The sequence below is a fragment of the Garra rufa genome, chromosome 5, assembly GCF_049309525.1.
Source record: "Garra rufa chromosome 5, GarRuf1.0, whole genome shotgun sequence".
In the NCBI taxonomy this organism is placed as follows: Eukaryota; Metazoa; Chordata; class Actinopteri; order Cypriniformes; family Cyprinidae; genus Garra; species Garra rufa.
Genome location: NC_133365.1, coordinates 22,638,993 through 22,710,713, shown reverse-complemented (window position 1 = coordinate 22,710,713; position 71,721 = coordinate 22,638,993). Strand labels below are relative to the sequence as shown.

At 38.5% G+C, this 71,721-nt stretch overlaps 4 protein-coding genes across 5 annotated transcripts in view; all 4 read left to right on the top strand.

Annotated features, from left to right (window-relative positions):
* Positions 1 to 14,034, top strand: part of slc37a2 (solute carrier family 37 member 2) — a 17,214-nt gene extending 3,180 nt beyond the window's left edge. The window contains exons 6-18 of one of the 2 annotated variants that reach the window (XM_073839990.1): positions 466 to 542; positions 2,514 to 2,680; positions 2,985 to 3,022; positions 5,075 to 5,212; positions 6,921 to 7,011; positions 7,110 to 7,172; positions 7,285 to 7,370; positions 7,886 to 7,934; positions 9,401 to 9,474; positions 9,649 to 9,727; positions 9,931 to 10,028; positions 10,181 to 10,245; positions 13,662 to 14,034. In XM_073839990.1, coding sequence (XP_073696091.1) covers positions 466 to 542; positions 2,514 to 2,680; positions 2,985 to 3,022; positions 5,075 to 5,212; positions 6,921 to 7,011; positions 7,110 to 7,172; positions 7,285 to 7,370; positions 7,886 to 7,934; positions 9,401 to 9,474; positions 9,649 to 9,727; positions 9,931 to 10,028; positions 10,181 to 10,245; positions 13,662 to 13,677 — 1,041 coding nt within the window. In that variant the 3' untranslated portion in view covers positions 13,678 to 14,034. Of the gene's footprint in view, positions 1 to 465; positions 543 to 2,513; positions 2,681 to 2,984; positions 3,023 to 5,074; positions 5,213 to 6,920; positions 7,012 to 7,109; positions 7,173 to 7,284; positions 7,371 to 7,885; positions 7,935 to 9,400; positions 9,475 to 9,648; positions 9,728 to 9,930; positions 10,029 to 10,180; positions 10,294 to 13,661 lie in introns of both variants that reach the window. The other variant, XM_073839991.1, reaches the window with a different exon arrangement.
* A 6,870-nt stretch (positions 14,035 to 20,904) lies between these two features.
* Positions 20,905 to 29,962, top strand: pde9ab (phosphodiesterase 9ab). Its single transcript, XM_073840446.1, has 20 exons — positions 20,905 to 21,036; positions 21,193 to 21,341; positions 22,833 to 22,903; positions 22,984 to 23,061; positions 23,152 to 23,195; positions 23,336 to 23,390; positions 23,499 to 23,569; positions 23,646 to 23,733; positions 23,819 to 23,900; positions 24,008 to 24,082; positions 24,934 to 25,020; positions 25,097 to 25,201; positions 25,293 to 25,375; positions 25,725 to 25,881; positions 27,447 to 27,560; positions 27,645 to 27,749; positions 27,999 to 28,127; positions 28,210 to 28,305; positions 28,680 to 28,749; positions 29,041 to 29,962. The coding sequence occupies exons 2-19, from the start codon at positions 21,273 to 21,275 to the stop codon at positions 28,728 to 28,730; spliced, it is 1,560 nt and encodes a 519-aa protein (XP_073696547.1). The 5' UTR covers positions 20,905 to 21,036; positions 21,193 to 21,272; the 3' UTR covers positions 28,731 to 28,749; positions 29,041 to 29,962.
* A 2,539-nt stretch (positions 29,963 to 32,501) lies between these two features.
* Positions 32,502 to 41,827, top strand: oafb (OAF homolog b (Drosophila)). The gene is made up of 4 exons (XM_073840938.1): positions 32,502 to 33,081; positions 37,633 to 37,767; positions 38,233 to 38,413; positions 40,579 to 41,827. Exons 1-4 carry the CDS (start codon positions 32,842 to 32,844, stop codon positions 40,845 to 40,847), a joined length of 825 nt encoding a protein of 274 aa, XP_073697039.1. The 5' UTR covers positions 32,502 to 32,841; the 3' UTR covers positions 40,848 to 41,827.
* Positions 41,828 to 44,939: 3,112 nt separating this feature from the next.
* Positions 44,940 to 56,562, top strand: pou2f3 (POU class 2 homeobox 3). The gene is made up of 8 exons (XM_073840017.1): positions 44,940 to 45,186; positions 50,712 to 50,746; positions 51,171 to 51,272; positions 53,172 to 53,277; positions 53,391 to 53,479; positions 53,999 to 54,172; positions 55,715 to 55,856; positions 56,378 to 56,562. The coding sequence occupies exons 1-8, from the start codon at positions 44,940 to 44,942 to the stop codon at positions 56,560 to 56,562; spliced, it is 1,080 nt and encodes a 359-aa protein (XP_073696118.1).
* Positions 56,563 to 71,721: the final 15,159 nt, after the last annotated feature.

Genomic DNA, 71,721 nt, shown 5'->3' with positions numbered 1-71,721 from the left:
ACCTTTATTTCATATTTATATAAGAGTGTATGATTAATTGCTTTTGATACTCTGAACTAATTATTGTTGCTTCATTGATATATGTATTTTAAGTAATTTTAAAGGCTGTTGTTTGCTTATGTCTATTTTTATTATCTCAAACATTTAATTTACTTCTTACGATTAATTATAATTTTTCGATGACTCGATTAATCCTTAAAATAATCGACGGGTTACTCCAAAAATAACCAAAATAATTATTAGTGACAGCCCTGATGCTTAGCATTTTCTCGTTTCTTAGCCTGTTGTATTTCAGTCTTTCTGGCCCAGAGTTGGTTCATAGTAACTCTTGAGTCATGTTGGTATGAGTCACACGGATAACACATGACCGAATCAGGCGGAATAGTTTGCTTCAACATGTCAAACTCATGTGCTCAACAAGAATGCTGATTACTGATGTTTTGTTTTTGTTTTTTTCTTTTACAGGCCTTAAATGGGCTGGTGCAGACTACAGGCTGGCCGGCAGTGGTATCGTGTGTTGGGAACTGGTTTGGGAAGGGAAAGTAAGTGACTGTTGTGTTATTTGCTGCTTGCTCGGTGTGTAAGCTGTTGACATTGCAGAATTGTATCTGCATTTTCCACAAACACAACTAAATGCAGATCTAAATGATCACACTTGCTGTCACGATCCCACAATCCCTGCTGAAACACGTCTGTCATGAATTGTGATGTAAAGTCAACATGAAACCACAAGTAAAATCCATTTTACTACAGTAATATGACAAATATCAGAGTGAAAAAGGATATTTCAGAAGTAAATGCATGGCAGGTCTTGATTTCATCCATCAGGATTTGAGTAGATGGTGTAAACCGACCGGGTGTTTCATTTTAGAACTAAGCCAGATATGAACTTTAGTTAGCAAAATAATTCCTAAATTGATATTTATAAATTATTTATTAACATTTTTAAATCTGTCTGTGTAGTGTAAGTGATGTTAAACGAAGCCAAAGTCATTTTAATGACAGAGGAAGTTATTAGACCTGATTTTAAACCACTTAATTGAAGTATTAATCTTTAATTGATCAGAAATGACAGTACAGTAATGTATGATCGTTAAAAATGTGGCGATAGCAAAATCTCACAATACAATAATATTACGATGAAGTCCACGATACGTTGTTATTACGATATTTGTAACAGACAAATGAAGACTTGGAAAAAGATGACAATTTTGTACATTTTAAAGTTAAATGATTCTGTCTAATGCACTTTGAGAGTTGAAATTTAAGAGCTTCAACACATGTTCTTAATAAAGAAATCTTAAGTAAAAAAAGGAATCAGTAAATTCAATTGTACCTGAACTTTAAGGGGACTCAACCCTATTTTTGGTATACTGTCTGTCTAAATTACATTCACACTGGGGTTTTGAAAGCCAAACAAATTAATGTATTAATAGGAATAACAACAATTTAATATTATTGCTATTCCCATGACAATTATAGCCATATATTGTAAAACAGCTGCACTGTAAAGTAAATGAAAATTAATATTTCATAGGTTTATTATGTTTGCTTTACACTACAGTAGGGAAATTGCAATACTTCTTTCCTCATACATATATATATATATATATATATATATATATATATATATACACACTTAAAAGAGATTTTTTTTAGTGTGGACTGCAGCAACGGCAGTAGAGCTTTTATTTTGAAGGGAAACTCAGGCTTCAGTGAAAACAGGCTTACAAAAACACATCTCACTACAAATCTAGTGAAATTCTGTAATCATCTGCCACAAAAATTAAGCATAACTGGTGGCCGTTTGCATTCCAAAATATGCTAAACTCACAGCACATGCAATAAACGAGTTCACCGCATTCATTGTGAACAGAGTAGTTCTGAGGCGGAAATTACCAGATCACAAACTGGTCACCTGAACGAAGTGCATGTTTCACTTTGAAATGCGCAGCAAAAACAGACTTGATGAAGAGATTAAGACATTAGCTTTTGGTTTTAGTTTGTTTGACAGATACTGCCTCGAAGCATGATAGCCCAAAACACAAGTTTACAGACCTTTGATGTTAGAATAAAAAATTAAATGTATTTTAGAAACTACACATTTTTTGGTAGACAAATTTAAATTTTATTTGTCACAGTCACAGTCACAAAATACACAGTGAAGTGAAATGCTTATACGACTGCTAATGACCTATCGTTTCATATCGTCATGTGACCACGATAATAGCGAGACAGTTTCGCTATTGCGATACCACAATATTGATCATACTGTTACATCCCTAGTTAAAAATCATATTAAAGTTTCCACGATTACATACAAAAATTTGGCTTCGTCTTCACAGTAATCAATTACACTTCTATTTTAAAATTTATAAATGAAATAAAACTGTTCTTTTTTTTGTATGAATATTTTACAATATTACTGTATTTTTGATTACATGAATGCAACCTTGGTGAGTAAAAAAGACTATCAAAATTCTAAAATTCGAAATGATTCTCTCTTCACTCAGGCGTGGATTCATCATGGGGATCTGGAATTCTCACACCTCGGTGGGAAACATTCTGGGGTCCCTCATTGCTGGGGTCTATGTGTCGTCTGCATGGGGCATGTCGTTCATTGTGCCTGGTATCATCATTGCTGTAGCTGGAGTCATCTGCTTTTTGTTCCTGGTTGAAAGTAAGTGACAAGTATTAGATATGTGTGGGGAATTTGCCTGTTCACACATGCAGGCTGTTAACAAAGACAGGAACAGAAGGGAAACAATAACAAAGATTATGCAACTAAATTACCGTGTTTTATTTTATTTTTTTATTGGAACCACTTCTGATAGTTACCGCTTTGCGGTAGAAACTAAATAAATAAAGACAACACAAACACAATTTCAATTTTATCTCCAGGTATAAAAGGTATTTTCAACAAACTCTAGTTTCATTTTGTAAAAAAATTCTACCTAAATCACAATGTTGTTTATCTTTTACAGAACCTGAAGATGTGAACTGTAGTCCACCACAACACCATGTGAGTTCACTTACAATTTTAAAAATACACAAAATTGTTTGCAGTGTGACTCTGCTACCTGCCTGTTAAAATACCATTATTCACTTAAAACTTGAAGAACCAGCTAAACAGCAGTGCTCCCCTCCCAGCTATTTCATTATGTAAGCAGAGTTTGTATTTTGTGTTTCTGTGATAATTAAAAAGAAAAAAAAAAATCATGAGCTCTGAAGTTGCATTTAAACACACACTGATTCTATTGAAGTTTTTTATTTTGGAATTATTTGCAAATTAATTGTGAAAAGGTAACACTCATTTGACTGTCATTTGGTTACAATTAGGGCTGCACGATAGATCGTTTCAGCATCGTCATCGCGATGTACGCATGCGCGGTAGTCACATCGTGGCAGTCACGATGCAGGGCAAAAAAAAATAATTATGTGTGTCTGATTTAAAAATGTACTTTCTATATTTCTAAACTTTCTATTCACGGATCTATATTTGTCTAAAATAAAGTAATTAACTCATGTATAAGGGTTCTTTAAAAACTGCAATGCACACGTTGCTTCACCTACTTCATGCATGCAGTCTCTGCGTGCGCATGGCGAAATGAGCGCGGGACGGGAGAAAAGGGCCGAAATGAAAGATTTGGTCGCAAAAAGAAACGCAACGTCGGTCGTATGGAAGTATTTTGTATACAAAAAGGATGCTGCTGACCAAAAACAGGTGCTTTGTCGGGAGTGTCTGGCAGTTGTTGCCACAACTCGCGGAAACACTACGAATTTAAGGGACCGTTCACATGTCGCGCCTAAAAACGCGTGGAAAACGCTAGGCGCGCCGCTTTCTCCTTCTTTCCAAAGCGCTCTGTAACTTGAGTGGCAGAGGGGCGTCTGCCGTTGCTAAGCAACCATGACCCGCGCTCTCCTAAAGACGCGGAAGTTTCAGCAAAGAGAAATAAACAAAGATAAATGGATTTCCAAAACTAAAAATTTCTTGCAGTAGCTCTGCTGCTAAAAAATGTTATCCCTGTAACAGCTATGATCAGTTGTTTCTCCATCTTGGCTAAGCTTTTAATGTTTTTCGTGAAAGGAAGAAGCTGATTTCCCTTTCATCAGGGTAAAAGCAACATTCATTATTAATTTCATATTAGAGCCTTGATTTGCCTGAATTGACAGTGAATAAGGTGAGTCAAACTGTTTATGAAACTACCCAAAATAAGCTTTAAAGGATTTTATTTCAGGGTTTTGATTATACTGTACTTTTAAATTTTTTTATTCTTTGAAAATGCTTACAAAATTACCCCAATTATTCTTGAAATATTATTTGATTTTTAAGAAGTTCAAAACAACCTGATGAACATAAATGAATTTGTAAACATCGCAATATATATCGCAAGAAAAAAATAAATCGCAATGTAATTTTTTTCCCAATATCGTGCAGCCCTAGTTACAATCACTAAAATAATTTGCTAAACTGAAAGCTAAATAAAATATTTGCAATATATTTGGCCACTGGAGAACTGAAACAATGAATGCGTTCTGTTTACCTTTAGTACACAACACTGTGGTGAATTTGGTTGAGAAATGAGCTGAGAATTAAAAGCAGAAGTAATTGTGAACAGAGAAATAAAAAGAATCAGATGTAAGAAGATAAAGGTTTCTGTTGAACTGTTTTATATGCTTTGATCACACACTGACAGAGTGTCAAATCATCCGAAGCACAATAAATTCACATTGAAACGCATACTTTATTGATGGGAGACACATGTCAAATAAAAACTTTAAATCAAAATATCAAACATATCCTCTGACTGAATGGAAGCATAGTCTGAAGCTAATAAATTGAGAGCCTGTACTCATCGTACACTCAAATTTCCTGTGAATCTCCAGGCTGTGACTTTCTTCACTAGCTCTGACTCCTCCAGACTGCAAATTGGGTCAAAAATCTCTGAAAAAGTTGTGTAGAGTATTTCCAGCCTAAAGTATGTACTTAAAGTACTGTCACTTACTGCTCTTTCTTTAACAGACACAGTTTTCCCTTCATTGTTATAACACTAACAGGCTGTAATGTGTTTAGGAGAGCATGGAGCAGGAGCCTCTATTGAGGAACTCATCCAGTAATGAGGAGATCTTCAGCACTAACACCTCCACAGCCGTGGAGCCGGTGGAGGATCACACAGAAGCTATCAGCTTCTGCGGCGCGCTCAGGATTCCTGTGAGTGACCTGCTATTCTCACTTTCACACCCACAGCTGTTAGTCTGCGAATATAAGGTGTTATTTTTATGAGATTGAGAGAAAAGCCAATCCTGTGAAGTGTCTGGGGTTCTTGGATCACAAATCATGCTTTTGCTTTCCCACCCAAAATAAATAAATAAATATATATTTTATAAAAGATTCAATCTTAAGGATTACATTTTTAATTAAATCTCTTCTTTAAAGATTAAAGCTTGGGTCAATTTTTAGACAGTTTTTGGATTTACATTTATTTATTTAGCAGTTGCTTCTTTATGCAAATTAACTTACACTACCAGTCAAAAGTATGTGAACAGTAAGATTTCTTTTTTTTTTCTTTTTTTTTTTTTTTCTTTTTAAAGAACTCTCTTCTGCTTATCAAGCCTGAATGAATTTGATTCGAAATACTGCAAAAGCAGTAATATTGTGAAATATTTTTACTATTTAAAGTACCTTCTTTCTATTTGAATATATTTTAAAATGTCTTTATTTCTGTGATTTCAAAGCTGACTTTTAGCACCAGTCACATGATCCTTCAGAAATCAATCTTTTATTTTTTTAGACAGTTTTTGGATTTCCATTTATTTATTGAGTAGTTGCTTCTTTATGCAAATTAACTTACACTACCAGTCAAAAGTATGTGAACGGTAAGATTTTTTTTTAAGCATTCTCTTCTGCTTATCAAGCCTGAATTAATTTGATTCAAAATACTGCAAAAGCACTAATATTGTGAAATATTTTTACTATTTAAAATAACTTCTGTCTATTTGAATATATTTTAAAATGTCATTTATTCCTGTGATTTTTAAAGCTCAATTTTAGCATCAGTCACATGATCCTTCAGAAATCATTCTAATATTATTATTTTTTTTTTTATACCGTTTTTGGATTTACATTTATTTATTTAGCAGTTGCTTCTTTATGCAAATTAACTTACACTACCAATCAAAGGTTTGTGAACAGTAAGACTTTTTTTTTTTAAGAATTCTCTTTTGCTCATCAAGGCTAAATTAATTTGATTCAAAATACTGCGAAAACACTAATATTGTGAAATATTTTTACTATTTAAAACAACAACTTTCTATTTGAATATATTTTAAAATGTCATTTATTCCTGTGATTTCAAAGCTGAATTTTAGCATCAGTCACATGATCCTTCAGAAATCATTCTAATATTCTGATTTGCTGCTCAAAAAACATTTATTATTATGATGTTGAAAACAGCCTTTTTTTCTCAGTTTTTTTTTAATAGAAGTTTCTTAAACAGCAAATTTCTAAAGGATCATGTGACATTAAAGACTGGTGTAATGATGCTGAAAATTTAGCTTTGATCACAGGAATAAATTACATTTTAAAATATATACAAATAGCAGTTATTTAAAATAGCAGAAATATTTCACAATATTACTCCTTTTGCTGTATTTTGAATCAAATAAATGCAGGCTTGGTGAGCAGCAGAGAATCCACATTAAAAATCTTACTGTTCAAAACTGTTCTTTTGACTGGTAGTGTATATGAGTAATGCTACAAATTAAGCAATTCATCCAAATGAATAATGGTAGAAATTAGACAATATGGTGTTGCAAATTTGGCTACAAGTTGGTACAGAACAGAAACGGTTACATTCAGTTGTTGCCTGGACTGAACAAAACATTGTTTAATTGTTGCAAATGATGTTTTCAACTTGCAGGGTGTGGTGGAGTTCTCCTTGTGTTTGCTTTTTGCCAAGCTGGTCAGCTACACCTTCCTCTACTGGCTTCCTTTATACATCGCTAATGTTGGTAAGAATCTCTATTGTTGGTTCAGATTCTCTCAAATTCACTCAGCTCATAGGCACAAACAAATTCCAACAAGTCACTGAATCACCTCTGTTCCTTAGCTCATTTTGATCCTAAAGAAGCTGGGGATCTATCTACGTTGTTCGATGTTGGAGGAATTGTCGGTAAGCATGAGGTGTTTTCGGAAATATTTAAATCGTTTTACCCATAAGAAATCATATCTAAGTGCAATTCTTGAGAATGGTGGTTCTATAAGGTTGTTTTCTTCTGTGTTAGGTGGCATCCTGGCTGGGTTGATATCTGACTACAGTGGAGGCAGAGCCACTACTTGTTGTGCCATGTTGATCATTGCTGCTCCTATGGTGAGTCACAACTTTCTTTTTTGCTTAGACTTTGGGCAAAATGTGCCCCAAATGACCACCAAATGCGAACAGCTGTTTCAACAAGATGTTGCAGATTGATTTAATCTTTTAAAAGCATGTAAGAACTTTATTGAAACAGATGCATTTTTGTTTGCTAGCTTTATGGACCGTAAAATTTACACTTGGGAGTTTATTCCAGTTTTATGTGCAATGAATATGTCCAGTGGCATTGATTCCGTCCGTGAATGTTTGTCGTAACAGATTGTGCTTCTTAGAGTACTATTTGCCTGAGCAAAATAAAGGGTACTTTTGTGCAGCTACAAAATCTAAAGTGCTGTCAGTACATCTTGAAGTTTGCTCAGAGTTTTTACAGACAGCTGTAATCTTGTGCACACAACACCCTCAAGCTCGAGTTTACCTGTGAACCTGTGTAAACGCACTGTTTCTCGGGAACGGATGGTTTATCATTCCTTTGAGATCTGCTGCTTATTCTATGTTTGCTTTTCTTCCTCAAGCTGTTCCTGTACAATAAGGTTGGGCAGAACGGTTTGCCAACCACCATTGGTGAGTTTGGAGTACCTGAGTTTTGTTTCGTATGTTTTTTGTGTTGTTTGGTTTTGACAAATGCATGTTTTTCCAAAATTGGTTTTAAATACTTCTGCATTTATTTGATGCAAAAACATACCATTTTGAAATATTTCTTTTTAAAATGTAATTTATTTTGTCATTTTCATTATTACTCCAGTCACATGATCCTTCAGAAATCATTATAATATTCTGATTTGCTGCTCAAAAATGTTGAAAACAGCTGAGCCAAAAAGTTTTTATTTAGGTTTCTTTGATAAATAGAAAGCATTTGTCTGAAATGGAAATCTTTTGTAACATTATAAATGTCTTTATCATAACCTTTGATCAATTTAAAGCATCCTTGCTAAAGAAAAAGTAGTAATTTCTATTATTTCTTTAAAAAAAATATATACATATACTGACTCTAAGCTTTTGAATGGTAAGGTGTATAATGTTACAAAAGCTTCAGATAAATGCAGATCTTTGGATCTTTCTATTCATCAAAGAATCCTGAAAAAATTTACTTAACTGTTTTAAATATTATTGATGATGATAATAATAATAATAATAAAAAATGCTTCTTGAACAGCAAATTAGTCTATTATTATTTTTGAAGGGTCATGTGACACTGAAGACTGGAGTAATGATGCTGAAAATTTAGCTTTGATCACAGGAATAAATGACATTTTAAAATATATTCAAATAGAAAGCAGTTTTTAAATTTTAAATAGTAAAAATAGTTCACAATATTACTGTTTTTGCTGTATTTTGGATCCAATAAATGCAAAACATTAAACTTTTGACTGGTAGTGTATTAAATGTTAAATCAGTTTTTAATGCATTTCAGCCTGAATGATCAGATCAGTTTTTTAAAATAATTAAAACTAATTAAATAAAACACATTTTTAAATCTTAAGATTGCTTTTGAAACCTTATAGTAGTCTAGCCTGGCCACAACATTACATAAAGTAATATTTGATATTTATACTTATGTTGAGTGTAAGGGGATCAGATGATCTTGTGGCTTATCAAATAAGGTGCCTTATTGACAATATGTGACCCTGGACCACAAAACCAGTCATAAGGTTAAATTTCACAAAGCTGAGATGTAAGCTCAATAAATAAGCTTTCTATTGATGTATGGTTTGTTAGGATAGGACAATATTTGGCTGAGATACAACTGTTTGAAAATCTGGAATCTGGGGGTGCAAAAAAAAAAACAAAATGCTGAGAAAATCACCTTTTAATTTCTTCAAAAACTACAAAAACTTTACTTAATTTCCTAATGATTTTTGGCATAAAAGAAAGCTCAATAATTTTGACCCATACAATATATTTTTGGCTATTGCTACATATATACCCCAGCGACTTAAGACTGGTTTTGTGCTCCAGGGTCACATATATGAACAAAATAAACAGTCTCTTTTATGTCCTTATCTCCTCTGCCCTTTTCTGACCTGCAGGCATGTTGCTGTGGTGTGGTGCTCTCGTGAATGGACCCTACGCTCTCATCACCACTGCTGTATCAGCTGACCTAGTAAGTGCTGGGCACCGTTCCTCCATGTGCTCTTCACATGGACATTTGTAAAGTCTCAAAAAAAGGCTCTAAACAGATACGCCGGCACCAACCAAGTCCTGCTGTCAATAACTGATCAATAAACTATTTTGTAATCCAATGTTGTACATTTCATAATGTTTCTTGATCTTTTAGGGGACCCACGAGTGCCTGAGAGGAAACTCTAGAGCACTGTCCACTGTGACCGCCATTATTGACGGCACTGGATCAATAGGTATGCAGGGAATGTGGCTTTTTTTTCTTGAGCTTGATACTGATTTAATAAAGTCCAATAAAGTTGTCTTTTGGCATTTGCAGATCGAGCAACGTTAGGTTATTGACAGTCAATTTAAATGTAACATTCAGAAACCAGTGTTTGTTTTGAAAACTTCACACTGTCCTAGGAATGTGAAGTGTAATGTGTTTAATGTCCTCTAGGTGCCGCTATTGGGCCTCTGTTGGCTGGTCTGATCTCTCCCACTGGGTGGAACAATGTTTTCTATATGCTCATTGCAGCTGATGTTCTGGCCTGTCTGGTGAGACTTAAGCTAATTTGTATTTTTATCTATATTGAGTCCGTTATTATTTATAATATTATCCAATAAACAATTGCTAATTTTCTGCTATCATGATGAGCATGTATTTCAAGCTGGTGTCTCACTGTCTTGTCTTGCTCTTGTTTGTGTAGCTGTTGTCCAGGCTCGTGTATAAGGAGGTCAGAGGATGGTGTGGACACACTACAAGGCTGAGAGGGTGAACATCCCTAATTCACTCTTGTTCTTTGCATTTATGGTGATATATGTAAGAAGCTCAAGAAAACATTCCTATCAATACACTATACACTATTGGTCAAAAGCTTAGAATAAGTTTTATATAGTCAAAAGTTTTTGATTTGAACAGTAAGATTTTTAATGTTTTTTTAAAGAAGTCTCTTCTGCTCACCAAGCCTGCATTTATTTGATCTAAAGTAGAGCAAAAACGGTTTTCACTATAACTATTTTATATTTGAATATATTTTAAAATTTAAAATGTAAAAATGCTAAACTTTTCAGCAACATTACTTCAGTCTTCAGTGTCACATGATCGATCAGAAATTATTTTAATATGCTAATTTGCTGTTCAAGAAACATTTTTTTTATCATTACTATCGATATTTAAAACAGTTGAGTACATTTTATTCAAGATTCTTTGAATAGACCGATCTAAAGATCAGCAATTATCTAAAATAAAAAGCTTTTGGTTCGAAAAACGCATTATTTTTCACATAATTTGCATTATTACAATAGCTTTCTCCCCAGCCTGGCACAAATGGCTCGATTAGTTCCGGATTTAATGAAGGTCCGCCTCCCGAAAAACGAAATGTGGTGTGATTGGTTAGCAGTCCCACTGCATTGCAATTGGCAAACACCTTAGACGGCGTTTCAGTCCTGCCACGCCCCTTCCCAAAGCAGCAAGTTCCGTGTACAACTGCGCAAGCTAAATTAAAGTGATTCTTACATTTTAAATATGGATTTGTTTTTACAAAAACACATCAAATCGCGAAAGGAGGCTTTTACTGACCCCCTCCGGAGCCATGTGAGGCACTTTTTATTATGCATCGATTTGTTTTGGAATGATAGAGAGAAACACTTGTCTATGCCGTTCTAAAGCTTGGAAGTGCCAGGATTATTTTTAATATAACGATTGCATTGATCTGAAAGAAGGAAGTCATATACACCCAGCATGCATGGAGGGTGAGTAAATAATACGCTACAGTAGTGTTGGTCCTATCGTCAGCCTGGTAGATCGCCAATACATGATATTATCATTATTGTGCTAATTTATTTAACTATTTACATGCCCTGCGGCTCACTGTAGCATCCCAGAAGCGGTTGTTCATGCTACATTACTAAAGTAAGGCAAATTCCCCAACTTGTCGCTCCCCAACCGCCAACGAGGCAGGATTTATTTGAATGATATTTTAATGGACCACGTTGTGACATCACAGCATCCGGAAAACAAACACTGTAGTACAAAGGAGCCGTTCGTGGTAGTTCTTGAACAGAGATTTAAAAAAAAAACTAAATCTCCCTTTGGAGTGGACTTTGAGATTTGTAACTTTGTAGATGTTTTTTTTATGTCCAAACATACACACACACCACACACTGGCTAAAATTCAAAAAGTGAAAAAGCGTAATATGACCCCTTTAAAATCACCATTTTCACTTAAAATGTAATTTATTCCTGTTATCAGAGCTGAATTTTCGGCAGTCTTTAATCACGTCACATGATCCTTTAGAAACTATTCTAATATGCTTAGTTGATGCTCAAGAAACATTTACTACATTTATCACTTTTGATGATTAATATGTTTGTGAAAACCATGTTACACTACCATTCAATAGTTTGGGATAACAAAAAAAGAAAAGTAAACACTAGCACTTTTACTCAGCTAGGATGCAGTAAAATGATTAATTTAAAGGAGTAGTTCACTTTCAGAACAAAAATTTACAGATAATGTACTCACCCCCTTGTCATCCGAGATGTTCATGTCTTTCTTTCTTCAGTCGTAAGGAAATGGTGATTTTTGAGGAAAACATTTCAGGATTTCTGTCCATATAATGGACTTCTATGGTGCCCCCAAGTTTGAACTTTCAAAATGCAGCTTCAAAGAGATCTAAATGATCCCATCCAAGGAAGAAGGGTCTTATCTAGTGAAACGATCGGTTATTTTCTAAAAACATTTACAACTTATATACTTTTTAACCTCAAACACTCGTTTGGCCGAGCTAGACAAGTCGAGCATTTGAGGTTAAAAAGTATATAAATTGAAATTTTATTTAGGAAATAACCGATCGTTTTGCTAGATAAGACCCTTCTTTCCTCGGCTGTGATCGTTTAGAGCCATTTGAAGCTGCATTTTGGAAGTTCAAACTCGGGGGCACCATAGATGTCCATTATATGGAGAGAAATCCTGAAATGTTTTACTCAAAAAACATAATTTCCTTATGACTAAAGAAAGAAAGATCTGAACATCTTGGATGACAAGGGGGTGAGTACATGATCTGTAAATTTTTGTTCTGAAAGTGAACTACTCCTTTAAGTGACAATTAAGACAACTATTAATGAAATAATCCTGGAAAAAAAACTGCATCACAGTTATATCAAAATTATAAAGCAGAAAGCGTAATATTAGCATTGATGAGAATAGTGATAACCATTGCTGAGTATAAATAATAATTGATGATAACTGAGCAGCAAATCAGCATATTTGAATAATTTCCTGAGAATCATGTGAGACTGAAGACTGGAGTAATAATGCTAAAAATTCAGCTATGCCAAAACAGGAATAAATTATATTTTAAATGTATTAAAATGGGTAATTGTAGTAATAACTCAAAAAATTACACTTTGTACTATGAGCAATAAGAGCAATATATAAAAATAAAATTAAGTTATAAACAATTATTCCAAACTTTTGACTAGTACTGTGTGTATTTTTTATTTTTAGGGCGCTAAATCGAACATGCTGTGACGTTATTAGCAGATGACTTAATTAGGGTTTATTTCTGACCTTCTATTTTTAGCTAGTGGCCTTTAAATATGCTGAATGATGCTGTTTGGGCTGATTGCCATCACATGTACTTGATATTAGTGGCAGCCAAAAATGTAGAGCAACATGACTAAAGAGATGCTGTTCTTGAATTAATTGGGCCTTCCTGCCCTTAATATGATTCAGTGGAGGATATTTTTAGTGGTTGCAAGGCAATCACCATTACTCTAAGAGGTTGCGATCCGCCTCGGGATTTGTTAGTTTTCAATGTATTCCCAAATGACTGGCAGAGATCTGTGTGTTGAGGTGGAAAATGATGTATGCACTTAAAGTGCAATGTCATTACGTCTCTAACACCCTTTCTAATTATCAGTCCATTTTTAGCTTGAACAAAATCTGATTATGGATTTTCTATAAAAAAAAAAACTTGGTTTTGTCTGCTTTATTATATTGAAATACATTCATTAAACTAATGGTCTCCTCTATCCGCTTTTGACATTTGTCAAATGAACAGGCGGTAATTATTTGGTGTTTGTATTTTTTTTTTTTTCACACTGAGAGAATCTGATGATGAAAAGAGAAGCGTTTAATTTTGCAGCATGTGTTTGCAGTGGTTTCATCTGCTCTTTTCTTTCAGGTTCAAAGAGATCTGAGCCGCCCGTCGAACAAGAGAATATCACACCTGTGGCGGAAAATTACCTGCAGCATAACGACAAAAAGGGACCACGGACTGATCCAACACACCAAGCCTTTTTATGCCCAAGGGTTATTTTATATGAAAATTGTAACGTGAGACTTTCATCCTTTTATACTGACAATGGAACAAAGCTCAGCTGCTGCAGTGAAGGAGGAGGAGAGTTACACACACCCTCGTCCACACGTGGCCTGAGCGGGACACAAGAGGATCACTAAGCTTCTTCATTTTAATACAGGATGTTTTTAGTGAGTGCTCAATACAAATGTACCTATTTTCAAGCATTAAAATATGCCATCAGTGCTTTGTCCTTTTATCTGCGTGGCTTCTGCGTGATCATTCATACGTTTCCTGTTCAGCTACATTTCCTGTTTGTCAATCTTACCAGTTGTAATGGTTAAACTGACCCTGAATATGTATTTCAGTAGATATTGAGGTCATATTCATGTGCATACACACTTAACCTCAGCTTTATTAAAATACCAGGTTGCTCCAAACATCCCAAGAGAAGCCCGAGGCTTTATTCTCTGAGGCTTTGTTTGTATGGAAGCACGTTGCTGGTAGCTGGTTTTCTAGCTTTAGGCTATAGATCCTATCAGCTTCTGTCAAAACCAGAATGTGTGTGAAAGCCAAGCAATCATATCCGCAGAATAATGCTCTTGTGTTACATCATGCTTAAACACCCTATTAGTTAAAAAGCTGTTATTAGTCATTAAATGATCAGTTATGATTAATTGTTACTTTATTATTACTACATTTATTGGTCATGTAGTATATGGGGCAAGTTGTTATAATACAACATCCAGATGTCAGCACAAAATTCAATGGCAAAACAGATATGAAACACTAAAAAAATAATCATTAAATGTATAGTAAAGTATAACAACATTGTATTGGACAACAGGAATCATAATTAGTTCTTTAATTAATGAATTGTAACTGTATACATTTGTACATTTTCAGTTTGCCCTAACATTACATTTATGAAAATGATCCTTTATGATTAAAATCTGAGCTGCTGAAAATTAGGCTTTTCCACCACAGGAATAACTTAATTTTAAAGTATATTAAAATCTAAATAATTTATTTTAATTTGTAATAATCAGGCATGTGATTGGTTAAGGACAAAAAAGCAGGAAAATATACTAAGACAACCCCCTTCCCTCACCCCCCCCCCCCCCCCCCCCGCCGAGGTCCGGACAATTATATATAAAAAAACTATTTCTGTTTTTTTTTTGTTTTTTTTTTCACGAGACTAGGGTATCTGCTGCATATTTTATCTTAAACTCTACACATTTAAATACTTTTTTAAAGACCTGAACAAAATTTGAACATAAATAAATTATTAAAATGACTGTAAAAAGCATGATTTACAATTGAGATGCAGATTTCACAAAACAAAAAAGATTTCTTAAATTATAAAATTCACATTCCAGCCTTCAAGAGTCAAAAGTATCAATTCTTATATTAATTTAAACAATTATTGTCAATCAAGTATTATATTAATTAACATATATTTTATTGCCTTAATTGTTTAAATTTGTATAACACATTATCTTGTCGATCCATCAGATAACATTTACAACTCTACGTGTTTGGTGCTTAAACCATGGACTGATTTGTTTACATTGGTCTTTTGACAACAGTAGACACGAGCTGTCTTCCAGCAGGAGGCGCTATCAGAATGATACACAAAGCAGCGCCGCAGATGACTTTGAAACGCGCAGCGCTCATATTTATTCAATGGATAACCTTATAAAGTTCCATCGCAATTCTTGCCTTTCAGTTTAAGACCACCTGAAATAATTAAGTCTTTCTTAACCCCTAATAACACTACAGTCATCAATAAAAATGAAGAGCTTTATTTCAAGAACCGACTTTCAAAAACCCTTAGCCTACACAAAATACGTTTCTTTTTATTTTGCAGAAGAGAAATATTAGGGAAGTAAATTAATATCAGCATATGAAGTATATTCGTCTATCATTGTCTCTTAGAGAATGTGCACATTAGATGCTGAAAGCGCTGTTTTTACTTTCACTTTAACATATGCAGTTTTCACGTTGCTTGTGTGATATCCATTGGCTCACCGTCGTGGTTTAAAATATAAATATGTATGAAAATACAGTATAAAAAGATATATTTACAATATTTTGCGACGTAACCCCAAAATAATGCATTTTCCATCAACGTTTTTCATTCACTGAAAGCTACATCTGTCTGCCGATCTCCTCACTGCACGGAAGATTGCACCCAAACGCTGACCCTAGTGTGCTTGATATAAATGTATTTATTAGAGATAGCGTTTGGCAATTTTTTTATTATTATTATTATGACAAAAGCTTTCACGGACCGCATGGACGCATCTTGCGGTCCGGAATACTTCGCCATCCGCCATTTGCGAACGGTCGCAAATACGTGACATAGGTCACATTTTCAGGTCGAAAAATCCGGAATTCAGGTGTTATGCCAAATTCTGACCCCCGCCAGATTACTACCCCCCTAGTATTGGTAGGTTTAGGGTTATGTGTGGGGGAGGGGTTAGGATTAGGGGTGGGGTTAGGATTAGGCAATCAGGTAGCGATTTCAACGAGAGGGGGTAATAATTTGGCAGGGGTCGAAAATGGGCACAACACCGGATTAATCCGGAAAAATCACATCCCTGAATAATATTTCACAAAATTTCAGTTTTTACTGTATTTTATAAATAATTTTAGGCTTGATCAAAAAAAGAGACTCGTTTCTAAAACATCACACCAAAAATCTTGAATGAAGTGTACTCTTATTATTATTTAAAGGTGCCATAGAATGCATTTATACAATATTTTTAAATTGTTCTCTGATGTCTACATAGAAGGTATATGGCATAGGAAAGGGCAAAAAATCTCCAGAAATGGTTTTACAGGTCCATTTACAACCCTAGGATTTGCCCTTAGAATGAAATGCTCTGTTATTTGGAAGCTTCATGAATATTAATGAGCTCTGCTCTGATTGGCTGTTTCACAGAGCTCAATAGCTCGCACATGGATACAAATATATATTTAATTAGGAGCTCTAGCCGCTTTAATATGCGGTTTGTTGAATCTGCCGTTTTGAATCGCGGATATATTAGTCTGATTACTGTGATGCATGTGCTCTGTGTAAAGTTACATTGCAGAGACACAAGTACTTACCAATAAAGTTGAGCTGCCTGTCAGTGATTCTCCAGATCTGTAAATCATTCACCATCATCAGGCAGTTATTTCTCCATCATTCACCATCATCAGCGCACTCATCTCTCTGTTTATGTGGTAAGTGAAATCCTACAGTATGTATTGCAATGTAACAGGCTAGCGCTAGCATGAAGCTAACCGTGTCCCTTGAGGGACTCCCTTGTGCTGAAGTTAGTGATGATTGGGCGATGCAAATGTTGGAGGCGTAACTATTAACGATCCCGGGGAAATTGCATAACAGACCTGTTATGTTGGAATTGACCTATTTTTCGGTGGTCTTTTGCAAATACTAGATTTACATAAAAAGGAGGAAACGATGGTGTTTGAGACTCATGGTATGTCATGTCCATGTACTGAACTGTTATTATTTAACTATGCCAAGGTAAATTCAGTTTTCCATTCTATGGCACCTTTAACTCAAAGGCAAAATTTATAAAAATAATTTTATTATACAGTTGTAACTTAAGATTTTGAAGTGGGTGAAGCAGAATTTGATACAAAAACGCTACTAGAGCACAACTTTTAATTAGATCCAGCCCTTGTGACAACTAGCCCCGGTTTTACCTTTTTTAATTTCTTATTAGGGCTGTCACTAATGGTTATTTTAGTAATCGAATAATCTGTTGAAGATAATTTTTGGAGATAATGAAAATAGACTTAAGCATACCCTGCTGAAAAAAACAGCTAAAACCAACCTAGGCTGTTTGGCTGGTCTTAACTTGTTTAAACTGGTCTCCCAGCCGGGCCAGGCTGGTTTTAGCTGGTGGTCTCCCAGCCTGACCACCCTGGCCAGGCTGGAAAAGTGGCGAAACTCCCTATAAAACCAGCCTGTTGACCAGCAATGACCAGCTAAAAACAGCCAACCAGCCTAGGCTGGTTTTAGCTGGGTTTTTTCAGCAGGCTAGGCTGAGTGTGTGTGAGGCTGTGGGACCATGGGGCAAAAAATGCAGCTAAATTGGACAAAAATGCCCCTGCACAAACCGATGAAATCTATTACGTCTGTTGCTAATAAAGTGAAAATGAAAAACGTGTCAAACTCAACATTAAATTAAGCTCTACTCATGTTGCACCGTATTTCTTTTGAGGCGTTTTTACAATGTTGTGCATTATAACCAATCACACACGATTCTGTTGAGCTTAGGAATGCAATAGCCAATCAGAGGCATTCAGATGAGTCATCGCTGAAACTAATCTGTTTTGTTAAATGCATGCAAATCTCTTGAATTCTCATAAACATCATCACAACAAAGCGCAGTTGTTCGTACAGTGTAAATCAGAGATTCATTTCACTTGTAGACAGCTTCAGGGATTATAACGATACATCTGTTTTTTTTTTTAAAGTAAAACTCGTGGTAGACTGATATTGTCCCTTTTTCTATATAATTTATTCACAGTTTGAATAACTGTGAACATGAAACGTTATAATTTCTAATGTTTGTATTCAACTGTAATCACATTAAGTACAATCCCATTCAAATATTTAATTAGCCTACATGACACCCATGTCTGGTTCTTTCCTTAAAAAGACGAGTTTATGATGTTTGTAGTTAATAGATTTGGCTGCTTGTAGCCTTACCCTGAGTTGGTTCACCCTTTGCCCCATGGACTTAAGCTAATATTAGCCTTTAAAATTAATTAAATACATGTATAATAGCAATGAGCCAATAATAATTAGTTTGAATAAAAAGTATCAAAAGCAAGTAATCATATGGTTTTATTGAGTAAAACTGTGAAAATACATAATGTAGCATAAACCTTAGAACTAAAGGTACATTATCTGCCTGCAGAGGACGCCAACGGCCTAACGATTGTTTTTACACATTTAATATTGACCAAACATACGAAAGCTTGTTTTCGCCAGTGAATAAAAACATTTAAAAAACCTTATTGCGACTTTTTATCCTAAATGTTGGCTTTTTTCATTCTCAGAATTACATAATAAAATTTGCTATTCTGACTCTTTTTTTCTCAGAATTGTGAGATATAAACGCACAATTGCAGGAAAAAAAGTCAGAATTGTGAGATAAAAAGCCGTAATTGTGAGTTATAAAGTCAGAATTGCATGATATATACTCGCAACTGGGAGAAAAAGTCAGAATTGTGAGAGAAAAAGCAGCAATTGCAAATTATAAAGTTGGAATTGCAAATTTGCAATTTTGTGAACAAATAAGTATTTTTTTCTCCTCAGAACTGGACTTTATAACTTGCGAGTTTATATCTCACAATTCTGAGAAAAAAAGTCAGAATTGTAAGATGTAAACTTGCAATTGAGAGAAAATTTTTGAGTTTATATACCGCAATTCTGACTTTATAACTCGCAATTGTGAGTTTATATCTAAAAAAAAAAAAAAAAGGTCAGGATTGCGAGATGTAAACTCGCAATTGCAAGAAAAAAAAACTGAATTGTGAGATAAAAGTTGCAATTCCTTTTTTTAGTTTTTATTCAGTGGTGAAAACGGGCTTCCATACAAACAACATTTAATTCAAATGTACACTTAATCTTTAATATCTGGCCATTTCTTTAGTCTGAAATGCTACAGCCACTGTAATTTCTTAAATATATGGACATCAAAACGTGTAAACGTAATGTGAGGGTTTGAAATTTCAATTTTGAAATCGCGATGAACAGGCAACGTTAGCCTATTTAAAAAGATAATGCTGTATTTTCATGTGTTTGCTAGGTTTATAACTTATTTAGCTTACAAATCTGATGAAATGGCAAATGTTGTGTTCCCAGATGAACATTATAATAAACTGTTTGTGTGAAGCAGCATTTGCTGTTAAGTGAAATCGCACTGAAACGCACATAGGTAACTTCAACAATTAAAGCACATAAATTAAACCTGTATCTCATATTTATTTAATTGAACTGTAGCATTTGTGAATTCACAATAGCATTATGCTTTATGCTTTTTAAATGAGTTTAATAGCCTATATCATGCAGCCTTCGAAAACAGCCTAATGATGAATTTCATGGATTCTCGTCCGTGGAATGTGGCACTTCCAGTATTTTGCTGGTATTTGAGGATTTTTTTAAATCAAGTATTTGAATTGAATTAAGGAATCGAGACAGCCCTATTTCTTGTGGCAAAAAAATGACACTAGGCACTGTAGGCAGGCAGATTTTATGTAGTATATGAATTAAGAAAAAGTGAAATTTACCTTGTTCTTACCTAATAGTGTTAAGCTCAAAGAATGATACTGTGCAGTCAAACATGCACATTATACAGCATGTTGTAATTGTGAATATTTAAGCTATAAACAAGCTATTTAATTCTTACAGTGTATAGAACAAATAATCCTTATTTGTGTGCATAGAATTTCTAATCATAATTGTGACCCTGGACCACAAAACCAGTCTTAAGTCGCTGGGGTATATTTGTAGCAATAGCCAAAAATACATTGTATGGGTCAAAATTATCGTTTTTTATTTTATGCCAAAAATCAATGGGAAATTAAGTAAAGATCATGTTCCATGAAGATTTTTTGTAAAATTCCTACTGTAAATATATCAAAATGTAATTTTTGATTAGTAATATGCATTGTTAAGAACTTAATTTGGAGAACTTTAAAGGTGATTTTCTCAGTATTTTGATTTTTTTTGCACCCTCAGATTCCAGATTTTCAAATAGATGTATCTCGGCCAAACATTGTCCTATCCTAACAAACCACACATCAATAGAAAGCTTATTTATTGAGCTTTCATGTGATGTATACATCTCAGTTTTGTAAAATTTAACCTTATGACTGGTTTTGTGGTCCAGGGTCACAATTGATGAAGCATAAGGAAAACTGTTAACAAGTTAACAACATAGCAAGCATTCAAGCATTGTTTATTGGGTATGTCTGGGTAGATATTGCATGTGTCATGAAAAGGAACAGTGTTGTAATGGATATGCGTGTCGCCTCCAAGCAGTAGATGACATGGAGTACATAGTCAGCTCTCTGCTCTAACAGTTCCTTGGCAACGCTGGAGAGTAGGGGAGTGAGTGATAGCCTACTTAAAGAGCAGAGCTGTGACTCCTGCTGAAGCGACCGCATCCAACACCTCGCATCCATCAGCATCTCTGAGTGAGCGGCTGCACCAGATTGAATGGCACATGCTGAGGTAACGCAACACGTTTCATTTATGCAATGTCAATTATCTTTCTGCAAATGGCTTTTAATGGGTTTTAGTACCATGGAGCCACTTTATATATAAAATAAGCAGTTGCTTGTAACTTGTGCAGGAGGTACACATTATTTTTTTGTATTTCTTTTGAAGTGTCCTTTGCTGGTCCAAAGAAGGAGGTAGTCAACAATTGTGTATCTGTTGCTAAAGAATCTTCAATATCAGAGGTCATCATGGGGTCAAGTTCTTCATCTTATGCCCCTAAAACTATTTATCTGGAGGTGGATGGAAAAGTGCAAAGGGTGAGTCTCAAGATTTTTTACACATAAATATAAGCTGTATGTTTAATATCAGATGCACAAACCTAACCTTCAGTTAACCAAGGTATTTGAGGGCACACATAAAGATGTATAAATGGCATGGACTGATGGGGTTAGTAAATATATAATGCAACAGCTTCTCTGAACTAACTTCAGCTTTTTGGAGTCATTTTTACAGTACTTTTTAACAGACTTGTGTGTGGCAATAGCTTCAAGCAATTCTCTAAAAGTTAAGAGTTAGTAGTTAGTCTGACAAACAGACTTTAGTTTTAATTTTGAACATTTTTATTGATGATTAAACTAACTTTTTTGTGTCTGGTTGAAAGTGTGCTTGCCCTTTTTTTCTTTAAGATAAATGGCAGTGGTTTGATATTTTTGTATTTTTGTGTTCAACAGTGTTTTTAAACACAAGAAGTCACCACAGCTGCATTATTTGATACAATAAAATATCATGAAATGTTATTATTTATTATTTGAATATATTTTAAAATGTCATTTATTCCTGTGATGAAAGCTGAATTTTCAGCACTGAAGACTCTTTAGTGTCACATGATCTTTAAGAAATCTGATTTGCTGCTCAAGAAAAAAATCTTATTTTTATGAATCCAACTGAAAACAGTTTTGGTGCATAATATTTTTCTAAGCCCATGATATCGTTTTCAGGATTTTTTTTTTTTTTTTTTTTGAAGAATAAAAAGGGCAAAAGAATAGCATTTATTTGAAACAGAATTATTATAACACTTTACAATAATGTTTCTATTAGATAATGCTAGTTAACATGAGCAAACAATGGACAATACATTTATTACAGTGTTTATTAATCTTTGTTAATGTTAGTTAATAAAAATACAGTTGTTGATTAGTAAATGCTGAAATTAACACAAACTAACATTAATAAATGCAAAAGTAGTGTTCATTCTTAGTTCATTTTAACTAATGTAGTGAACTAATGTTAACTAATGAACCTTGTTGTAAAATGTTACTGAAATACTTTGTATTTTAAAGTTTTTACTGTCACTTTTGATCAATTTAATGCATCCTTGATGAATACAATTTTTAATTTATTAAAAAATATATTATTGACCCCAAATTGTTTAACAGTAGAGTAACTTTTTTCATAACAGGGAAAACATTTATTAATATTAATATAATTGTACTTAAAGGCTATAACTATTTAATGTATTTTAAGACCTTTTTTAGGATAACTACTTGTGTTAAAAATATATTGAGAGTCATTGTGAGTGACAGGTGCCTTTGACACAAACAAGCATCTGTGACACCTGCCTAAGGCAAATTCAGCCCTGCTCACTAGAGCCATGCCATTATAATAAAGTATCCAGCACCTCACTGATAACAAGACTTGGATTTAATGCTCTTTGATTTTCTTCACAGATATTTTTATATTTTCATCATCCCATTAAGAAAATCGTACCTTAGTTATTATATAGTATTAATGATCTCTCGTTTTTTCAGGTGATTTTCAGTCGACACTGTAGCCCATGTGATATTAAGGAGCTTCTTTGCTCATCATCCAATATTGCCAGGTCAGTATCTTCTCTTATATGAAGTGTTTAATGCAGATTGTCATTTGAAAACTGTCTTTAATGTGCTTACGTCTCTCTAGAAACACGGCTATACTTCTGATTGACTCAGAGGGAGCACTGATATCTATTGACCCCACCATGCCTGCAAACACTCCAAAGTAAGAATTCAACATTATATTAATGTAATTTATTGATTAATTCAGAAACATTCATTGTTTTACTTTCTTTCTGTCTTTCGTTGTTTCAAGCAACTTGTATAAGGTTATGCCTCATTCCACAAACCAAGGAGGAGGTATGGAAAATGTTTTTCTCAATAAACTGTACATGATTTGGCAAAGGCAATGTTAATAACATGTGTTAAAAAAGCTAAATTAGAAATAAGGCAACTGACGGTAAACAATGTTTTTTTTGTTTGTTTGTTTCCCTCAAAAGAGAAGGAAGACATGTTCCAGAACGTCCTGTCACAAGTGGCCGAGCAGTTCAGCAGGTAAGCCGAGTCATGTCCTGTGAAAATGAGTTTGCATTTGTTGTATAGTAAATGTTATGATTCGATCAGTCAGTGTTTGGAATTACATAATGTGTGCATTTGTTTCAGGGCTTTTAGAATCAATGAGCTGAAGACTGAAGTGACCAACAGACTGGCCATGCTGGAAAAGAGAGTGGAGCGTGAGTGAATCTCTGATGTCCAGTGCATGTTAGAATTCACAACTAATGTTGTGAGCTAATATTCTTTGTATTACAGTGGAGGGACTGAAAGTGGTGGAAATTGAGAAGTGTAAAAATGATCTGAAGAAATTAAGGGATGAAATGACCTCTAGAGGAGGAGTGAGGTAAGACAGCTATTTTATTTTATTTTAGTTTAGTTTAGTTTACTTTAGTTAAGTTGTTAATTTTTTGTTTATCTCTTGCAACCAGAGTGAACTGCAATTGCAAATACAACTTTACTGATGATGGGAAGAAACTGTCTCCCAGGCGAGATGTTCCAAGCTACCCAAAGGTGAATAAACAAGCAAAAAAACACAAATTCATTTTGTTTCTTTGCTTACAAATAAAATTGTTGCACTGCTGTTGTAATAATATGTAACACTGTGTTTTGTGTTGCAGTACACACTTTCTCAGGAAACCATAGAAGCTCTGAAAAAGCCCACCTTTGATGTTTGGCACTGGGAACATAATGAGGTTTGTCATCCTTTTTGGATATCTTGAGACTGACTTACGTAGGACTTAAGTACAGCTTTATATGTAATTTCATAATTATTTCTATTGTCTTTAAAATATAATTAAAGTATACCAAGCGTTTATATTAAACTGAAATGTAAATCATTTCTATCATCATTCCTATTATATTCTGTCATGTATTTAAGTAGATTTGTAATTACGCATTTGTAATGCTAAAGCAGCAATTTAGTACATTTAAACTATATTAATTTTAAATGTAGTACTGCATCACACTACAGCTAAAATTATCATGCTTTACATCAAAATAAGTGTACTACTTTAAAGAACAACAAAAGATTATTAAAACAAACTTTTAAGTTAGCATTATTGCACAGTTCACTTTTTAAAAGTACACTTAGGTGCGTTAAGACATATGAAAGTGTACCTCTTTAAATACACTTAACTGTCTTTTTATTTTAATAATGTTTTTTGTAAGTACATTTACAATACTATTAAGACTGGAAGTATACTACAAGTGCACATTCAATACAATTAAGCACATTTCACCAATGTGCTTTCTAGCACAAAAATTGTGATATGGATTAGATCTTATTTGTAATTTATATTTGTAAGGAAAATTAAGTTTGTGGTTTTCAGCATTAGCTGTGAGACATACAGGTCACAGGGTTGCCAGGTCTGCAAAACAAAGTTTTTTCCGCAGTTTTCACCTCTGTACGGGGAGATCAAACCTGCGGCAACAGTGTAAAAAGTGTAAAAGTAGCCCAATTCCACAGAAAAAACACAGACTTGGCAACACTGTGACAGGTCATTTCGTCAATTGTGTTTTTTAATTAAATGAATGCTGTTTACAGATGCTTAGCTGTCTGGAGTATATGTATCATGACCTTGGACTGGTTAAGGAGTTTAACATTAACCCCATTACTCTCAAAAGATGGCTGGTAAGATGAGCTTTCCTGCATGTTTTATAACTAGAGTACTAGGTTTTAAAACTCATGTGCTGTGTCTTTGTTAAAGCTTGCGATTCAAGAAAACTACCGCGACAACCCTTTCCACAATTTCCGCCACTGCTTTTGTGTGAGCCAGATGATGTATGGAATGATCCATCTGTGTAACCTTCAGGTGAGGCCATGGTGACACATAGATCTGTTCTTTAGAGAGGGTGCTTGTGTGTGTTTGTCAGATCAACATGCTACTTGCTTTTGTTCCCCAGGAGAGGCTGACTATGACAGACATGTGTATTTTGATGACTGCAGCCGTGTGTCATGACCTGGACCACCCGGGATACAACAACACGTATGTCACTGACATATCCACTCTCTTAGAGAACAATAGGCCTACCACTGACAACACTGACTGCATTACACTTAAAAAAAAATAAAGGTTCCAAAAGGATGTTTTCTGCAGTGATGCCATAGAAGTGAACAGTTACTAAAAGAACCCTTTTGAAGAACATTTAAAAAATCTAAAGAACCTTTTCTGCATTTGAAAGATTTCATAGATGTTCAAGGTTCTTCATAGAACCATTGATACCAATAAAGAACCTTTATTTTTAGGAGTGTATCAGTTTGCCACTGACTAGTCAAATGACGTTTCTATTATTTATAGAGTAGGAATTGATAAAGGTTTTGCCCTCTGTAATCAGGTATCAGATTAATGCTCGCACTGAGCTGGCCGTACGCTATAATGACATCTCTCCACTGGAGAACCATCACTGTGCTGTGGCCTTCCAGATCCTCTCTATGCCCGAGTGCAACATTTTCGCCAACGTAGAGCCAGAATCCTTCAAACAGTTACGACAGGTACCTCCAATCCACTGCAAAAATTTAACACTTTTTGTTACAGATGCAGTTTCTACCCAGAGGAACATTGTATTGCTCAGAGATTGACATTTCATAGCTTCATGAATCCAGTGGTGTGCGCACACCAAATGCAAAGCCAATATTCTCCCCATATTTCCTGCATTTTCTGATACAACTAGACGTGTCAAACTGGATGTGCCATTAAGTTCTTTGCTTGGCTTGGGCGACAACGCGTCGTTTGATTTTTCCACTCAAGTTGAAATGTTTCAACTTGCGCAAAACACATGATAAAGGGTTTGCACTTATATCACGGTTTAGTCAGTTACCCAGATGCGTGGCCATGTTGGAGATACTTGGATGTAAACAACAGCTTAGATTGCACGGTTAATGTACTACTGAATATGTTGTTCTGCTAATTTATGCTGTCTAAACCACGGAAAAAAAAAACATGTGGAAGCTGCCTAAATCATATAGAGATGAACTTAGTAAGCAGGAAAGGGTGCAAAGTTTTGACAAACTTTAGTTAATAGGTGGTAAAGATATGTACGAGCAGTATTCCCTGATGAAAAAACAGCTAAAACCAGCCTAGGCTGGTTGGCTGGTTTTAGCTGGTCAGCAGGCTGGTTTTAGAGGGGTTTTGGCCACTTTCCCAGCCTGGCCAGGCTGGTCTTAGCTAGTCAGGCTTGGAGAACACCAGCTAAAACCAGCCTGGCCAGGCTGGGAGACCAGCTAAAACCAGCTACTTCCAGCTTAAACCAGCCAACCAGCCTAGGTTGGTTTTAGCTGTTTTTTTTTTTTCAATATAATATTTCACCTACCTGACCAAAAATGATAACAACAAACACAAATGTTGTCAAGATTATTACTCTGGAAATCCTAGCCACAAATGCCTTTTGTTTTTTGCACTTATTTGTTGTAACTTTTGGCAGCAGCTATAACCAGCCTAGGCTGGTTGGCTGGTATTAGCTGGTTTAAGCTGGAAGTAGCTGGTTTTAGCTGGTCTCCCAGCCTGGCCAGGTAAAAAGTGCATTTCACTTCTGCGCTTGAATGGCTGATATTTCTGTCACGTCGCTCTGTACTTTCACGTCTAGTGTGGACAGCCAAATTGCTTGTCACTGGAATCTTGTTAGAAGTTAGGACACAATGTTATGCTAAACAAGGTTGCTTTTGTTTGATCAGAAATGCTGTAAAATATTATTACAATTTTGAATATAATTTTTTCCATTTTTATGTATTTTAAGATGTAATTTATTCATGTGAAGCAAAGTAGCATTTTCTTCAGTGTCACATGATTCTTCAGAAATCATTTTAATATGCTGGTTTGCTGCTTTCATGAATATAAAGTTCAAAAGAACTGCAATTATTTAACATAGTAAAGTCTTTACTGTCACTTTTGATTATTTAAATGTATCCTTGCTGAACAAAAAAACTAACTTACTGAATAGTAGTCTATGGTAAACAAATATGCAAATGTGACAATTGCTGACATTTTAAAGAATTACCTTCTGTGCATTACAGTTAAAAATCGATACAATTCTGAATGTATTTTTTTGTGTTTGTTGTAGGCGATCATTACTCTTATTCTGGCAACAGATATGGCCAGGCATGGAGAGATACTGGACTCCTTTAAACAGAAAGTGGACAACTTTGATTTTACCAATGAGGAGCATGTTAAATGCGTATGTGTTTCCTGCTATTATGATTTAAATGCATGCTAAAACATGTTGGCTTTGTACTGTATAAGCAATTATGTGTCTTTACAGCTGAAGATGGTGTTGATCAAGTGTTGTGACATCTCCAACGAGGTCCGACCCACTGAGGTGGCAGAGCCGTGGGTGGACTGTCTCCTGGAGGAGTACTTCATGCAGGTACCTCAATACAAGCAGTTTCATGAAGTGCTTTGAAAATGAATATAGTAAAAAGCTTATTATGCTTCTATTACTTTATTATATGCTTACACTACCGTTCAAAAGTTTGGGGTCAGTATGATTTTTTTTGTGTTTCTTTTAATCAGCACGGACACCCTAAATCTTTAGTTTCTTTATTATTTCCAGTAGAACTTGAATATTTTTATCTTATCTGTATATTCTAGCTTGGGTTTTGGTTTGTTTTGGCAGAGTGACAGAGAAAAGTCAGAAGGTCTTCCTGTGGCTCCATTTATGGATCGTGACAAAGTCACCAAACCAACAGCACAAATTGGCTTCATTAAATTCGTCCTCATCCCAATGTTTGAAACCGTTATGAAGGTTTGTACACACGTTATACAGACTGACATGTGAACTGAAACTTTGAACTGAAGTTACGTAACACAGCTGTGTCTATGTTCAGCTCTTTCCACAAATTGAGGAAATCATGGTTCAACCTTTGAGGGACTCCCGTGATCACTATGAAGAGCTCAAGCAAATAGATGATGCCATGTCAGAGGTAACAAGACCGAGAATTTAGAGTTAGTCCTAAAGCTTTGTAAACGACCTTGTGTCCAAAAACGCAAATCGGAAGAACTACACTGATAAAAATGAAAGTTCCAAATGGGTTCCAAAAGTGATTCCATAGATGAACCATTTTGGGTTTCCCAAGGAAAGTGTGTAGTTCTTAAAGTGAATAGTTCTTAAAAGAACCATTTTTTCTTAGCGTGAAGAACAAAAAAAATCTAAAGAACATATCTAAAGGACCATTTGAGGAAGTTTCCATGGAGGTTAAAGTTTCTTCATGAAACCATAGATGCAAATAAAGAAACTTTTTTAAGAGTGTAAGCTTTATTATTTTTGCCTTTGCATTATGGTTTGCTCTCTTTTCAGGCACAGAAGAAGAAAACAGAGAGCATGTCTTTGGGTGGAAAGAAAAAATAGACAACCTGCTTCTTTTATGGTATGGAGAAAGAATGTTCAGTCTACTACTTAACAAAACAGCTAGAATATTGTCATTCTTCAGATTTTTTTTAGATTTGAGCCTGTGTCTTTTGGCCTTTGCTTGAAAACTTCATTCATTTCAAGAGCTTTTGAATGATAGAGCATATTAAAGTTTCACCCATGAAAATTCTGTAATTGTTTTACCTCATGTTGGACCTGTAGGACTGTTTTTCTTTGGAACAAAGAACAAGAGTGCTTCAACTGTTTTTAACGTTTTGACTTTTTTGTCTGTCCTGTTCTCTTCCTTTAGAGGTCTCAGGCTGATCCAGCTCCCAGTTACCCGAAAACTGTGGTTTTGAACTGTTTGGGCTCTCCAAGCACCCTATTTCTGAAGGAGAGTGTTGGACCCCCTTCTGTGTTTTGAGACATTAAGAATGTCCAGAAAAGGCAGTCATCAGTAATAAGGAGGTGGTCAAAATGACTGATTCTGTTGATTTTGCTGGTCTAATTATTCTTCACAGATATGTTTGCACCATTGAAATGAAGTGCTTGGCCCTCAGATGTTGTTTTATTGTCACAGGCTAGACTAAAATAAACACCTTTTGGAAATGAGCAGTCAAGATTGATCAGATTATGGCATGATATGACAACATATTGATTAATACTTTGGTATGTATTGTTTTGCAGGAACTGATTTCACCAGTGCAGCTATTAATAAAATAAATTTAGTGATAACTCAGGAAAACATGTTTAGCATTGTTCCAACAGAAAATCTTACAAATGAATAAAAAACACAAAAGCAAGTCAATAAAATATACAGTAATCTTAAAACATGTCAAAATTGGTGTTGTGTTTATAATTTTTATGGGAATGTACAAATTCACAGCTATCCACTGAGAAAGCTATAAAAATGTGCATTCCTATTTCTTTAAAAAGCAAAAAAGGTTAGGCATTTGCTAAGGCAATGTGTCTGAGACACCTGTTTAAAGACACAAGTGTTTTTTGATTACTGCGGGTGCAAAAGACACGTCTGTTTTCTCTGTCCTCACTGCATCTGGATGTGACAGTTACACAGCTGTCATTTACAGGATTACATCTTTAATGTTTACATGTTTCTGTTTTCGACCAGCAGAGGAAGCGATGAAACACTTTTCTAACATACTGTATTTATGATGATGTTTCCTTCTTGAACAACATACAAGAAATGCAATTAAATATATTCAGACAGTGTCTTTTATTTATTCGTCCTCTTTATTTTATGATGCAATGTGCAAAACAGTAGTAAATATTATATTTGCATTATCTTATGGGTCAAAGTTGGAGGCATGACTACCAAAATATGCACTATATAAAATTCATTGTTGCCACAATAGGAACCTGTTGTGGACACTGATATGACAGGAATACATTTTGTATGAATATATAAAGTAGTAATTCATGTATAATAAATAGTATATTCATATAAAAAATGTAAATGTTAATCTTAGTCATCGTACAATCATTAATTAATGCCACTAGTTTCATACCACTTGTCTGAATCCCCCTGGCAGCAGTTAAGGGCTCTGCTCATTTAAACTGACTCCAGAGAGTCTGGTGATAAATGAATTCATGAGGTTGCATTAAGGAGGGTAAAAATTTCCATAAACCTCACAGTCAGTCTGCTGGGGTCACAGGTCAGAAGTAGCTCAGTGGAGACACTTTACACAGCTTAAACTTTCATGATGGTTTGTCATAAATTTAGAGAGGTATACTTAACATGAATCTTATTTGATGGAGCAACTCACAAAAGCTGACTTTCTTTAGTTACACATTACATAAAAGGTGTTCTTATTAGAGTGTAATTATACATTTAGCTATTAAGTAATGTTAATTAAATACAACATACTACTGATTTAGAGTTAGTTGCATGTAATTATGCATAATTTACTGTAATTACTATGTTAAATATGGGTAATAAACATGTGTACCATAGACACTGTAAAATAAAGTGCTGCCAAAGATGTAAGAATATGGCCATTATTTTATCTGTGATATGATGACATTATACAGTCATTGTTTTTTTCTCAGGTTAACAGTAACATATTAATAATCTAGTGTGCATAGGATGACCACCCGCCCCGCTTTGCATTTTACCGCACAGCATTTTCACCTCTTGTCCCGCACGTCACATATTGAGAAAATGTCCTGTTGGTTTTTGAAATGATTATATTAAGAAAACGTGCATGCGTTCTTTTGCCGTTTTAAGAAAGCTTTTTATTTTTTATTTTTGCGGCGTAGTTTCCAGGCAAATGATGTGTGAAGCCTACAGAAGTCTTAAGATCAAAAAGTTAAAGTTCAGAAGGTTACAAGTGAGAGTCACCTGACTACTTCTGGCATCCTGCTGGCCCCCAAATCTGACACGAGGCTGAGGACTGTTTAAAACTGTAAACACTGGCAACATACTTTTTGGTGCCCATTTTGCCAAGTTATTAAGATTCAACAACAAACTGTTTTCATTTATCTTCTAGTGTTTTCTGCAGAATAAAGAAAATTATAGAAGTTTGGGTGGAGTAATTGACGACAGCATGATTATTTTTGGGTGAACTAGGCCTTTTGTTTGAGAACTATCAAATACTTTAGTCATAATTTTAAACAATACAACAATACAACAATTTTAATGCAAACCCTATGATGTGAATCATATTTCCCCCCACTTATTTTTTATATAATTTACAGGATAGTAAACTATGTTTAGTGTGTAATGTGTAAAATAAATAAATCAATGAATGAAATTGAAAAAATAATTATTCAAAGTTGACAGTATGATTTTGAGATCCATTTTTTTCACACTGAGGACAACTGAGAGAATCATATGCAACTATTACAGAAGGTTCAAATGCTTACTGATGCTTCAGAAGGAAACACAATGCATTAAGAGCCAGGGGGTGAAAACTTCTGAACAGAATGAAGATGTGTAAAAAAAATTTGTGATTTCGCCTACATTTTCATTTTTATTTTCATTTAGTACTGCCCTTCAGAAGATATTTACCTGTTCCCCAGAGGACAAAATAAGTTAAATTTACCCTGATCTTTAAATTCAAAAAGTTTTCACCCCCAAAATCATACAGTCATTATTGGAAAGGGTTCAAACATACAAAAATGCTGAAAAACCAAGGGATCTGAAGGATTTTTTTTTCTGAAGCACAGTGGGCAGTTTAACTGTTTAGGACAAACTCATGAACATGAAGACTCATGAATAACTATCACTAAAAAAAACACAGACGTGGTGGATCATTCAGGTAACAACACAGTATCAAGTTTATGTAAACTTTTGAACAAGGGTCATTTTTATAAATTCAACTATTATTTTCTCTTGTGGACTAATATATAAACGTCTTTAATGTGAAATATCGTATTCAGGTCAGTACTATTCAGGTTGGTTGCTTTGACACAACTTGTATTGTAAAAAGTGCTGTATAAATAATCTTGACTTGACTTGACTACTAAATAAAAAAAAAAAAAAAACATTTTGCATGATCCTTCTTATTTTGGTAAAATATTTAACATTTTGCAGATTCCGCAAGAAGTATCTTAACTTTTGATTTCAACTGTATATTTATAAAAACTACAGCTAACATATTAAAATAAATAATAAAATGTTTACGACCCTCATCCCTATAGTAAATAGTGGTAAAAGTGGTTTTAACAGTCTGAAATCTGAGCCTGTGTCTTTAAGAAGTGGCCCCATGCAGTGCTGGGAGCCTGAGGCGCCTTTAGCCAAAATACTGAAGTTCAGAGGAAGTGACGGGAATACAGGAGCTTTAAGAGTTAGTAGTTAAACGAACAGAAAAAAAACTGTATAAAGAGAAGGCTTTCAAGAAGAATTTGTTCGTGTATGAATAAGCCAGTGTTTTCTGAATCACGAGCAAACAATTAGATGAACATTTAAATGTTGACGGAGGCGCAATTTCTGCGGTCATGATCGAGCTGCTAGTATAGTTTACTAACTGTATTGTTTTATAACCGAACATCAATTACCTCACTAAAAAGTAGTTTACATTCGCTGTCCATCGTTTTGTTGTCTGTTTTAAGTAATTTACTCTAACGACGATATGTCCCATTGTTGTGTTAAATGAGTTCTTTAGTAATGAACGCGAGAGTGACTTTACCGGCTTCAGTCCAGATAGCGTTTGTCGTGTTTACGCTGTTATTATCAGTAAGTGTTTGCTCACAGTTGACGGTGCTTGTTCGTCTCAGCGATGGTCAAATAACGGAGGAGCTATTAGTGTCTGATAGTGAGAAGGACACGGTAACAGTGGAGTTCAGACAGACAGACGGGACTCTCATCACATTCCTGTCTGATTTCAAACGCGTGAGTATAAATCCAACTAACGTTAAATGTATTTCAACCACAGCTGCGAATGAACTTTGATCAAAGACTTGCACTTTTTAATCACAGTGCAGCCCTGCAATACAACTATATTACTGTATGGGAACGAAACATCAGTCAAGAGTGCAAAAGTTGGGTGTTTATGTTTGTTGGACATGCACCATTGTACCTTGGTATTCCTAGAAGAATCTTGAAGTACCATACTAAAGTAAATACTGTGGTATATGAATTTCAATACCATGGAATCTAAAAGTACCATATGCAGTACTGTTGAAGTCAAAAGTTTACATACACCTTGCAGAATCTGCAAAATGTTAATTATTTTTTCAAAATGCATGTTATTTTTTATATAGTACTGACCTGAATACGATAAACCGCCCACTGTTCTTCTGAGAAAACCTTTAGGTCCCACAGATTCTTTGGTTTTTCAGCATTTTTGTTTATTTAAACCTATTCCAACAACAACTGTATGCCTTTGAGATTCTTTTCACACCGAGGACAATTGAGGGACTCATATGCAACTATTACAGAAGGTTCAAACACTCACTGATACTTCAGAAGGAGACATAATGCATTAAGTCGGGGAGTAAAAACTTTTTGAATTTGAATATCAGGCTAAATTTAACGTATTTTGTCTTTTAGGGAACATTTTCTGTAGGTACTGAAGGGCAGTACTAAATTTAAAAAATATATGATATTTAGGCAAAATCAGAAAAATTTACGCATCCTCATTCCGTTCAAAAGTTTTCACCCCCGGCTCTTAATGCATCAGTGAGTGTTTGAACTCCATAAGTCCCCCAGTTGTCCTCAGTGTGAACAGATGGATCTCAAAATCAGACAGTCTTTGTTGGAAAGGGTTCAATTACTGAAGGATTTTTTTTTTGAAGAACAGCAGGCAGTTGAACTGTTTAGGACAAACAAGGGACTCATGAACAACTATCACTAAACAAAAAAACACAGCTGTGGATCCTTCAGGTAACAACACAGTATTAAGAATCAAGTGTATGTAAACTTTTGAACAGGGTCATTTTTATAAATGTATCTATTATTTTCTCTTATGGATTTGAGTGAAATATCTTATTCAGGTCACTAAATAAAAAATAACATGCGTTTTGTATGATCCCTCTTATTTTGGTAAAATAATTAACATTTAACAGATTCTGCAAGGTGTATGTAGACTTTTGACTTCAATTGTATTACTTTCTGACGTATGTTGCATTCTGAAAAGTACCAAGGTATTTCAAAATACATAGTATATTCCAAAAACATAATTTTTGGAGTATTAACAGTTTTGGTAAATGTAGTGATGAATATCATTATCATATGTACTGTGTCAAAGCACCATCTGATACCATCAATGCACCATAGTACTTTATTGAATAGTGATATTCTACAGTTTAAATATCTAAAAAATAAAAACTTTGTGAATTGACTGCACTACATACATCATTTGGTTTGATTTGGTTAAAGAACTGAGTGTCTAAAATGCTTTTCCATCTGTGTGTTTCATCAGATAGTTTTATGAATCACACTACACCACATGTATTTATCAGCTATTTATGAATGTTATTTTAAAGGTGTGAGAGAGCTTTAAAGTGGCATTGTTAGATTAATATTAAATCATATGTGTTGATGTAAATTACTACCTGAAGATCATATTTTGACCATGAAAACAGTTACGATACTTTCAGCACTCTAAAACACAGCATTTTCCCTCAAGACATACTTGAAAGTAGAAACCTCTTTTTTCAGGATCGCATTTTATTCTATCTGATTGTTTTTCACACATGGAAAGTTGGATGTAATCAAGCTGCCAGTTGCCAAATATTTATGCAGCCAAAGTCATTCAGTGTGCTGTATGCGAAACATCATGCAATATGCAAAGCAGCCAAAGAAACACAAAGCATGGGCAATCATACACTCTGTGATTATATATTATACAACATTATAAGTAAATTCAAATGTCCGTTTTGTGATTAAAGGGTTTTTTACAGTAATTACCTCGAAATGATAATGCACATGATTTAAATGCATTTAAAAGAATGTTCTGGGTTCAGTTCAGTTATTGTTGGCATAGTGTTGATTACCACAAAATAACTTTCAGTTCTCCCTCTTTTTCTTGAGAAAATATGTAGGTTACAGCACTATTGCCAGGTCTATGTAATAAAACCATGTTAATTGTTGCTTAAAACTAGCCCAATCACAGCCAAAACTAGCTTAACTGCATTCTGGGGTAAATCAAAATCACTCCAAAATCGTCTTTCAAATCAGTCAAAATTGCGTTTCTGTTTTCACAGGAAAACTGTGGACTTGGCAACACTGGTTTACAGTAAGGCACTTACAGTGGATGTGAATGGGGCAAGTTTTTAAATGTTGAAATACTTAATGCTTTAAAATTGTAGCTACAAAATACATAAACATTATGTGATATATAAACATGATTTTTGTGTAAAGAAAAAATAACAAACAAACAAACATTATCTGTTGCATTGAGTCAAATTTATTTGTTGGTGAAATCAATATTGCGATGCTGCCAATTGAGCACAACTGTACTGAACCAAGAATATCTCTTTAAGAGCAGCGGTTATGACTAATCTCATCTATCAGGACCCTTCTGTCCTGAAAACATTGAGTCTATATGAAGTACTTCGTCCCACTCCATATAGAGTGTCGTTTTAATGGGCTCACAACATGTTTGACCATCACATGCACGCATGCATCTCTATATTCAAGAAGCCGTTAGCTTTGAGTGAAGCAGTGCCAACTTTTCTGTGATTTCATATCGCTCTGTGTAACAGAATCTACCAGATCTTTCCAAAACGTTCTGTTCTCTCGCTGACGTTCACACTGCTCTAGTTATATTCAGTGTGAATGCTGTAGTGCAGTTACCGCTAGGACGGAGGCGAAGAAAAGCAGTATTGTTGTCATGAAAGAGAGGCTGTATTCCTGGTTATGTGCATATGGGAGCAGTTAGTCTGCTTTGCTCTGGGTATGTTGGTGGATCAGCTGATCTTCGGGGTCGTAGTAAGAGGATACGCTTGAGTTGCATGTGCTCTGAAGAGCTGGGAAAGGGGCCTCTGTTTTGTTTTTAGTGTTCACAAAATAAAGAATTTAAACAAAGTCATTTTTGTTTCAGTAGAACAAGAACAAAATATATTTATTTTCAATATTCATTCTTTCATAATAAGTTCTAATATCTTGTGCAAATTTGCATTAATCCATTTTGCTTTAAGCTTCTTAAATAATTATATATATATATATATATATATATATATATATATATAAATATTATATATATAATTTATATATTTATATATATAAATATATATTTTTTTTTTTCTCCTTTAATGATATTAGAACCCATGGTAAAAGTGATTAGAACAGGCTATAAAAGTATTTTCACTGTTTATTATTGTAGTCTTTTATATTACAATATAAATCGAAATTAGTGCATTTATATACAGTGCCAGTCAAACGTTTTTGAACAGTAAGATTTTTAATGTTTTTTTAAAGAAGTCTCTTCTGCTCACAAAGCCTGCATTTATTTGATCCAAACTACAGAAAAAAACAGTAAAATATTTTTACTATTTAAAATAACTGCTTTATATTTGAATATTTTAAATTTTAATTTATTCCTGTGATTTCAAAGGTAAATTTTAACATTATTACTCCAGTCACATGATCCTTCAGAAATCATTCTAATATTCTGATTTGCTGCTCAAAAAACATTTTATTATTATTATTATTCTTATGTTGAAAACAGCTGGGTATATTTATTTTTCCAGTTTCTTTGATGAATAGAAAGTTCAGAAGAACAGCATTTATCCAATATCCATATATCACTTTTGATCAATTTAAAGCATCCTTGCTAAATAAAATATATATTTCTATAATTTCTAACAATTATACTGATTCCAAGCTTTTGAATGTTAAAAATATATTTAAAAAAAAATCACAATATTTCACTGTATTTTGGATCAATTAAATGCAGGCTTGGTAAGCAGAAGAGAATTCTTTAAAAAACAAATCTTACTGTTCAAAAACTTTTGACTGGTTGTGTATTAGTCTAGCTTATTAAACTATTCATTAGACTCTAACCTTTGTTTGAAGTAAATTTATGGAAAAAATAAAAGTTAAGTAAATAAAAAAAAATATTTGTTCCTCCAAAACTTCTGTGATATAGCTGTTGTCTTGGCAAGCGGAGGTTGTACAATGTATTACATAAAGGGTTGCCAAGAATTGTGGCACATATATATTAGAGTAAAACATTTTGTAAATGTTTTTGTGAATATTTTCAACAACAACAACAACAACAAAAAAAAAAACAAGTGCATAAACATAAACATTTTTACTGGAATATAATAAATGTCTGTATTTGTAAACCTGTTCTTCTAATTTGCATGTCCTGTAGTATCATAGGTAAAACATCCTGGTAATACAATCCCCTAATTCATGGATGAAATGTGGGTTTGCCTCATGACTTGTGTGTATAAGTGCACATTTTCTTCATTTCTTTTCTTTTTTTTCTAATAGCATGTGAAGATCTTTCGTGCACTGGTGCTTGGGGAGCCAGAGAAGGGCCAATCTCAGTACCAGGCCCTCTGCTTCATCACACATTTGGATTATGGAGAGCTCATCCCCAGTGAGGCCATGGCTCGACTCAGACAGGTCAAAATTTCAAGAACTTTAAAGCACCATCTGTGGCACCCTGCTGAACAGACCAGCTTAGGCTAACTTTCATGCTGGTAGCAGCTTAAAGGGATAGTCCACCCAAAAATTACAATTCTGTCTTATTTAACTTATCCTCATGTCATTCTAAACCTGTATACATTTCTTTGTTCCATTTAATTTTGATGGAAAGACAAAATAACTTATTTTTTCCCTAAATAATACTTTTAATGTCAGCATAGGGACAAGGTAAAGCACAGGAATAAATGTTAAAATTTTAAAGTATAGCCATAAAGTAAGACCTACACATGTATCATGTATTAATAATCAGCAGGGTGAGAATTATTGAAACACTGATGATGTATTGTCAGTATTGTTTGTGTTTTGTGTCTTAATATCCAAGTATTAATATAAAAACATCTTATGCGCTGAGACGTTCTTATGTTTCTTATTTGAACCCTACAGAAAAACCCTCATGTGGTGCGGAGTGCAGATGAGAGACGTGGTGTGGAAGAGTTCACTATGAATGCGGTGCTCAACATAAGTCGCTCGTGGCACCTCAGTACTCATATTCATAATGTCTGCAGGGATGCAAGAGACCTGGTGTACACACGACAGCAAGATGTCAAATACTGGCTGGACAAAGGTTAGACGAGAGGGTCGTTGATGTACCCCATAAAGGCTGCCAGTGACTTTGTCACTGCGTTCTGGTAGTGTTTATACTGTTGTTTATGGTATTCCTAGTGTTGTTGTTCTTATGTTATCTGGAGACTACACATCTGAAAATAGCAAAAGATACAAGAACTATCAATGTATAAATCAAACTCATAGATAGATAGATAGATAGATACGCTTTTTGCGGTGTAGTTCACCTGTATTTGACAGCGCATTGTAAGAAGTAGCAACAGCCTTTTTTTTTTATTCTATCCGATTTATCATATGAACTAACCACAGCCGATCATAACCAGTCATATCCAATCATATTGCGATGACTTTCCCCATTCATTCTCAGTTACACCCCAGCAAACCCACAGCAGGCTTATTGATGCTTCAGAAGGGAACACGATGCATTAGTAGCTGGGGGGTAAAAACTTCTTGAATTTGAAGATCAGGGTAAATGTAACTGATTTTGTCTTCTGGGAAACATGTAAGCATCTTCTGTAGGTTCTGAAGGCCAGTACTAAATGAAAAAAAATAATTCATTTAGGCAACATAAGAAAAATGTACACATCTTTATTCTGTTCAAAAGTTTACAATTCAAGGATTAGTTCACTTTGAGAACAAGCATTTACAGATAATGTACTCACCAACCTTGTCATCCAAGATGTTTATGTCTTTCTTTCTTCAGTCATAAAGAAATTGTTTTTCAAGGAAAACACAAGTTTGAACTTCCAAAATGCAGTTTAAACTCAGCTTCAAATAGCTCTCAATGATCCCAGCCGAGGAAGAAGGGTCTTATTTAGTGAAACAATCGATTACGGTTCAACACAGTTAGGGTAAGTCGAAAAACTCCCATCACGTTTTCTTCCCCAACTTTAAAATCGTCCTACATCGCTGCAGATGTACCGACCCAGTGTTTACAAAGTGAACATACAAAGAAGATCAAACACCCTTTACAAAAAAAGGTAAAATAGCGTTGTAGGGCGATTTTGAAGACGAAAACGTGATGTTTTTTTTTTTACATACCCTAACAGATTACACAGACTACGTATGTGCATCGCAGAGATGAGACAAGATGAGCATTTGAGGTTAAAAAGTATATAAATTGTCAATTTGTTTAGAAAATAACCGTTTCGCTAGATAAGACCCTTATTCCTTATGGCTGGGATTGTTTAGAGCCATTTGAAACTGTGTTTAAACTGCATTTTGGAAGCTCAAACTTGAGGGCACCATAGAAGTCTATTATATGGAGATCCTGAAATGTTATAATTTCTTTACGACTGAAGAAAGAAAAACATGAATATCTTGGATGACAAGGGGGTGAGTAAATTATCTGTAAAAACGATTCTGGAAGTGAACCAATCATAGTTTTTCCTTTTGGAGCATCAGTGAGCTTTTGAATCATCTGGTATAGTTGCATATGAGTCCCTCAGTTGTCCTCAGTGTGAAAAGATGGATCTCAAAATCATACAGTCATTGTTGGAAAGGGTTCAAATACACAAAATTGCTGAAAAACCAAAGAATTTGTGGGACCAATTTGTTGACCAGGACAAACAAAGGACTGACAGCTGTGGATCATTCAGGTAACAACACAGTATTAAGAAGTGTACGTAAACTTTTGAACAGGGTCATTTTTATAAATTCAACTATTCTTTTATCTTGTGGACTATATGTAAATGTCTTTTATGTTAAATATCTTATTAAGCTCAATACTAAAAATAAAAAAATAACATGCATTTTGTATAATTCCTGTTATTTTGGTAAAATAATTAACATTTTCAGGTTTTGCGATGTGTATGTAAACTTTTGACTTCAACTGTATATATATTATCATCAACTATATTAGTTAATAAGATCATAAGAAACTTTTTAAAAAAGATAAAAACATTGACCCCAGACTTTTGAAGAAGAGTGTATATTTCATATTACATTAAAAATGTTTGGGAGTTGAATGTAAGTGCAAAAATGACTAATAACATCTTTAAACTGCAAATATCATATCACTCATACTTCACAGTCAGTCAGTTTCTTTTGTGCCAAGAGCAACATTTATTTTTTCTGTCAAAAATGGATTTCTAACCCACCATTTATTTCTGAAAATGACCATGACTACACGCTGGGCCTTCTCACTGAGTCTTTTTCTCTTGACAGGTGTTGAAGGTTCAATATTTGAGGTTGTTCCTCAGGCTCAGAGTCTGAATGTGACTGGCTTGCAAAGCTGCAGCTCTACAACAGACCCATGGCAGCCCTGCGCCTGCAGTTACAGGTTAAACCTGGAGTGGTTCCCCTGTCAGCTGAAGTACTGCCGGGGCCAGGGACCGAACCCTTACAAGTGTGGCATTAAGAGCTGCAGCAAAGGCTACCGTTTTGACTTCTACACACCTCATAAACAGCTGTGCCTTTGGGATGAGGACACTTAGCATTTCCTGACATTGGTTTTCTCAAAATAATGTTTTTTTTTGTTTGCTTTGGTTTTATGGAAAACATTTTTGAAAGGTACTCTAAAACAAAGCAATTGTTTTGATAATGAGATTATCTACAAAGTACTTGTGCACTTCAGTGTTTTGAAAGCAGCTATACATTTTGTCTCTGCTGGGACATTCTTTGACTCATATGCTGTTAATGGGAGTGAAAGAATGGACATTTTAATGTGGATTGTAAAGCCATTTATTTTTTTTACTTTTGGACATCGTTACAATGGTACCTCAGGGCAGGAAATTGTATTATAATTTGCATGTTTAGTTCTGCCTAGGACAGCTGTATTTTAGCTCTTGTTGTCATTCTGTTTAGGGTTTGAGTTGCTTAATTTTTACATGTTAAAATATTTGAATGTTAAAGTCTTAGCTATCCATAATATTCCCAATGTTTATGAAATACGTATTATAAAGGATAGTATTTTGATAAATATTTAAATCCCATTGTTCAAAAGGTTTACAGTATGATGTCTGAATGTGAGTATCTTTGTTTTTTCCTTTGTATTTTCAACATTACATTAACCCTTATTCATGCTTTTTTACTTGGTTTTACCATGTTGCCTTTACTTTAAATGAATAGTTCAGACAAAAATGAAAATGTACCCTCAGGCCATCCAAGATGTAGATGAGGCTTTTTTCTTCACCAGAACAGATTTGGAGAAATCCTCTGGAGTGAATGGGTGCCGTCAAAATGAGAGTCCAAACTGCTGATAAAAAACATCACAATTATCCACAAGTAATCCACACAACTCCAGTCCATCAATTAACATCTTGTGAAGTGACAAGCTGTGTGCTTGCAAGAAAACATTTTTGGGTGAACTATTCATTTAAGTAGTATTGCAGAAGCTTGTGATTCTGCTTTCTGCATTGTCAAAGTATTGTCATGCATTGGCTTTTCAATACCATCATAAACATTTTCAAGACAATTCACGTTCTTACTGTGTTTATAAAGCTGGGAATGTAACAAAAGGTCTAAGTGGCAGCTAAGACTGTGTCTCTGGACATATTGTGATGTCAATTTATTGCAAATTTATTCAGTAGATGCCAAATTTCTTATTCTCGGCTAAGTTGCTCTCTATAGCCTTGACTAATTCTAATTTACATTTCAATTGCAGCTGTCTTATGAAGAGTCTTTTGCCTTGGTTTGTGATACACAACATGGGTGTGTGAGCTTCTCTCTGGCGAGGCTTTCTAAAGATAAGGCCCACATACTCTGTTCTCTTGTGTCACTGTCCTAAAATTATTGGCTAGTTTCTCTAATTTCTTCTTTTTGTCCAGACATAATGTTTTTTGTTTTGTAATATGAAAAGTGAAAAATTGTCCCTGGAACATATTTTGTCTTTAAAATTAAAACCTTGTAAATAGGATTTAAAAGGATGAGAATTTATTTGCAGCAGTTAATGAAATGACTCCAGACTTGTGATAAAAGACTTCAGGCTTGACTTGGACTTCAGATAAAATACTTGTGGACATGTCTGGCATCAGGTGCAAGGAAGGTCTTCTTGCGCTTGGTCAGCTCGGACTGCATCCTGCCCAGTGTGAGTCAGATGTGTGTTATCACGACCCCTGATCAGTATTTATAGGTCTGTCTGGGACACTGAACACCTCTTCACTTTGCAGTGACCCTTTGGGGGTCTCGGTTGGCCGAGGTCTTCACAAGATCACTGGGTGAAACTTGTTTACTCTTTTTGTGGTCAGTATCTCACACACAGGTGACACATGCATCATCCAATGTCTGTCTGTCTACCTCCTGTGAACATTTAAACATTTCAGCATTATCATTGTAAACTCTCAGACTAGACATACCTGCGGTCTCCCCTGTATGTTTAAAGCTAAATTATACAGTACCTGTATCATATTTTTTTAAAATACTTTAGTAGCTTTTATTTTCACAAGTATCTAGTATATTTGTAATATCAATTTTAGCAAAGTAAAGTAAACTGTGACATATTATAGCCAAAAATTATTTATACTGTACAATGGACTAAAAACCAAACCAAAATTTAGATTTGACACTTTGACCTGACCATGTTTTGTTACATACCTTTCTATCAAAGTTATCTAACATTATCAAGATGAATTAGTTCTGACACAGTTTAACTCTTGAGATCTTGTCATATTTTATTACAATTTTCAAAACTAAAGCGACTAAACTGTGATAATGTGAAAAATTTTAAAGGTGTAAAAAATTGTTCCAAACAAAGATCACAGCACTGTTTTGTGTCTGAGCAATGGACGGTGTTTACTTATTGAATGAATCAGCTTTTTGAACAAATCGGTTGATAAAAATTATTCAGTGATTTACTTATTAACTGTCACAGGTTGTGGGAGGTGCGGAGCCAGAGAGAAGCAGGAGGAGCAGGAGTATAATAATAAACAACAGAACTTTACATAAATCAAAAAGGGATAACACAACCTCTTCACACAACACTAAGACATGACAATGATACTGAGGGAACAAAAGACTAATGATTAAGACAGGTGTAGAAAATACAGCAAATTAACTCAAACAAGAAGGGGAAGTCCATAAATGGGCAACGGAAGAAACCAATGTCACGGCAGAGCGTACAGTTCAGGAGGCCAATAGCAGATCAGGGAGTTCAGGGAGCCATGGCAGAGCGTACAGTTCAGGAGGCCATGGCGGATCAGGGAGTTCAGGGAGCCATGGCGGAGCATACAGTTCAGGAGTCCATGGCGGATCAGGGAGTTCAGGGAGCCATGGCGGAGCATACAGTTCAGGAGGCCAATAGCAGATCAGGGAGTTCAGGGAGCCATGGCAGAGCGTACAGTTCAGGAGTCCATGGCGGATCAGGGAGTTCAGGGAGCCATGGCGGAGCATACAGTTCAGGAGTCCATGGCGGATCAGGGAGTTCAGGGAGCCATGGCGGAGCATAGAGTTCAGGAGTCCATGGCGGATCAGGGAGTTCAGGGAGCCATGGCAGAGCGTACAGTTCAGGAGGCCATGGCGGATCAGGGAGTTCAGGGAGCCATGGCGGAGCATACAGTTCAGGAGTCCATGGCGGATCAGGGAGTTCAGGGAGCCATGGCGGAGCATACAGTTCAGGAGGCCAATAGCAGATCAGGGAGTTCAGGGAGCCATGGCAGAGCGTACAGTTCAGGAGGCCATGGCGGATCAGGGAGTTCAGGGAGCCATGGCGGAGCATACAGTTCAGGAGTCCATGGCGGATCAGGGAGTTCAGGGAGCCATGGCGGAGCATACAGTTCAGGAGGCCAATAGCAGATCAGGGAGTTCAGGGAGCCATGGCAGAGCGTACAGTTCAGGAGTCCATGGCGGATCAGGGAGTTCAGAGAGCCATGGCGGAGCATACAGTTCAGGAGGCCAATAGCAGATCAGGGAGTTCAGGGAGCCATGGCAGAGCGTACAGTTCAGGAGGCCAATAGCAGATCAGGGAGCCATGGCGGAGCATACAGTTCAGGAGGCCATGGCGGATCAGGGAGTTCAGGGAGCCATGGCGGAGCATACAGTTCAGGAGGCCATGGTGGATCAGGGAATTCAGGGAGCCATGGCAGAGCAGACAGTTCAGGGAGCCATGGCAAAAAATGTTCTTGGGGGTAATTTAGGGGTTTAGAAGGGCCTTCTGGCAGAGCTGGCTCTGGAGGGAGCTCTGCAGGAGCAGACACTTGAGGGCGCTCTGGAGGAGCGGACACTGGAGGGCGCTCTGGAGGCATGGACACTTGAGGCCGCTCTGGAGGGGGAACCAGCGGAGGCTCTGGAGGGCTGGGCGGAAACAGCGGAGATTCAGGAGAGCTGAACGGAACCAGCAGTGATTCAGGAGAGCTGGACGGGACCAGCAGAGAATTAGGAGATTCAGGAGAGAGGATTGGGGCCGTAAACTCCATTGGGAGTGCCATGTCCATTAGGTCCATTATATCCATCTTGGCCAGGAACTCGGGCGAGGCCGCCAGGGCGAGGGATGAGCTGGTGAGACGCGCTGGGTTTCGGAGGGGGCTGGATGCGGAAACTTACAACCACTCTTTATTTCTTTAACCTCGATATTAGAGCCATTTAAATAAAGGATGAGGTTGATTAGTTCAATCAAGGAGAAATCACATGTGGGGAAGTCACATCGGATTGTCTCCTCATCCAGTCCCGACCGAAACACAACAGCAAGAGAGACATCGGGCCAGCTCAGCCGATGGGAGAGCTCAAGGAACTCCTCCACATACCTCTCCAATGTCCGCCCACTCTGCCGTAGCCCCTACAGCCTGTCCTCAGCCTCTGTCATCTTTAATGGGTCCTGTCTTCTGTCACAGGTTGTGGGAGGTGCGGAGCCAGAGAGAAGCATGAGGAGCAGGAGTATAATAATAAACAAACAGAACTTTTAATAAATCAAAAAGGGAGAACACAACCTCTTCACACAACATTAAGACATGACAATGATACTGAGGGAACAAAAGACTAATGATTAAGACAGGTGTAGACAATACACCAAATTAACTCAAAGGAGAAGGGGAAGTCCATAAATGGGCAACGGAAGAAACCAATGTCAACAGAACAACGGGAGACAATGGCAAAAACCAAAACATAAGTCCATGGGGGAAGAAACACTAGGAACATAGATGTGACATTGACACAGTCAAATGCCTTGTTTTTGAACTAATCAGCTGTTTGAATGAATTGGTTGAATCTCAATGACTCACTCATTATTAAGTCACTTGCTGCCACCTACTGGCAGTTTTGATTTCGCATTGACTATTTTTCATGTCTTAAATTATTTCAAATATCAGTATTCAAGGTTTTACGTTAAAAAAAAAAAAAAAAACATTAGGCCTGTTTATGCATCTGTAACTGCAGTTTAAATGCATCCATGTCCCCTCTGAGATACATTAAACTGTGTAAATACATCTAAATGCTATTTCAGATGCAGATTCCAGAAATGTTTTCCTATGTTGGAATGAAAGACACTAAGTTCTTATTCTTACCCAAAAATACAAAATGGAAGAAAGAGTTAAAACTGAAGTTAATCTTACTACTCAAGCTGTGTGTACTTTTACTTTGCAATACTTAAGTATGTTTAAGATTAAAAAAAATATTTTTTGTTCTTAAAGGAGTAGTACACTTTCAGAACAAAAATGTACAGATAATGTGCTCACCCCCTTGTCATCCTTTTTTTTTTCAGTCATAAAGAAATGGTGTTTTTTGAGATAAACATTTCAGGATTTCTCTCCATATAATGGACTTCTATGGTGTCGAGTTTGAACTTCTAAAATGCAGCTTCAAATGGCTCCAAATGGGAAGAAGGGTCTTATCTAGTGAAACGACTGGTTATTTTGTAAAAACTTTTACACCTTATATACTTTTTAATTTCAAATGCTTGTCTTGCCAAGCTAGACAAGATGAGCATTTTAAAAAGTATATAAATTGTAATTAAAAAAATAATAATAATAACCCATCATTTTGCTAGATAAGACCCTTCTTTCCACAGTTGTAATCGTTTAGAGCCATTTGAAGCTGCATTTTGGAAGGCACCATAGAAGTCCATTATATGGAGAGAAATACTGAAATGTTTTCCTCAAAAAACATAATTTCCTTACGACTGAAGAAAGAAAGACATGAACATCTTGGATGACAAGGGTGTGAGTACATTATCTGTAAATTTTTGTTCTGAAAGTGAACTACTCCTTTAAGTACAATAAATATTAAGTCTTTTACTCAAGTAATATTCTAAACGGTGACTTCCAACTTTAACCAAAGTCATTTTCTAGTAAGATATCTGTACTTTTACTTAAGTATGACTTTCAGGTACTTTATACACCACTGTTTATTTTACTTAAACCATAGTCTACGTATAAACCATATGCAAATTGTAAACCTGACGAGGTGTAGGCTATGCTGCGTCTCATCATCTCCTGCAAGACTGAATGCTGCCCTCTAGAGTACGTCCTCTGTTATGTTCACTCTGGATGGTGTGACAGTAAAATTCATCTTTAGAAGGTAAAGTTACAATTTATAAACCTTAAAGACGTTTATTCGTGAATGTAATGTAGAGGTGGAGCTTACCAGAGAGAGTGTAAATCTGCCCAAACACAGGCTCTGCCATCCGCGACAAACCAAACGCTGCAGTGGACACTAACATTAGCTAACCGACGTTACTCACTATCAGTGTTAACTTTTTTAACTTCAGGATAAACGTTTGTCATGAAAAGTCCGAAAATGCAGTAAAATGACACGATGTGACATGGATATTACGCCTACTATAAATTATGGTGGTATCAACTTAATTGGAATAACGTTACATATAGGCTCCTGCGTACATACACAAATTATAGCGGAATTGATAATATAATAAAATAATATATTATTATTATAAATTATCATATATATATTATTACATTAATTAACACTCTTTGTCTCCATAAACATTCATCAAAACGCCTCTATAGCGTTTAAAACGAATCCTGGGATGGGGATGACGCAGATTCCCATTGGATATGAATCGCTTCATTCAGACCAACTGTTCGAAAGAACTGTTTCGCGGAAATCAGACTGATCAGTCAACTGAACTACACAATGTAATAACACTAAGTTACACCCCTGCACATCCTGCAGTCATGAGAAACCTAGTAGGCTAATTCATTGGAATAGTGTGGGGGATATAAACAAAATCTCTTTGGATACAGTTTGCAAACTGTGAATAATAAGAATAAAATGCAAACCCAATGGAATTACACACATCATCTCTCAATGATTTTGGGAGTAAAAACCCCAAGAGACACTTTTAATTAGGAGTTTGCTTTCAAACCCATGTTCACATTTCCACGGAACTCTGGCAATAAAGAAATATCTTGATCTCTGTTGAGTAATGAACTGTAACCCTTTTAATGCCAGAATAATGAGACACACTTCTGGAATGTGTTTGGAGGTTATATATAACATCACATCACTTTGGGAACTGATACTGATATTGAAAATGCAACTCAAATTTCTTAGACTATTGAAAAAGAACAATCCTAATTCCATCCTTTATGCATAGTGATGTATTTGAATAAATAGAGCTATGTTCAATCAAAGACCGAGCACACTTTAAGTTTGCCAATGTACATATTAGACACAGGCAGAGCTGCCCGCATGCTCTTATTCTCAAGCTTTTCGAAGTTTGCTGTCTGCCTATTGTTGTTTTATGCAAAAAGTCAGAGTCTGGATAGGACACACCGAGGGCCTTATGCAAATGACGTGTCTATCGGCTGGTGTGGGATACTGAAGAGGTGAATGCTCTTCTACTAACCCACTTTGTTAAATGTGTTTCTCTGAACCTTTTTTGAGAAAGGCTGACTCAGTTTGTCATCGGAGTCCTGAGAAAAGCACCACGGACGCAGGGATATAATCTACAGAGCTTGGATCTGTGGAGCGTTCCTGCTATAAGGTGAGTGAAGATGTCCTTCTCAAAGTTTGTTTTTTATCTTGTTTCCCAGATGCAGTGCTTCTCAAGCAGTGACCGTTTTGTGGAATCATATCGCTTTGCATTGTACCTGTTCACAGCTCTCTATATTGACAGATTTAAATGTTTTTGACTAGAAGAGATTAGGGTGGAGAGACAGAGTGATTGTGGTGAATGGTGAATGGGGATACCCTTGCTCTTATGAATATTACAACGAGCCCTTTACATAAAGGAGACCATTTGAAAGCTGGACACATTAGAATAAACCTCAAGATCATTTTACTGGCGGGCCATGCCATGAATTGCCCCAGTGTCTGCATAAAGTTGTGATCCTGTAGGAAAATCAGCTGTATTTATCATTACAGATATTAAGATGAGCACAGAGGCTGTTGAACAGACAGAATCTCAGCATGAACAAGCTGGTAAGGAGACTTTTTACTCTCTGGGATATTGTCAGTCGCTTTGAAATGGTACAATTACTTCATAATTAATGTAGGATGACATTTGAATGTAAATAAAATGATTATCATACATATGTAATCAATGCTAATTATAGTTACTTTTTGTGTGTCTTGAAACAGACTGTATTAAGTTCAATTTAAAATATAGCTATATTTTATTGTAAATGTTCAAACGTGATTACATTCTCAAATATTTAAAATATTTTCACTGCTTTTCAACTTTTAACAGGTAGTTTGATCAGTTTTCTCACAAATTGTCTACTTTCCTCTTATCGATTCTGTTTTGAACTGTGGTTAACTGTGAGTTCAGTGTTTGTCATTCCGTTTTATGTTCCTTCGAAATGAGGATCATAATTTCACGAACTGCCACTGGGCTTCTTCACAATAACCGTTTGTGGTTATGACCAAAAGTTTAACTCTTTGTGTTGATGGGACACTGGTCACGCTCTCAGGCAAGTCTGCGCAAGTGGCTTTGTGCCAACCGTTTTAATGTGGATTACTACATTTTCTTTTGAGACTTTATTTGCCTCTCCATATTTTTACACTTATTTATATAATAAACTGAAAGTTCAGTTGAATACAGAGTCTAGGTGCGTGATGAGGGCAGGCTGATGGATGAGAAGTCTACCAGGATGTATGTGGCGGTTTGTTTGCAGTGAAGCGCTCATAGCCTCAGGCGGTACTGAATCATAGTCTGGTTACAATGGCTTCTGTACGGAACCGTCTCCTTCAAATGAGGAACCTGAGAGAAATGACAATTCAGAGAGAGCAGACTATTGTCACTCAATGATGAATATATATTTCATTTATGTTCCAGCACCTCTACGGTGTGAAATGTTTGAGTACGGATTAGGGTTATGCTTAAACCTATCAGATGTCCCATCAGGTCATGCGATAACAACAAATATTTGGATTGAACGAAAAATGTTGTTAATGTTTACAAATAGCCTCACATAAACCCTACCTGAAAAGTCTAAAGTATATCAATAGCTACGCTCTTAAAAATAAAGGTGCTTTAAAAGGTTCTTCACAGCGGGGGCAACTATTTTTGGCTCCACAAAGAACCATTCACTCAAAGATTCTTTAAAGAACCATCCCTTTCTTACCTTTTTACTCTCTGAAGAACCTTTGAAACATAGGTATATGTTCTTTATGGAACCATTTAGACAAAAAAATGCCTTCTATGGCATTGTGAAGCACCCTTATTTTTATGAGTGTAAGTCATTTTTTTTAGTTGTAGTTTTAAGGACATTTTGGAAATGCAAAGACACTATTGGTGTTACAATTAATTACAAAGAAAAGGCAGGTAACAGACTGAATCAGTATCAGTTATCAACTTTTAAAAATAATTGTAAAAGTATTATAATTTATGTCCAAATATGTGATTGGATGACCTTTAAGATCAGTGATTTTAAAAGGATAAGCTGTCATTACAAGACAGAAAATGGGTTAAAGCAGGTTTTATAATCATTATTGTGTAATTTAAAATTGTGTGTGTGTCTGAAACAGAGAGAGAGAGAGATGCACCTGGAGGTCTGTAAGTATTCAAATGTGAAGGCCTCTAAAAGTTGCCATGGAAACTCATTTGCATGATCTGATGATTTCCATACTGGAAGTTTGGCTCGGGAGAAGGGTAGATTTCCATATTGTGGAGTGAGTGAGTGCCGTTCTAACCACGGCCTCATAGAGATAGATTTGAATTTCAAATGAAGAGAGATTACCTGGTATTGACGACCTTTGAACCCCCGACTAACCCTGCTCGCTTGGTTTAATGGAACATTTGGAAGTTTGTTTTCATGGTATGGTCCATTATGATGAAAAACCCTTGAAAGAAACTATCAAAAGTTGAAACAAAAAAACTGTAAAACTAGCTGAAGCTGGTGAGAGGCAGCGTGAATGTTAATGCATAACTCTCAGTTTCTAAATGTGATTGTCTTTTCATTTTCCAGACATTGAACAAAATGGCATCGACTTCACCAGACAAGTGAGTACAAATAAAGTTTTACTTAATATTCATCATCTGAGCAGCTCTTATGATAAAAAACTCGACAGCTCAAAAGATTACAAAAGTTTTCTAGTGTGCTTGATTAGTTCATCAGATCAGGCTGTCATATGATCTAACGTCGAGGACAGTAAAAAAAAAAAAAGTTTCGTGCACAGGAACTAGCTTCGGGCTTGTAAGGGCATTTGCATACTGTGCCTGCGGGAAGGGAAGGAATGTTTGTTAAAGGCCCTCTCTGGCAGAACGAGTCCAGCAGCCTTACTGGTCTCTGAGTACACACAAAGAGCGCATACACACACACATAAACACACATGCCTGAGGACCAAAACACAACAGCGAACAGCTCCACATTTTGATATGTATACCAGGTTTGTGTTGTCTAATGAAGTCTTTGTTTCATGTACAGATTAAGACTGAGAACCTGAATGATTCACCTCATTCTGGATCGTCACATAAGATATGCCATCTAACTCAGGGATCACCTGTGACTGGTGGACAGCTTACTGGGGTACAGCTTTAACAAACTGGTCATAGAGAATCATAAAATCCATCAAGAGCATGTTCGGGTCATATATTTAACACACACACACACACACACACACACACACACACACACACACACACACACACACTTAGTTACTTAGTTATCTACAGTAAATGGGGACATTACATAGACTTCTATTGTTTTTATATATAAATAGTTATACATTTTCTATTAACCCTAACCCTACCCCTCACAGAAAACTTTCTGCATTTTTACAATTTAAAAAAAAAAAACTTTGTTTACTTTCTTTTATACCAGTTTTAAAAACGAGGATGTCCGCAAAGGAAGTTTTTTGGAGAATTTTGTCAGGTTTTGTGCACTTTTGTTTACAGATTTGTCCCCAAAATGTGGTTAAGTAGGTACACACACATAAAAATCAAAAGAAAAAAAAAGAAAGAAAGAAAGTTAAGCTAATTTTGAGGATCACTAGGCTTTTTGGCACTGTGACTGTATTTTGTTTTTAAATAATTAAGCTACACCTAAACTACTAATTTTAGTTTTAAAATATATTCATTTATGAAAAAAGAAAAAGCGATCCATTCATAGATTTGTTTAGATTAATTCAAGTTTAATGAGAAACGTTTATTTTATTGTGTTTATTTAAGTATTTATAATAACTTGGTAGTATTTAATTTATGATTATTTAAATACACTCCTAAAATAAAATAAATTGTTTTAATAAATAAAATTAATAGATTTAATAAATTGTTTTAATAGAGTAAAATATAATGTAATGCATTTAATTTTAAATAAAAAATGTATTCTGTTATTCAAGTATTTATGAGAAAAAAAAGCAATTAAATATTAAATATGAATTTATATTATTATTCAAGTATTTATAATACTTTGTAGTATTTGTTAACTGTCTTTAATGTAAGTGAATAAGTGAATTATTTTAATACAGTAAAATTAATAATCTAATGCAATCACATTTTATTAACACACATTTTATATTAAAATGTATTCTATTATCCAAGTATTCATTAGGAAAAACCGGATAATATACCTGTTCAAGTATTTATGAGGTGAAATTAAGTTTTTTTATTTATTTATTTAAGTATTTATAAAGGTTGTTAGTATTTCACTGTCTTGTATTTGTAACAGTTTATATGAATTATTGAAATAAAATTAATTGTTTTAATACAGCAAAATGTGATCTAATAAATATCACCATTAAGAATAATGTGAATAATGAGATTTTGGGGGAAATGTGCTTAACTATCCTGAAAACAATGTCATAATACGCTTTTTAAAAAACTTAGAATTTTTGTTTTTAAATTTTTATATTTAGTAATTTAGTTGTTTTTGTCCTGTTATTAGTTTAATTTTTGTAATATGTCTGTATAGTTTTCTTTTATTATTCTTTTTTTTTAGTTTTAGGTTTAGTAATTTTAGTTGTAAAATTAAAAAAAATTTCCAACTAGCTGAATTTAAAGAAGTTTTTAGTTTTTCCATATTTTATTTGATTTCAGGTAAATATTTATTTATTTAGCTTGTTAGTATGGTCACTCTCTTGTATTTGTAATGATTTATATGGATTATTGAAATAAAATATATTGTTTTATTACACCTAATTTAATATACCAAATATCACCTTTACGAATAATGTAAATTCAAAACAAAAGGAAAAGCATTAGGGTAATGAGATTTTGTGGGAAATGTCTTTAACAGTCTTGAATATATTGCCATAATGCAAAACATCTTAATAGACTTCATGCAAAATATGTTTAATTTTCCTTTCTTTTTTGTTTTTGTTTCGATTGAAATGTGACCTGAGCATGTTTTTGTGGGATTCAGTCTTCTATAGTTTACACAGAGTGGGATTGTGGTAAAAGATAATGGCTGATGTTTGGTGTTTTTTAGGAGCTGCCCTCCCTGCACTCTCTGCCCCAGCTTGTCCTGATGCCTGGATCTCACCTGTCCTCTCCTTCATCATTTCTCCTCTCACAGGCCCAATCAGGACACCAAGGTTAGTGGATATACTGGCTTATATGAGTATGCAGTATGCATTAATCAATGAAAAATTGATTTTTGTCTGATGTAACTACAGTACATATGTATTTAAATACTATTTTTCTACAGCACTGCTGCAGCCCAATCTGCTTTCCTTGCCCTCCCAGTCCCAGACTGGACTCCTACCACACCAGCCTGGTCTTGCACTCACTCCTCAGGTACATCACAGCCTAATGCTGGATTACTTACATTTATTTAAATTGAAAATAAATAAATAAAACTAAAAGGGTAGTGTATCTATCATGGTATTTTAATGGTGTTGTAGTACTGACAAATTTCCATACACTCTTAAAAATAAAGGTTCGTTATTGGCATCGGTGGTTGCATGAAGAACCTTAAACATCCGTTGAATCTTTCAAATGCAGAAAAGGTTCTTTATAGTCGAAAATGGTTCTTTAGATTTTTTAAATGTTCTTCAAAATAGTTCTTTCAAGAACTGTTCACTGGAAGGTTCTTTGGGGAACCAAATATGTTCTTCTATGGCATCACTGCAAAAACCTTTATGTTTAAGAGTATAATGCATAGCACCAGATTTTTTTAAGAGCATGAGAAAAGAAAGGGCATTAATAAAAAATAAGAAAAATAAACAATCAGGCAATAAGACAAATAGCATTTAAACAAAGAAAAATGATAACAATTGATTGCCTAGACTCTAATAGGTTTGATTTTTTCACAAGGCAATGGGCAGGTCAGGTCTGGGCGGCTCCTCGATGGATGGACACCTGGACATGTCTCACTTACAGGTGCCTAAACATGTGGGATCACCTCAAGATGAACCCAATGACCTGGAGGAACTCGAGCAGTTCGCTAAAGCCTTCAAACAGAGACGTATCAAACTCGGCTTTACTCAGGTCAGCTGTATATTTAATAGCGTTTTTTATTATTTAATCAAGGATCTTTAATAGTTGGCAATTATATGAACATCTTTTCATTTATTATTCTCTTCCTTCATACACATCAATTTGAAAACGGACAATAAGTTATATCAGCAGCAGAACTGAATTGATAATGCATTTAAAATTCTGATTCAGTTCCTGAATTTGAACCGAATGTAAAGCAGTAAACATAATGCAGAATTGTAATTTATATTTGAATTTTAGGAACTAAAATTAAACTAGAAAAATATTTAAATCAATTCATATAACCACTAGTAAGTATTGTTTTTTGTTTTGTTTTTGCATTTAAATGCATTTCGCACAATATATAGGAATATGTATTTTTCAATCTATAGAAATTAGCATTTAATTTCTATACATTTCATTATATTTAATACATTTACTTTAATGTTTATAGACTATGGTGTGCTTTGTGTTCATTCAGTAAATAAACAAGCATATTTAGACAAAATCTATGATGTATTTATGTTTGTCAGACCAACGAAATTCATATATATTGTGACTGTCTTTTAATATTGATATTTTATTAACTTTTCTGTAAAATATGTGACCCTGGACCACAAAACTCTTAAGTAGCACGGGTATATGTATAGCAATAACCAAAAATACATTGTATGAGTCACAATTATCGATTTGAATGCTAAAAATCATTAGGATATTAAGTAAAGATCATGTTCCATGAAGGTATTTTGTAAATTTCCTACCATATATATAATAAAACTTAATTTCTGATTAGTAATATGCATTGCTAAGGACTTAATTTGGACAACTTTAAAGGCGATTTTCTCAGTATTTAGATTTTTTTACACCAACAGATTCCCGATTTTCAAATAGTTGTATCTTTGCCAAATATAGTCCTATCCTAAGATTATTCATTCAGCTTCCATGATGTATAAATCCAATTGAAAAGAAATGACCCTTATGACTGGTTTTGTGCTCCATGGTCACATATTTTATAGGCAACACTTTATAATAAGGTTCAATAGTTAACATTAGTTAATTACTTTAGTTAACATGAACTAAGAATGAACAATACTTCTAGCATTTATTAATCATAAAGTTAATTTTAACATTTACTAATGCATTATTAAAATCACAAGTTGTGTTTGTTAACATTAGTTCATGCACTGTGAATTAATATGAACTAACAATGAATGACTAAATTCTAACAAAGATGAATAAATACTGTGATAAATGTATTGCTTATTGTTCATTAATGTTAGTTAATACATTAACCGATGTTAACAAATTACACCTTATTGTAAAGTGTTACCATTTTATATTATGTAATAAAATATATTTATAAATATTAGATTATAATTATATTCATCAAATATATTATACAACTCTTCCTTTAATTTCAAATGTCTGTGGGTATTAGAAACTAAATATTTAATCTGAAAAAGAAACCAATTATTGTATTAGGCCTACTCAATGTTACCCAACCCTGTTGTGGACCTAATCCAGTTCTCAAAGTCTTCTGTGTTGTGGCTGCAGGGTGATGTGGGTCTGGCCATGGGAAAGCTGTATGGAAATGACTTCAGTCAGACTACCATCTCACGTTTTGAGGCTCTTAATCTTAGCTTCAAAAACATGTGCAAGCTCAAGCCCTTGCTGGAGAAGTGGCTGAGTGATGCAGGTATGTGCTGCCGCCCTCTTGTGGACAGAACTGACTAATGTTTTCTCTGTAAGCATAGGTCTTTGTTCCCTTCCGGGAACTCGAGCCGCGTCTGGAAACGCTATGGGGAACGCCATTGGCGGGCCGCACTCTGAATCATGTCTAACAACCAATGAAATGAAGGGAGTGACGTCACAGGCGCGGTGACGTCATCGACCGGGAAGTATAAAGCACGTGCGTTTGAAGCCCGCGGCAGCTTTTGTCATTCAGCGAGAGCGCTCTGTGTCTGTGTCTGTCCCGGTCATGCTGCTGTTTTTTCGTGCCAGTTTGCACGGCTTTTATTTGAGCAGTATGACCACTTAAAATGCAACCAAGGGGGAAAGAAAGAAAGTTTTAATTTAGGCGGTTCAAGCAGCTAAATAGATAGTGAAACACAGTCTGTTTAGTCTGCTTGTGTGTAGAGCACACACAGTCAGCCCTCGAAAAGGCTGACTGTCCACAGTGTGAGCATAAATTTCTCCACTGCGGGTGCTCCACGGAAGGCTCTCTTCGAGGAGGGAGCTTTCGCCAGCGTTTCCCGCGGGTCTGGCTCCGCTGCCGCGATGCGGAGCGGCTGCTGCACTCGCTGGGATCGCGGCTCGATCCATTAGAAGGATGGCAGACGGGTGTTGAAAAATACCCTATCTCCTCTCCTATCTCGTGGATCGGTAAACCTTATGCTGGATAGGAAGCCCGCAATGCGGTTACTTCCCTCCAGGAAAGGTTTTCAGCGCTTTCCATATCTTCCTCCGAGGAGGTCGATGTGAAGTGCGTTGTCAAAAGTATTCAACCGCCCCCCCCTGATCGCCTCAGTATGATGAGCTGGTGGTTGTGCTGACTAATGCATTAGCTAATTAAGCAACTATGAGCCGCAGAAAAGCAAACGTTTTGCTTCCTGCGGACTAAGTCAGCACTTCCAAACGGAGCTTTCTGTCCTTCTCAAGCTAGAAAGCTAAGATGATACCACGGGTTGGACAGACGCTATCTGCTATCTGTCACCCAGTCTGGCATCATCCTTGAAGGCTCCGTCTTTGCTTTCCAAGCCGCCTAAAATAAAAAATTTCAGGCTTGATCAGCAAATATACACGTCCTGGGATTCTTGACGGGAAAAATAACCCCAGTCGTGTTCCAGCTCCTCACACAGAGGCTCATAATAGGAGCATTGCAGCCCGTTTTCCTCCGGTGACACCTAGAGGGCGGGGTTAGCAATACTTCTCGACCTAACGGCCCCGACTTTCATAAAAATACATGTGTACACACATATATAGGGCCGATGAGGGCAGCCCCTCTCAGGGAGATTTGTGGTGCACCATAGAAAAAATACGGTGACCACATCTTCTAGGGCCCTCAGGAGATATGTCGGTAAAACCCGCCAGTATTATAGGGCGCGATAATCTCCCGCGAACATCATTCTCTAGCGGTCCTAGGGAGTTCGCAACCCCCACGGGGGTCTTCAGAGAAACTAGTTCAGGATTATCCTGCCAGCACGCTGTTACAGGTCCCTGATCTAGTCCCTCAAACAAATCCAGAAGCCAGTCTCGAGAGACTGGTTCCCTAAGTAGATTTTCTGGCAGCGTGGAAACTACTGCCGAATATCTCCACATGGGTCCTGCGCACTGTAGAGAAAGGTTACTGCATTCAGTTCGGCGCAAAGCCGCCACCTTTCAGCGGGGTATTCCCAACTCTAATGAGCCCCGAGCAGGGTCTGGTAATGGAACGAGAAGTAGAAACTCTCTTAAGGAAGGAGGCCATCGAGGTGGTCCCTCCTCAAGGTAGAGAATCCGGGTTCTACAGCCGGTACTTCATAGTTCCCAAAAGGATGGCGGGCTCCGGCCCATATTAGATCTCAGGCAACTGAACCGCTCAGTAAAGAAACTGAAGTTCAGAATGCTCACTATCAAGCAGATAGTGTCACAAATCAGGTCCTAGGACTGGTTTGTCACGATAGATCTAAAAGACGCATACTTTCACGTCTCCATCCTTCCTTAACACTGGAAGTTCCTTAGGTTCGCTTTTAGGGGCAAAGCTTACCAATTCAGGGTACTTCCTTTCGGCCTAGCTCTCTCTCCCCGTACTTTCACAAAGTGTGTGGATGCTGCTCTGGCTCCTTTGTGACCCCAGGACATCCGCATACTCAACTACATAGACAACTGGCTTATCCTAAAAATAGCCAGCTCAGTGCAGTTAGCGGTTCAACACCGAGGTGTCGTTCTCGCTCACATGAAAGGATTAGGGTTGAGACTCAACGCAAATTGAGACTACTTAGGCGTGGTGTGGGATTCGACCACGAGGCAGGCACGAATGTCTCCTGCTCGGACCGAGTCGATCCCCACTGCAGCGAATGCGGTCAAGCTAGGCCAGTCACTCACTGTCAAACAGTTCCAAGTACTGTTAGGCCTTATGGCAGCTGCATCCAACGTGATACCCTTTGGACTGCTGCACATGAAGCCACTACAGTGGTGGCTCAAAACCAGGGGGTTCTCCCCGAGGGGAAACCCATTTCGCAAGATCAAGGTCACGCGGCGTTGCCTACGTGCCTTGGCCATGTGGAAAAATCCCTGGTTCCTCTCTCAGGGCCCAGTTCTGGGAGCTCCGTGTCGCCGTATCACACTAGCGACGGACGCTTCCCTCACTGGATGGGGAGCGGTCATGAGTGGCCGCTCAGCCACTGAGAGCAGTCCAGTATCTCTGGACATGGGAGCAGACGTCCTGCTGAGGCAGGGGCCGAGGCCCGGGGAATACATGCTTCACCTAGAAGGTACAAGAAGCAAATCTGGAGAGTGTTTGTCCAGGTTCAGTGGACCTCCTTGCGACTCAAAAGATATCGCAATGTCCCCTCTGGTACTCTCTAATGCCTCCAGTTCCTAAAACAGCACTGGACGCTATGGTACAGATGTGGCCGAGGCCTCGTCTGTACGCCCTTTCCCCGATCGCTCTGCTCCCGGGAGTTCTGGAACAGGTGTGACCCCCGAGGGGGCACACCTCATAGAGGCCGGTATCTCAATTAAGGTTGCCGAGACCATCCCTCACTCCAGAGCTCCCCGTATGAGGAAACCCTATGACCTTAAAGGAAGTGGTCGACTGCACGGTGTAACCCACACCAGTTTGACCCAGTTTACTGCCCGCTCGGTACAGTACTGGAGTCTCTGCAGTCTCACTGTCCGCAGGACTAACCCACTCCACCTGATAAAGCAGAACCGGTTAGTGGGCAAAATCCCCTGGTCACACGTTTCCTCCACGGTCGAGAATTCTAGCGTACGGACTGGACGCCATAAGCACAGACGTGGCCATAGCTGCGTCCATACGCATTCTCCCGATCGCTGTGCACCCTGGAGCCCTGGAAAGAGCATGCCGGCATCGACTCGGCTAGTCCGACCATGGTCTCGGACCTCCCCTCTCAGGCTGGGGGCGCGGTTCGCTACCCCCACATGGAGAGATGGAAAGTCATGGCCCCCGGGGGGGCGCTACTCATAGACTCAGGTCTCCCAACCGAGGTTGTTGAGACCCTGCTCCTTTCCAGAGCTCCCTCTACGAGGAAACCTTAAGTGGAACTTGTTTGCTTCATGGTGTCACGAACACCATCCAGACCCAGTTACTGCCCTTTTGTACAGTACTAGAGTCCCCGCAAACTTTCCTGTCCACAAAACCAGCTCACTCCACCCTGAGGGTGTTCGTGGCGGCTTTGGCCTACCACGCCCCTCGTGGAGGCTTGTCGACATGGTTTCCTTGGTGGTGCACTTAGGTTGAGACCCCGAGGGGTCTCAAGCCTCTATTAGCTCCATCCTATGGAGTACGACTCATGGGAAGTATATTTGTCCAGTGTGAGCACTGGACTCATACGGCCACAAAAGAAAGCATGTGGCACGATCAGAGCTGTCAGTAGATGAAGCACGGATGCTATTCCTACTACGTCCAAGCCCTCTGGTCTCCCAACTCCATGGGGAGCCAAGACTTACTCCTACTGAGGCTGTCTGCCTCGAGAAAGCTCTGACGGCAAAGTGTCCCCATTCAGGACATTTGCAACGCTGCGGGTTGGTCCTCGCCCCTGACGTCGTCAGGAATTGACCTCGAAGCCACCAAGCGTAAGAGCTGATGGATCGAGCGTTGCCAGGCCTCCTCTCATTGTAGAGACTCTTATATGAGGCCTCCGTTCTCCAGAGGCTCCGCTTCTGTACTTACAAGCGTGGGTTTGGTCAGGTCTCCCCTCACAAAAGGGTTCATGTTTGAGACCTTCACTCCTAAGAGCTTCTCATAGGGTTGAGCGTTAGCAAGCCTCCTCTCACTGTAGAGAGTCGTTTATGAAGCCTCCGCTCCCCAGAAGCTCCGCTTCCAGTACTTCTTAGCGTGAGTGTAGCTAGGTCTCCCCTCACGGAAGGGTTATCTGAGACCTCCACTCTTAAGAGCTGTCGGATCGAGCGTTGAGATTTCCTCTCATTTAGAGAATCCCCCGTTCTCCAGAAGCTCCGCGTCTAGTACTAGAATAAGCCAAAAGAAATCAGCCATCTCCCTAGCCAGGAGGAGACTTCTCAAGGCGCATTCTTTTAATTAAAAGAAGAGAAGTCGTTAATCGCCATTGGATCCTCGTGTGCCTGAGGGCCGAGGATCACAATACCATTTGTCCTAGTCCCTCGTGTGCTGGCAAACTCCAGACAAAGGACTACTATTCCCCGTGGGCCTGAGGGCCGGGGATCATGTCACCTCTTGTCAGTAGAAAGCTAGACAAAGGTTGTTTCTCTCAAGCCCTGGCAAGATTACCAGGCCGAATTCATCTAGTCCCTCTTGCTCTGGCGTATTCGCAGACAAAGGACTAAGACTCCTTGAGTGCCTGAGGGCCGAGGAGTACCTCTCTCTTGGCTTACGACTCAGCAAGGCTAAGGTAAGTATAGTTCGGTCCCTCTTGTTCTGGCCCTTCCCAGACAACGGACTAAGACTCCTCGTGTGCCCGAGGGCCGAGGAGTGCCCCTTGCACTAACTACGTAAGCCAAGTAGAAGGTCTGCTCTTACCCTCGTTACTAGCGTGAGTGTAGTCAAGGTCTCCCCTCACGGAAGGGTTATTTGAGACCTCCACTCTTAAGAGCTGTCGGATTGAGCGTTGAGATTTCCTCCCTTTTCGGAGAATACTCTACGGAACCTCCGCTCTCCAGAAGCTCCGCTTCGAGCATCTTACAACCCTCTTGTCCGCGGAATGCTAGACAATGGTCCATTTCCCTCGCGTTCTGGCAAATTCACCAGACCGAGTGTAATTCGGTCCCTCTGGTTTCTGGCTTTCTCCAGACCACGGACTAAGACTCCTCGTCTGCCTTCAATAAGGCCGAGGAGTGCCTCATGCTCTGGCTGGCTACCAGGCAGAGGCCCATACTGTCCTCCCCGTGTGCCCGAGGGCCGGGGAGCGCAGTGTCCTGTTGTCCGCTTAGGCTAGACAAAGGCTTATCTTCTCGCGTCCTGGCGGAGCACCAGGCCGAGCCTTGAGTCCCTCTTGCTCTGGCAGTACCCCAGACAATGGACTACCCTCTCCTCGTGAGCCCGAGGGCCGAGGAGTACCTCTCGCTCTGGCTGGCGACCAGACAGAGGCGGACCACCTGGCTGAGGTCCACTTCTCCCTCTGCACTTATCAATGTCAAGCAAAGGTCGAGAACCCTATCCTCGTGAGCCTGAGGGCCGAGGATCTTGTCACCCTCTTGTCCGTAGAATACTAGACAATGGTTTATCTTCCTCGTGTTCTGGCAAGACCACCAGACCGAGTGTAGTTCGGTCCCTCTGGTTTCTGGCTTTCTCCAGACCACGGACTAAGACTCCTCGTCTGCCTTCAATAAGGCCGAGGAGTGCCTCATGCTCTGGCTGGCTACCAGGCAGAGGCCCATACTGTCCTCCCCGTGTGCCCGAGGGCCGGGGAGCGCAGTGTCCTGTTGTCCGCTTAGGCTAGACAAAGGCTTATCTTCTCGCGTCCTGGCGGAGCACCAGGCCGAGCCTTGAGTCCCTCTTGCTCTGGCAGTACCCCAGACAATGGACTACCTTCTCCTCGTGAGCTCGAGAGCCGAGGAGGACCTCTCGCTCTGGCTGGCGACCAGACAGAGGTGGACCACCTGGCTGAGGTCCATTTCTCCCTCTGCACCTATCAATGTGTAGCGAAGGTTGAGAACTTCATCCTCGTGAGCCCGAGGGCCGAGGATCCTATCACCCTCCTGTCCGTAGAACACTAGACAAGGGTTTATCTTCCCCACGTTCTGGCAAGACTACCAGACTGGGCGTAATTCGATCCCTCTGGTTCTGGCTCTTCCCAGACCAAGGATTAAGACTTCTCGTCTGCCTGAGGGCCGAGGAGTGCCTCCCACACTGGCTGGCTACCAGGCGGAGGCCCATACTGCTCTTCCCGTGTGCCTGAGGGCCGGGATGCTGCAGTGCCCTCTTGTCCGCTTAGGCTTGACAAAGGCTTATCTTCTCGCGTCCTGGCAGAGCACCAGGCCGAGCCTTGGGTCCCTCTTGTTCTGGCAGAACCCCAGACAAAGGACTACCCTTTCCTCGTGAGCCCGAGGGCCGAGGAATACTCCTGAGGTCGATCTTACTATCCTCGTGGGTCCGAGGACCGAGGATCTCTCCCACTTGTCCGTACAGACAATGGTCATTTCAGTCCCTCTCGTGCTGGCTGTTCCCAGACAACGGACTAAGACTCTGCGTGTGCCTGAGGGCCGCCGAGTACCTCTCGCTCTGGCTGGCGACCAGACAGAGGAAGACTACCTATCCTCGTGTGCCCGAGGGCCGAGGACCACAGGGCCTTCTTGTCCGCGGAATGCTAGACAAGGGCTCCTTCTCTTTCCACCTTGTTTTTCCTGACACAGCGCAAGGTGTGGAAATTATGGGGGCGTTGGTAGTCTCGTTCCCCATAGCGTTTCCAGACGCGGCTCGAGTTCCCGGAAGGGAACGTCTCGGGTTACGTATGTAACCTTAGTTCCCTGAGGGAACGAGACGCCGCGTCTCGGACCATAATTCCCGCACCCTGCGGCGCTCGCTTCATTCCTTAAAGAGCTGCCGCGGGCTTCAAACGCACGTGCTTTATACTTCCCGGTCGATGACGTCACCGCGCCTGTGACGTCACTCCCTTCATTTCATTGGTTGTTAGACATGATTCAGAGTGCGGCCCGCCAATGGCGTTCCCCATAGCGTTTCCAGACGCGGCGTCTCGTTCCCTCAGGGAACTAAGGTTACATACGTAACCCGAGACGTTTATATCTTTTAATTCTGAGTTTATACTTCACAATTCTATTTATATCTCGCAATTTTGAGTTTATATCACAAATATCTAAGTTTATATCTGTTAATTCTGAGTTTATACTTCACAATTCTGTTTATATCCCACAATGCTGAGTTTATATTGCAAAATTCTAAGTTTATATCCCACAGTTCTGAGTTTATACTTCACAATTCTGTTTATATCCCTCAATTCTGAGTTTATATCACAAAATTCTAAGTTTGTATCTTTTAATTCTGAGTTTATACTTCACAATTCTGTTTATATCCCACAATTCTGAGTTTATATCACAAAATTCTAAGTTCATATCCCACAGTTCTGAGTTTATACTTCACAATTCTGTTTATATCCCACAATTCTGAGTTTATATCACAAAATTCTAAGTTTATATCCCACAGTTCTGAGTTTATACTTCACAATTCTGTTTATATCCCACAATTCTGAGTTTATATCTGTTAATTCTGAGTTTATACTTCACAATTCTATTTATATCTCGCAATTTTGAGTTTATATCACAAATATCTAAGTTTATATCTGTTAATTCTGAGTTTATACTTCACAATTCTGTTTATAGCCTGCAATTCTGTTCATATCTTGCAAAGCTGAATTTATATTTCAAAATTCTTAGTTTATATCACACAATTCTAAGTTTAAATCTTTTAATTCTGAGTTTATACTTCACAATTCTGTTTATAGCCTGCAATACTGTTCATATCTTGCAAAGCTGAATTTATATTTCAAAATTCTTAGTTTATATCACACAATTCTAAGTTTATATCTTTTAATTCTGAGTTTATACTTCACAATTCTGTTTATTTCTCGCAATTTTGAGTTTATATCACAAATATCTAAGTTTATATCTGTTAATTCTGAGTTTATATCACAAAATTCTAAGTTTATATCCCACAGTTCTGAGTTTATACTTCACAATTCTGTTTATATCCCACAATTCTGAGTTTATATCACAAAATTCTAAGTTTATATCCCACAGTTCTGAGTTTATACTTCACAATTCTGTTTATATCCCACAATTCTGAGTTTATACTTCACAATTCTGTTTATATCCCACAATTCTGAGTTTATATCTGTTAATTCTGAGTTTATACTTCACAATTCTATTTATATCTCGCAATTTTGAGTTTATATCACAAATATCTAAGTTTATATCTGTTAATTCTGAGTTTATACTTCACAATTCTGTTTATAGCCTGCAATTCTGTTCATATCTTGCAAAGCTGAATTTATATTTCAAAATTCTTAGTTTATATCACACAATTCTAAGTTTATATCTTTTAATTCTGAGTTTATACTTCACAATTCTGTTTATAGCCTGCAATACTGTTCATATCTTGCAAAGCTGAATTTATATTTCAAAATTCTTAGTTTATATCACACAATTCTAAGTTTATATCTTTTAATTCTGAGTTTATACTTCACAATTCTATTTATTTCTCGCAATTTTGAGTTTATATCACAAATATCTAAGTTTATATCTGTTAATTCTGAGTTTATACTTCACAATTCTGTTTATATCCCACAATTCTGAGTTTGTACTTCACAATTGTGTTTATATCCCACAATTCTGAGTTTATACTTCACAATTCTGTTTATATCCCACAATTCTGAGTTTATATCACAAAATTCAAAGTTTATATCTTTTAATTCTGAGTGTATACTTCACAATTCTGTTTATATCTCGCAATTCTGAGTTTATTTCACAAAATTCTAAGTTTATAACCCACAAATCTGAGTTTATATCACAAAATTCTAAGTTTATATCTTTTAATTCTGAGTTTATACTTCACAATTCTATTTATATCTCGCAATTTTGAGTTTATATCTCAAAATTCTAAGTTTATTTCTTTTAATTCTGAGTTTATACTTTACAATTCTCTTTATATCTTGCAATTCTGTTCATATCTTGCGATGCTGAATTTATATTTGACAGTTCTGGGTTTATATCACACAATTCTGAGTTTATATTTCACAATTCTATTTATATCTCACAATTTTTAGTTTATATCACAAAATTCTAAGTTTATTTCTTTTAATTCTGAGTTTATACTTGACAATTCTCTTTATATCTTTCAATTCTGTTCCTATCTTGCAATGCTGAATTCATATTTGACAGTTCTGGGTTTATATCACAAAATTTTATGTTTATATCCCACAATTCTGAGTTCATACTTCACAATTCTGTTTATATCCCACAATTCTGAGTTCACAAATATCTAAGTTTATATCTGTTAATTCCGAGTTTATATCACAAATATCTAAGTTTATATTAGAGATGCTCCGATCAGCATTTTTGGGGCCGATCACCGATTACGATCTGCCGATTGCCGATCACTGCCGATCACAGAATGGCAGGGGAATGGGAATATTTGATCTATAATCTAGCAGAGTTTGCACCATTTGTAGAAATGAAACTAACTCTAAATTAACTATATTGAAAAAAAAACAAACTCTAGAAATAGGCTACAGTCAAGATCTTGAAGAACCACCAAGTTAGGGTTGGAGACGATAGTATCGTGTATCGACGATAGTTAGAGATCTCGCCAGTTGCTGATGCCTTCCCTGCTGAAAAAAACAGCATATGCTGCTTAGGTATGTTTTGGTGCTGGGATGCTGGTTTAAGCTGGTTTATGCTGGTCCTTTGCTGGTTTATGCTGGTCATGTTGCTGGTCAAGGACCAGCATAAACCAGCATCCCAGCACCAAAACATACCTAAGCAGCATATGCTGTTTTTTTCACCAGGGTTTGACGATAGCAAGACGGTTATTATTATTATCCGTCAAAAAGGCGCCTAACTTTAGCGATGCAGTGCAGAGAGTCGGTTCTAGGATGCTTCAGAAACTTGTCGTGATATAAACACACGCATAGAGTGGCCATGTCGCCTTAACGCGCCGCATGGGTAAGAGATTTATTTATATTAAAGTGCACCTCGCACTAGACTAGGCTATGTTCTTTGATATTGTAAATGTTCTTTGCTTGTTATTTGTAGCTGCTTTTTAAGATGATGTAAGGATTATATTATCCAGCATTGCACAGTCATTAGGATAAAGGTAGTAAAATGTGGTTTAGGCTGAATTAAATATGATATATCAGAATCTGTCTGTATATAGGAAACATAAACATTCACCTCATTAACATCTATATGCTGTGGCCGGGCGGGGAATAGCACGACAGAACAAGAGGTTTTGGTGAGCCCCGGAGGGTGCGTTTATTGACAATAGTGCAGAAGTGAAGGAGATAATACGGGGAAAGGGCGATGTGGCGTCTTCGGTGCTCGGTGTCTCGTGAATCCTCTGTCCCTTCGTGCTCTTTGGTGACTGTGGCCAGTGAGGGGTGAGTGCAGGAACGTGCGGTCACCCCGAGTGAAAGCGGTCCAGGCGGGGTGCGGCCCAATCGTCACGGCGAGTCTGTGAAAGGAACGATAGAGAGAGACGGTAAGCGTTTTAGCTCTTTGGAGAAGCTTCTCACCCTTCTGTCCTTTGGGGCTCGTTTATAAAGGAGATCTCGCCGTGATCGATTGGTCCGTGTTGAGCAGTTGCAGGTGTTCCTGATGAGTTGCCAGGGCGACGCTGATTGTTCCTCGGGACTCCCGCCACACTCCCCCCCCCAAGCGACGTCCTGGTTCTGGAGGAGAGAAGAAAAGGGGGAGACTGGGGGTGGGGGGGAAGTGACCCCTGACAGACCTGCGTATGCTGCCCAGGACCGAGAGAGCCCGTCTGCGTTGGTGTTGCTGGTGCCGGCTCGGTGGCGCACATCGAAGTGGAAGTCCTGGAGCGAAAGGAACCACCTTGTGACTCTGGCGTTTGTGTCTTTTGCTCGGGCCATCCACTGTAGGGGGGCGTGATCTGTAAAGAGAGTAAAATGTCGACCCAGTAAGTAATATTTTAGCTCCAGGACTGCCCACTTGATGGCGAGGGCTTCCTTTTCCACGGCCGCGTATTTCTTCTCGGCCTGGGACAGCTTACGGCTGATGTACATGACAGGATGCTCTTCTCCCTCCTGGACCTGGGAGAGCACGGCTCCCAACCCCGTGTCAGAGGCATCCGTCTGGAGCAAGAAGGGACAGCCGAAGTCTGGAGCTCTCAGGACGGGTTCCGTGGTCAAGGCTTCCTTAATGCGTGTAAAGGCCCGCTCCGCGTAATCATTCCAGTGGACCCGTTCTGGCTGTCCCTTCCTGGTCAGGTCCGTCAGGGGGGCAGCTATAGAGGAGAAACTGGGGATAAAACACCGGTAATAGCCCGCCAACCCCAAGAAGGCACGTACCTGGGTCTTGTTGGTGGGCCGGGGGGTGTCCAGGACGGCCTTTACTTTGTTTTCCTGTGGTCGTATGAGTCCTCTCCCGACCGTGAACCCCAGGTAGCGTGCTTCGTTGTAGGCTAGGTGACACTTGCGGGGGTTGGCGGTCAGTCCAGCCCGACGGAGCTCAGACAGCACCCTGCGGAGCCGCTCCAGGTGGTCCTCCCATGCCTCCGAGTGGATGACTACGTCGTCAAGGTACGCCGCCGCGTATGTCTGATGGGGGCGAAGGACGACATCCATGAGGCGTTGAAATGTTGCGGGTGCCCCGTGCAAGCCGAAGGGAAGGGTCCGGTATTGCCAGTGGCCAGACGGAGTGGAGAAGGCTGTTTTTGGTCGGGCTTCGGAAGAAAGGGGGACTTGCCAATAGCCCTTTGTCAGGTCGAGTGTTGTGATATACCGGGCCCTTCCCAGGCGCTCTAGGAGTTCGTCCACTCGGGGCATGGGGTAGCTGTCGAAGGCAGAGACTTCATTGAGGCGCCGGTAGTCATTACAGAAGCGCAGGGTGCCGTCTGGCTTCGGGACGAGGACGATCGGGCTGGACCAAGGGCTCCGGGATGGCTCAATTACCCCCAGTTTGAGCATTTTTTGGACCTCCTGCTCTATAGCCTGCCGGCGGGCCTCTGGGACTCGATAGGGCCGTTGCCGGACGACGACGCCTGGAGGAGTGTGGATGTCATGGGAGAGGACGTTAGTCTGGCCGGGGGTGTCGGAGAAGACGTCTTGGAACTGACCGACCAGGTGCCGCAGCTCCGTCTTCTGGGCGGCCGAGAGGTTAGGGTTGGCGTCCACAACCGCGGGCTCTTGGACGGCTAGGGCGGCCACTTGGTCTCGGTCCCCGACCCATTTCTTCAGCAAATTGACATGATATAGTTGTACAGCCTGCCTTCGGCCGGGCTGTCTTACCCTGTAGTTCACCGGGCCGACTCGTTCCTCCACTGTATAGGGTCCTTGCCACTGTGCCAGGAACTTGCAGGCTACGTTGGGGACCAAGACCATCACCTTGTCACCTGGGTGGAACTCCCGCGGTTGGGCCGCCCGGTTGTACAGACGTTGCTGGGCTTGCTGGGACTTCACCAGATGTTCCCGGACTAATGGCATGACGCGGTCGATTTTACTCCTCATATCTTGCACATGCTCAACGACGGTCCGGTAGACTGCCGGCTGCTGCTCCCAGGCCTCTCGGGCCACGTCGAGGAGGCCGCGGGGTTGTCGTCCAAAGAGGAGCTCAAATGGGGTGAACCCCGTGGATGCCTGGGGAACTTCTCGGACTCCGAACAGCACATAGGGGAGGAGGAGGTCCCAATCTTTCTTGTCCTCAGCAGCTACCTTCCGCAACATCTGCTTCAGGGTCTGATTGAACCTCTCGACGAGCCCGTCGGTCTGAGGGTGGTAGACTGATGTGCGGATTTGTCGTACCTTCAGCAGCCGGCAGAGGTCAGCCATTAGCCGGGACATGAAGGGCGTTCCCTGGTCGGTCAGTATCTCCGACGGTAGCCCCACCCGGCTACACAGCAGGAACAGTTCCCGGGCGATGGATTTCGCGTTGGCTTGGCGTAGCGGAACGGCCTCTGGATACCGGGTGGCGTAGTCTACAATGACGAGGATGTGCTCGTGGCCCCGGCCAGACCTCGGCAACGGCCCTACGATGTCCATCCCGATCCGCTCAAAGGGCACCCCAATGATGGGTAAAGGGATGAGTGGGCTGGGGGGAGGTTTCCGTGGGGATGTCCGTTGGCATGCTGGGCAGGCCTGGCAGAACCTCTTGACCTCTGCTTCGAGTCCCGGCCAGTGGAATCTATCACGGATACGTTGCACGGTATTCTGGGCGCCCAGGTGTCCAGCCATGGGGTGAGCATGCGCCAGCTCCAGGACTGTCTCCGTTTTCTCCTTGGGGACAACGAGAAGACGTTTTACCTCCCCCCGCCGCTCCGCGACACAGTACAGCAGACCGTTTTGCACGACGAAGTGTGGGAGAGGGTGAGGGGCCGGAAGGACGTCCTGGCCTTCAAGGACGCGTACTTGCCGCCAGCAGTGTTTCAGCCTGTCGTCTTCCTTCTGGGCTCTTCCAAAGTCTCCCCCACCCGTAACCTGCTGGAAAACATTATGGAAAAGGTTAGTATCACGGGCGGGGGACTCACCCTCTCTCCCACTGTCGGTTGTCAGCAGGCTGTGTGGGCTCTCAGACCCCCGCGACGGCTGGCGACGTAGGCGTCGGCGTGGACGGGCGGGCTGTGTGGTTTCGGCTAGGGCGGCCTCCAACCCCGGCCAGTCCCGTCCCAGTAGCAGCGGCACAGGTAGGTCCTTGAGGACGCCAACTTCCAGAGTCCAGGCTTTACGACCTTTGTGGAAGGTGAGAAGATTAGTAAATACCTGGCGGGTATCTCCGTGGACACAAGTAATGGGCATTACAGCTTTGGGACTAGGCCGGGGTTCCAGCGTGCCGGGCCTTGCTAGGGACACGGCACTTCCTGAGTCCAGTAAAGCTTGACAGGAGCGGCCTTGAATTTTCACCGTGGTCATCGGGGCTCCACGGGGGGTCCTGCGGTGAACCACACAGCCCGCCATCCAAGGCTTCACAGGCGGAGACGGTGGGTCCGTGGGCATCGGTTCGTCGCGGGGGCTGGACGGTCTGCGCACTGGTCGTGGGATGCCCTCTGGCGGCCGTCGCTCCTGGGGCACCCTCCGGGGAAAAGGCGGCGCTCGCTCCCCGGCCTCCCGATGATAGGCTGCGTCCGCCAGTTCGACCGCCTCGACGAGCTCTGCGATGGACTTTGGGCCCCGCATGCCGGCAGCCTGCCTCATCGAGCGCGGGAGCGCTCTCAGCATCCGGTCAACCACTACCCGCTCGGCGACTTGGGAGGGGGATGGCGAGTCCTCTAGCAGCCAGTGTTCGGCTAACCGCATCAGATCGGCGGCTTGGGTGCGTACTGGCAACCGCGCTTTGAATTCCCACTCATGGAAGCGCTGGGCGGCAGTGGTCGCTGATAGCCCTAAGCGGCCTAAAATTTCTCTTTTCAGTTCATTATAATTACTTTGAGAAGACGCAGGTAATGAAAAGTAAGCACGCTGAGCTTCCCCCGAAAGCAACGGTGCCAGTAACGCAGCCCAAGTACCTCTAGCCCAGCCCTCTGTACGAGCGACTGACTCAAACATTTTGAGGTAAGCCTCAATATCATCATCTGCGGTTAGCTTGGGTAAAAGCCGAGCAGCAGTGACGCGGGGATCAGGTAGGGGAATATGTTGAGCGGCTGGTAGTCGTAGTTCTGCTAAATAACCTTGAATTTGGCCGTGTTGTTCGGTCAAAAGCTCAAAACACTGTTGCTGGCGGACGCTAACCTCTGCCAGCTGTTTCACAATGTCCTCCATTCTGCCGGGGAGGAGCGCGCCTGAAAAACAGAAAAAACCGGAAGTGAGAGACGAGGCAAGATGGCGGTGTAAACAAAGAGTGTCTTGTTCGTCGGCTTCCCAGGCCCGTCACGTTGCCCGCATTCTCCACCACCTTGTGGCCGGGCGGGGAATAGCACGACAGAACAAGAGGTTTTGGTGAGCCCCGGAGGGTGCGTTTATTGACAATAGTGCAGAAGTGAAGGAGATAATACGGGGAAAGGGCGATGTGGCGTCTTCGGTGCTCGGTGTCTCGTGAATCCTCTGTCCCTTCGTGCTCTTTGGTGACTGTGGCCAGTGAGGGGTGAGTGCAGGAACGTGCGGTCACCCCGAGTGAAAGCGGTCCAGGCGGGGTGCGGCCCAATCGTCACGGCGAGTCTGTGAAAGGAACGATAGAGAGAGACGGTAAGCGTTTTAGCTCTTTGGAGAAGCTTCTCACCCTTCTGTCCTTTGGGGCTCGTTTATAAAGGAGATCTCGCCGTGATCGATTGGTCCGTGTTGAGCAGTTGCAGGTGTTCCTGATGAGTTGCCAGGGCGACGCTGATTGTTCCTCGGGACTCCCGCCACAATGCGTTCATTAGAATTACGATGCGATAAAATGGCGCTAAACATAGGCACGTGAATTACACGCGCACAGTTTCTCCTCATTCTATATGGACTGAACTACAACATGAACTGATGACAACAATCAGACATACAGCGGTAACATTATTGCAATATTACGGGTATAGAAAGATACATTCATTTACATTCAAGCGTGCACATTCACCACTCAGAATGAAACCGAAAGTATACTTTAACTTCTCCGGCAAAACTACAGTCAGCGCTCTGTACACGCACAACTTAGTCACATGCCCAAGAACAAGACTACCCTTACAAAACTAATAAAGAATTTAGTACTCA

Bases quoted from the DNA above. Each gene is read 5' to 3' on its own strand.
- pde9ab (XM_073840446.1), top strand. From the start codon at position 21,273: ATGGGGTCAAGTTCTTCATCTTATGCCCCTAAAACTATTTATCTGGAG. The intron at 25,376-25,724 runs GTATGTCACTGA...CTCTGTAATCAG, and splicing joins CACCCGGGATACAACAACAC to GTATCAGATTAATGCTCGCA. The intron at 27,750-27,998 runs GTACCTCAATAC...TTGTTTTGGCAG, and splicing joins TGGAGGAGTACTTCATGCAG to AGTGACAGAGAAAAGTCAGA.
- oafb (XM_073840938.1), top strand. From the start codon at position 32,842: ATGAGTTCTTTAGTAATGAACGCGAGAGTGACTTTACCGGCTTCAGTC. The intron at 37,768-38,232 runs GTCAAAATTTCA...TGAACCCTACAG, and splicing joins CCATGGCTCGACTCAGACAG to AAAAACCCTCATGTGGTGCG. The intron at 38,414-40,578 runs GTTAGACGAGAG...TTCTCTTGACAG, and splicing joins CAAATACTGGCTGGACAAAG to GTGTTGAAGGTTCAATATTT.
- pou2f3 (XM_073840017.1), top strand. From the start codon at position 44,940: ATGAGGTTGATTAGTTCAATCAAGGAGAAATCACATGTGGGGAAGTCA. The intron at 50,747-51,170 runs GTGAGTACAAAT...TTTCATGTACAG, and splicing joins GCATCGACTTCACCAGACAA to ATTAAGACTGAGAACCTGAA. The intron at 55,857-56,377 runs GTATGTGCTGCC...GCTCCACGGAAG, and splicing joins GAAGTGGCTGAGTGATGCAG to GCTCTCTTCGAGGAGGGAGC.